Raw genomic sequence first — 72089 nt, 5'->3', positions numbered from 1 at the left:
AACCTAGTGTCACAGTGTCACAGATTGTCTAAGAGATTACTACATACAAAGTCTGAAGAAAATGACAATACATTATTTCTTAATAAAAAAGAAAATGAAACAGGAAATAGGAATAGAGGAGATGCCAGGGCCTACGGATACCTGCAGACCTACCTTGGATCTCCGCGTGGACTGAAGGTAGCCTCCACACTACGGTCCGAAAGCTGCTCTGGGATTTGCACATAGTGCAGAGTGTAGTATCAGCACAACCGACCCCATGTGCTGGTAAGTGTCTAGCCTAACCTCGGCGAAGTAGTGACGAGGCTAGGACTAGACTACCAAATTAACCTGTGCAGTTATATAATATACAGCGGAAAGTAAAGCAGAATAAACAAATAAAGATGGAAAGGGGAAACATGCTTCGTGGAAAATAGGTAAAACAAAATATCAAGAGAACTATAAAGGAATCAAAGTCCAGCCACTAACAAGAATAAGGAAAACAAAGGCAAATTTCACTTTCTTTTCACATCTTGTTGTAGGAGGGCAACCCAATCCCATTTCCTATATCTCGTGGAAGGTGTGCCACCCGCTCCCATTTCATTTATCTCGTGGCAGACGTGCCACCCGCTCCCATTTCATTTATCTCGTGGTAGGCGTACCACTCGCTCCCATTTCATTTATCTTGTGGTAGGTGTACCACCCGTTCCCATTTCATTATATCTTGTGGTAGGCATACCACCCGCTCCCATTTCATTATATCTTGTGGTAGGCGTACCACCCGCTCCCATTTCATTATATCTTGTGGTAGGCGTACCACCCGCTCCCATTTCATTATATCTTGTGGTAGGCATACCACCCACTCCCATTTACAAGCCAACAATAATCACAAGGAATCCCGGCAAGGGAACAAGAACAATATAACAACTTCCTGGCAAGGGAAGAATGATATTGCAACAACATCCCGACAAGGGAACGATACTATCAAAACAAACATCCCACCAAGGGATCATTAATATCAAACAAACATCCCGACAAGGGAACAATGGTGATAATAACATATGAAGCGCAATAAACCACAATAGAGTCATAACAATTACAATACAAGACTCACGGGCATGCTTGACACCAACGTATAGATACTCGTCACCATGCCTATACGTCGTACTCCATAATTAACATGTAGCAAATAAGACACAAATCCTAATCCCTCAAGCTAAGGTTAGACCAAATACTTACCTCGATGCCACGAACACAATTCACGTTTCAATTATAGTTTTACCCCTTGATTCCACCACCAATTCGCTTGAATCTAGCCACAAGTTACTTAATTACATAAATAAATGCAAAATGAATCAACCCCAATGCATGAAAATGTGTTTTCAAAGTTTCACCCAAAAGTCAAAACTCGCCCCCAGGCCCACGTGGTAAAAACCCGAGGTTCGAACCAAAACCCGATTACCCATTCCCCCACGAACCCAAATATATAATTTGTTTTGAAATCGGACCTCAAATCGAGGTCCAAATCCCTATGTTTTGAAAAACCTAGATTTTACCCAAAACACCTAATTTTCCCCATGAAAATCATTGATTTTTAGTTGAAATCATGTTAAAAGATGTTAATGATTGAAGAAAACGAGTTAGAAATCACTTACCAATGTTTCGGAGAAGAAAGGTTATTTGAAAAATCACCTCTTATGTTTTTGGGGTTTTGTAAAGTGAAAAATAACTGAAAAACCCGTCTTAATATACCACTTTCAGCTGCCCTATGCGGACAGCACAAAATCAACTGCGGCCGCACAGTTCCCATGTGGACTACAGTGACATGCTTTAGTATTTTGGCCATAACATTCTTTACTTATGTCCAAATTGTGATTTCTTTAGCTTTCTGGAAACTAGATATGAAGGGATACAACTTTTGTTTTTGCGTCATCTCCAAGTTCCTTGTAGATCAAAAGATATAGGCTTTCGAAGTTGGACAAGTGAAATTTTCTTCACCGCGGACCGCACAAAATCTAGTGCGGCCGCAAAGCCCTCACCGCGGTCCGCACAAAATCCAGTGCAGTCGCACAAGCCCCTCCGCGACAGCATTCCTTTTTGTGCGGATCACACTGGTCTGTTCAGAGGCCTTCCACTTCTCTGAACCTGCAATAACTATGTTTTTAAGCCTAGGACATCCCGGAACCTACCCGAAACTCACCCAAGCCTTCGGAACTCCAAACCAAGTGTGCATACTAACTCAAAAACATCATATGGACCTACTCGTACGATCACATCATCAAAACAACATGTAAAATCATGAGCTAAACCTCAAAACTCAACATTTTCATCAAGAACTCTCAAAGTTCATAACTCTTCAACCGGAAGTCCAACTCATGTCAAATAAACTCCGTTTTCACCAAATTTCACTGTTATCTTTCAAATACTAAAACACGTTTGTACCGGGCTCCGAAACCAAAATACGGGGCCGACAATAATGGTTTCAAACATTAATTCTTTTCTTTATTTCTTAGATAATTCAATAAAATAATTTCTTTCAAAAATAAATTTCTAAGGCTTGGGGCCTCGGAATTAATTTCTGGGCATACGCCCAAGTCCCACATTTTACTGCGGACCTCCCGGGATCGTCGGAATACGGATCCGGGTCCGTTTGCTCAAAATATTGACCAAAGTCAACCATAATCAAACTTTAACTCTAGAATTTCTATTTCTCTTAATTTCACATAAAAGGCTTTCCGGATATAGGTCCGGACCACGCACGCAAATCAGGGTGGGGCAAAAGGGAGGTTTTTAAGCCTCGGAACACTGAATTTACTTGCAACACAAGTGATGACCTAAAAGGTCATCACATTTGGTCTTAACTTCCTTCTTTAACTATTTTATTTTCTTTTTAGTAGTTTTTGGATTTTCTAAGAGTATTGGAAATATTCTAGAATTCTTTTTTGTTGTGATATTTAAATACTCCATAATGGAGTAATTTCTTTTGTTGGGATAGTTGATGAAGCTTGATATATATTTTTATAATATTTATTTCAATTTTAATACATCCTTGACTTGAAATTTTCATTGTATAATTCATTCTGTGCTGAAATAATGGCTTCTATCTAATCATTTTTATCACTTCTATATATTTTATTTAAGTTATTCTTATATTAATTTTATAATTTTCACGGAGCAAAATTAATATATAATAACTAATGAATAAAATAGTAGAGGGAGAATAATTTTTTGTAACACTCTTATTTCAAATCTATAATCTTGTTTGTCTCAGTTTTAATTCTCACGGAAGAATTGTTGTAGGCAAGATTACAGATTTTTAGTAAAAATATTCTCATAAAGTTTTTACTACCTTTTAGCACAATTCAAGCAAGAAAATATTTCACTTTGATCGTCACTAGTTTTAACTCAATTAATTGAATAACCTCACGGAGTGCTATTAATTGACTTTTTCTTAGTGAGCAAATATAATTATAGTAGCAATAAGAAATTATTCTTTAGAGAAATTGTCACTACCCTAATCCCCGAACCCGGTCGTGATGGCGCCTCTCGTGAAGACAAGGCCAGCCAGTCCAACACAGTACACTTCTTTAAGTAGTTAATTACCATAAAACGGTTTAAAGCATGATTCAATAGCAATAATTCGCGGAAATATAGATAACAATAGAAGGAACCATCCCGACACAACCCAAACCGGGGTGTCACAAGTCATGAGCAACTAATGATCCTGATACGAGTCTACTAGGTACGATGTCTGGTACAATAGTTTGAAAAACATAGAATTAATAAGATAAAGGGAGGCACGAGGGCTGCCGACGCCAACAGCTACCTCGTAGTCTCCGAAACACCACCTGGACTGGGAGGATCAACACTCAGGAGCGGGATCTGCTATGCCTGAATCTGCACACAGGGGTGCAGAGAGTAAAGTGAATACTCCAACTCAGTGAGTCACAAATATAAATAATGGCTGAAAGCATGAAAACACGTAAAGGCACAAGGCAATTCTATATCAAAGCAGTAAAATCACTTAAAGCAGTAAATCCGTGAAGAAATCAAGTTAAATCCCTTTTTAAACAAGTAAAACAGGTAGTTTGGCAGGTAAATCACAATAGAAATCAGCCACTCGGGCACAGTATCAATCACTAAGAATAGTATCAGCCCCTCGGGCTCACTCTCAGTACAATATCAGCCCCTCGGGCTCACTCTCAGTACAATATCAGCCCCTCAGGCTCACTCTCAGATCATGATGGGTACCCGCGCTCATTGTGGGTGTGCAGACTCCGAAGGGGCCCTTTATGGCCGAAGAGCTATATCAAGCCACCTCGTGGCATCATCTTTCGGAACTCGGCCTCCCATAACTCGGTACTCGGCCTCACATCACTCAAGCCACCTCGTGGCATATAAAGTTTCTCAGGCCCTCGGCCTCATATCACTCAGTGTATCCTCACATCTGGCCCTCGGCCGCACTCAGTCAGAAAATCATCACAAGCCCCTCGGGAATTTGTAAAACAGTAGTGCTCAGCCCAAAACATCATTTAGCCCAAAACATCATTTAGAAATATCATTTAAGTCTCAAAACTGAGTAAGAGTGGCTGAGTTATAAAACAGTAGGAAACAATAGGACTGGAAATAGTGATAAAAATCCCTAGAGGGTTCAAATAGTTGGCACGAAGCCCAAATATGGCAATTAGCCCAAACCATGATGATAACAAATAGGTTTCAGTCGAATACGCGGTAAAATCATCAATCGGGATGGACCAAGTCACATTTCTCAATGGTAAACGACCCCACGCTCATCATCAAGCGCGTGTCTCACCTTAATATAGCACTACGATGTGCAATCCGGGGTTTCAAACCCTCGGGGTATCATTTACAATCATTACTCACCTCGAACCGGCTAAATCTCTAGCTCGCGATGTCTTTGCCCCTCGAATTGCCCTCCACGCGCGTCAAATCTATCCAGAATCAGAATGAATACGTCACAATATGCTAAGAGAATAAAGCCCAAGCGAAAACAATCAACAAAGGGCGCGATTCCCAAAATTACCAAAACCCGAGCCCCGGGCCCACATCTTGGAATTTGACAAAATTCACAAAACTAGAATCCTTATACTCTCACGAGTCTAACCATACGAAAATTATCTAATTCCGGTACCATTTGGTCCTTCAAATCATCATTTTATATTTTTGGAAGATTCCACAAATTTTCTTCCCAAATTCCATACCAAATGATGAATTCAATGATAGATTCATGTACTCTAGCCGAATCTGAGTTAGAATAACTTACCTCGATGAATTTCTTGAAAAACCTTCGAAAAATCGCCAAAATCCGAGCTCTGTAGGTCAAAATATCAAATAAAACCCAAAACCTCATATTTATAGAGTACCCCATAGATCTCCACCTTCGCGGGCCGCACAAAATCGACCGCTGTCCACACAAAAACGACCGCGGCCGCACAACTTTCCTCTATAGTGATAGGCTTTAGTAGTTTGGCCATAACTTTCGCTACATATGTCCAAATTGTAATATCTTTACCTTTCTGGAAACTAGACACGAAGGGCTACAACTTTCATGTTTGAATCATCTCAAATTTCCTTGTAGGTCAAATGATATGAGCTTCCGAAGTAGGACCAATGAAAAGTTCCCCACCGCGGCCGCACAACATCTACCGCGGCCGCACATCTTTTTGTGCGGTCCGCACAACACGTACCGCGGCCGCACTTCTTTTTGTGTGGACCGCGCGGGTGAGTTTCAAGGCCTGCAACAGTTATGATTTTTGGCCCAAAACATCCCGGAACCTACCGGGAACTCCCGGAACTTCAAACTAATTGTACCAACACATCCCATGACATCGTTCAAACTTGTTCAAAACTTCTAAACGCTCACAACAATATCAAATCACCAATTTAACATAGGATTCAAGTCTAAGAACTCCAAGAACTCTTAAATTATGCTTGCGATCAAAAAGTCTTTCAAATCTCGTCCGAATGACCTAAAATTTGCACACACATGCCAAATGACACAATGAAGCTACTGTAACTCTCAGAATTCCATTCTGACCCCTATATCAGAATCTCGCCTATCAACCAGAAACGCCGAAATCTCAATTTCGCCAATTCAAGCCTAAAACTTCCACGGACCTCCAAAATGCATTCCGATCATGCTCCTAAGTCCCAAATCACCTAACGGAGCTAACCCAACCATAAAAATTCTGATCCGAGATCATACACAAACAAGTCAAATCTTGGTAAAACCTTTAGAATTTCAAGCTTCAACTGAGAACTATTTTCTTCCAAATTTAATTCCGATTACCCTGAAAACCAAAACCAACGATTTACATAAGTCATAATACATCACACGGGGCAAGTAATGCCCGAAAAATAGCAAGCAAAATGCAAAAGCTCAAAACGAGCGGTCGGGTCATTACATCCTCCCCCACTTAAACATACGTTCGTCCTCGAACGTGCCTAGAGTTGTTCTAATAGCCAACCAATTGTTGAATAACCTTACCGTGCATATATCCGGGGTGATCCCACATCACCCTATCTCATATAGGTCCAATAACATATTGTAATTGAAATTTCACAACCCAATCTAGCCCATAAACCATAGAACCACATTTCCACTTCTTAAATCCTCAATACGATCAGAATCTCACATTTATACTGTGAATAAGCCCGAACCAGCTGTAACCAACCATACCTGCAACCTCAAATGCCATTTCATGATAAACCACATAACTGAAACACTTGTATCGATAACTTCTATTCACAGCAGCTGCCCACAACAACCGAATATCGGTAGAAAATCTCTTATCAACTAAAATCTCATTCCAACACTTTCATATACTGCCAATGATCACTAAGACACGCGGTAAGCCATAACCATTTCCCAGATCAACAATTCGTGAAGCCACTTCTTCCTTGGCAAATACCACAGCAAATTTCCGAATCGAAGCTCGATACTATCCTTCCAACATGATAAAATCGCATCCGTTCGTATTTATTAATGATCCCCAACAATCTCCTCTAATACAACACATTACTCTGGTGACATGACGCATCCATACAGGCCTAATCCACAACTTGAACAATACATGCACCAATACGCAACAGTCCGAACATACTCAAATCATGAAAATGACTTAAATGAAAGAGCTATACCTCAAGTTCACCGGTACCACCACAACACAAGGCTGAGAACCCGTCTCACATCATAGGAACAGAACACATGAATCTAACCCGCAAGGTCATACCTCCACATAACTTTGCTGCGATGTGCGATCCTATCCAACGCTGCTCCACATGAACCATCTTAAGTCACTATGCTCGAAATCGACAACCGTGCACAATTCGATATCTGGAACCAAAGCAAATCATCATACCCACGGTGAAGCAAATAACATATACCACAATAACCCGAAAGGACATAACCGATGCGCCATTCACCGAGCAATACCCAATCACTCTTCCCGCTCGACTTCCACTATGAAACCCCAATAGAACCGCACCATATGTACCTATAACCAACAAATCATAACATCTCGCAACACAGAAAGGTAACTCATAGATCTTCCCATATTACTAATAAGCTCAATAACAATCGAATCAACACACCCCTCACAGTATAATTCGGAGCCAACCAAGCTGGCTCAAATTAGATCACGCATCCACATTGGTCTGCCAACGAGCTCCTTATCACAAAAATCCTGGAGTTGTTCTTCAACTCCTTTAACTCTGCTGGTGCCATACGATATAGTACCCGGCATCAAATCAATACCGAAATCAACAACCTTGCCCGAAGACATGCCCGGCCACAAGAAACATATCCGAAAAGTCCCTCACCACCGGAACTAAATCAATGGTAGGAGTCTTTACACTGACATCCATCACGAAAGCCCAAATAAGAAAGACAATCCTTCCCAGCCGTCCGCTGGTCCTTCGAAATATAAAACTATTCCACTAGGGCATAATCCTACGGACCTCACCACCTAATCCGTGGCATTTACGGCATAGCCAACAACGTCGCCTTAGTTCAATAGTCAAGAATGACACAACACGGATACAACTAGTCTGAACCCAATATCACATCCAAAATCTAACATACCAAGCAACAAAAGATCCGCTCGGGTCTCCAAATCCCGATAGTCACTAAACAGTGCTGATACACACGGCTCACAACCACCACATAGCCTGAATATGAGAACTTCTAGTCTCTAACTCCATATGGCCTATGATTCAACATATCTGGTTCCAATTCCACCATCCGAATACATACCACACCTTAAATACCCAATCATTCCACGAGAGAAAATCTAGAATTCCTCTATGCCACCAAGCAAACTCGAATATCAGCAATTGATCTAACAAGAAAATGTCGCAATACTACTGAAGTATCATCAACTTAATCACATTGCCCTTTCTGAAACATATGCCCTCGTCAAATCACCCCAAATTAGCAATACCATTTCCTTAATCATCTGAAGACCCATTCTAGTTATCTGAAGCTTGTTCCTGTAATTATCTGAAACTGCCCGCCGCCTAAGAGTTGTGACCTTCCTTTCAGATCTGAACCACAGCCTTACACACGCGATTCTCAATCCTTCACAACATACCGCATAACCCGTACCATCCTAGGATAACCATGAGAACTTCATATCCCTTCTGAACCACAAGCAACTATGCATTCCACTAGCCAAAAACTCCCCATTGATCCCATCTAGAAGAGAACCACTATACATCCCATGCTCCCCACGCCAATAGGAAAAATATACCTCTCTAACTATGGTGGAAACCATCTAGAACTCCCCGAATTCCTTTTGCACAACACTAACTCATCAGGACTGAATCCTTCTAACTCAACCGAGCTACGCATGTCACTAATACCCAAAAGAATTTCCGCGAAACACCTGCAGAGACTCGTTACCTCGAAAACACCTAAGGAACTAATCATATCGTTACCATATCGATCTGGCATACTACCACGCTATCTCATCTATTCGAGTTTCCCTCTGATCTACCGTTAGCTTGACACTTCTTCTTGCTACAACGCCACAATTCCTAAACCCAGACTCACCACGCAATACCCAAGCATGAAACCACATTGTCTAAGGCTTATAAGCCACTGAGTACTCTCTTAAATGTTTTCAAAAGCACCACGTTCAAAATACCTACCCCGAAGGGGCTTCCTGCGAATCTGGAACCATTACTTTCCAAATACTGATATATAGAATCTCATAGTTAATGTAGAAAGTACCACAAGTCTTGACATCTTCCAAATGAAAACTCAGTTCCTAACTACATATACAACTTTAAAATACCCAATTGCTACATGTAGAATCTTTAAGACATTAGAACCATTCTCGAGAGTCATTCACTCTATTCAAACTGCAATTAGTCTGATCAAATGAACCGAACAACCTGTGTCTCATTGGCACTCCGACACCATAGAATGTAACCTCATCCCAATACAACCAAGCAACTTCCTGCTCTATGCACCGAGCATTCTTGCCAATAACAACTCAAGACATCCCGTTATTCTCACACACCTATGAAGCATAATATAATCTTCGTCAAAATCTTCCTTCCGTAAGCCATAACTGATGCACCAGCACGCCTCAAACTGGAACCAACATAGCACCTAATCATGCAATCACCTAATCAATAGCACGCTCCCCCACTTGGCTCGAAGCCATAGATCATCACACACTCAATAATTCATAACGATTATACTCTATTGATGCCATGATACCATAGTGAGATTAAACTCAAATCTTTTATAAGCCTTTGAAAACACAAATCATCTAGAATTTTAACTCTTCTGCAAATCTCGCATTCCACTCTCGCAACAGTTACACCCACTCTCTAATCGACCTAATTTAAATTGCAACACATATCATACACTCGCAAATGAGATCTTCTAACAGACACATAAGGATCGTACAACCTCAGAACATTTCGTAGGAGACAACCCACCTGCTTTGCCTCTAACTAACATTTCTGTATACCTTCCACTATCATAAACTGTACGCAATCACTTAGTCTTCCTGAGTCTAAACTCATACCGCAACATGAAATTTACTTTACTCACAATTGGGAAACATGAAAAGATCCTTCACACACTCATAACTCGGGGCTATACCTCAAACCAAGATGGAATTCAAGCACTTAATAGTGCTTCTATCCTCTAGCAGACCTTCTCATTGCTTCCAAATCATGTGGATACATCTCGCAATACCAACATACTCATCACATAGTTATCCAGCCGTCACTTCCACTAGTAGGGACAATACCGAACATATACGTTCAAAAAATACTTGGTCACATAATCAGCACCTCGGTGCTCAAGCTATAGGCAAAGATCCAGCCTCAAAACATCCAAACTGGCCCAACATCAACTCACAGAGATCACATCCCGCCCCTCGATAAGGGAATCACAAGCCATCAAGGCACATCCGATACTGAGCGCTCATGCGCGCATACGAACGCGTGGAAGGAATTCAAGAGTTACTTTTCAAGCTAAATCAAGGACGCACGATTAGAATTCAAGAATGTGAAGTTCTTCCAAAAGGTTCTGCAGCCTCTCTAGTATAAATACAAACGTCTCTGTACCGATCCGCAAGACTCTACTAAACTTTATGGCAAGAATAAAATAAAATAGTAGATTGTTAACATGATTGTCACGACCCTAATCCCCGAACCCGGTCGTGATGGCGCCTCTCGTGAAGACAAGGCCAGCCAGTCCAACACAGTACACTTCTTTAAGTAGTTAATTACCATAAAATCGTTTAAAGCATGATTCAATAGCAATAATTCACGGAAATATAAATAACAATAGAAGGAACCATCCCGATACAGCCCAAACCGGGGTGTCACAAGTCATGAGCAACTAATGATCCTGATACGAGTCTACTAGGTACGATGTATGGTACAATAGTTTGAAAAACATAGAATTAATAAGATAAAGGGAGGCACGAGGGCTGCCAACGCCAACAACTACCTCGTAGTCTCCAAAACACCACCTAGACTAGAAGGATCAACACTCAGGAGCGGGATCTGCTATGCCTGAATCTGCACACAGGGGTGCAGAGAGTAAAGTGAATACTCCAACTCAGTGAGTCACAAATATAAATAATGGCTGAAAGCATGAAAACACGTAAAGGCACAAGGCAATTCTATATCAAAGCAGTAAAATCACTTAAAGCAGTAAATCCGTGAAGAAATCAAGTTAAATCACTTTTTAAACAAGTAAAACAGGTAGTTTGGCAGGTAAATAACAAGTAGAAATCCGCCCCTCGAGCACAGTATCAATCACTCAGGATAGTATCATCCCCTCGGGCTCACTCTCAGTACAATATCAGCCCTTCGGGCTCACTCTCAGTACAATATCAGCCCCTCGGGCTCACTCTCAGATCATGATGGGTAATCGCGCTCACTGTGGGTGTGCAGACTCCGGAGGGGCCCCTTATGGCCCAAGCGCTATATAAAGCCACCTCGTGGCATCATCTCTCGGCACTCGGCCTCACATCATTCGGCACTCGGCCTCACATCACTCAAGCCACCTCGTGGCATATAAAGTATCTCAGGCCCTCGGCCTCATATCACTCAGTGTATCCTCATATCTTGCCCTCGGCCGCACTCAGTCAGAAAATCATCATAAGACCCTCGGGCATTTGTAAAACAATAGTGCTCAGCCCAAAACATCGTTTAGAAATATCATTTAAGTCTCAAAACTGAGTAAGAGTGGCTGAGTTGTAAAACAGTGGATAACAACAGGACTAAGTTCAGGTAATAAATCAATACCGTGAGAAAATAGTGATAAAAATCCCCGGAGTTCAAATAGTTGGAACGAAGCCCAAATATGGCAATCAGCCCAAACCATGATGATAACAAACAAGTTTCAGTCAAATACGCGGTAAAATCATCAATCGGGACGCACCAAGTCACAATCCCCAATAGTGCACGACCCCACGCTCGTCATCAAACGCGTATCTCACCTTAATATATTACTACGATGTGCGATCCGGGGTTTCAAACCCTCAGGGCATCAGTTACAATCATTACTCACCTCGAACCGGCTAAATCTCTAGTTTGCGATGCCTTTGCCCCTCGAATTGGCCTCCACGCGCGTCGAATCTATCCAAAATCAGAACGAATACGTCACAATATACTAAAGGAACAAAGCCCAAGCGAAAACAACCAACAAAGGGCACAATTCCCAAAATTACCAAAACCCGAGCCTCGGGCCCACGTCTCGGAATTTGACAAAATTCACAAAACTAGAATCCTTATACTCTCACAAGTCTAACCATACGAAAATTATCTAATTCTGGTACCATTTGGTCCTTCAAATCATCATTTTATACTTTTGGAAGATTACATAAATTTTCTTCCCAAATTCCATCCCAAATCATGAATTAAATGATGAATTCAATGATAGATTCATGTACTCTAGCCAAATCTGAGTTAGAATCACTTACCCCGATGAATATCTTGAAAAACCTTCGAAAAATCGCCAAAATCCGAGCTCTGTAGGCCAAAATATCAAATAAAACCCAAAACCTCGTATTTATAGAGTACCCCACAGATCTCTACCTTCTCGGGCCGCACAAAATCAACCGCGGTCCGCACAAAACTAGTGCGGTCCGCACAAAAACGACCGCGGGCGCATAGCTTTCCTCTGCAGTGACAGGCTTTAGTATTTTGGCCGTAACTTTCGCTACATATGTCCAAATTGCAATATATTTACTTTTCTGGAAACTAAACACGAAGGGCTACAACTTCTGTTTTTGAATCATCTTAAAATTCCTTATAGATCAACAGATATGAGCTTCCGAATTAGGACCAGTGAAAAGTTTCCCACCTCGGTCACACAGCATTTTGTGCGGTCCGCACAACATCTACCGCGGTCCGCACAGCACGTACCATGGCCGCACTTCTTTTGGTGCATACCACGCGGGTGAGTTCCGAGGCCTGTAACCCTTCTGCACCTGCTACAGTTATGATTTTCGGCCTAAAACATCCCAGAACCTACCCGGAACCTCAAATCAATTGTACCAACACATCCCATGACATCGTTCAAACTTGTTCAAAACTTCAAAACGCTCACAACAACATCAAATCACCAATTTAACATAGGAATCAAGCCTAAGAACTCCAAGAACTCTTAAATTATGCTTTCGATCAAAAAGTCTTTCAAATCTCGTCCGAATGACCTAAAACTTTGCACATACATGCTAAATGACACAACGAAGCTACTGCAACTCTCGAAATTCCATTCCGACCCCTATATCAGAATCTCTCCTATCAACTGGAAACGCCAAAATCTCAATTTCGCTAATTCAAGCCTAAACCTTCCACGGACCTCCAAAATGCATTCTGATCACACTCTTAAGTCCCAAATCACCTAATGGAGCTAACCCAACCATAAAAATTCTAATCCGAGATCATATACAAACAAGTCAAATCTTGGTCAAACCTTTCGAATTTCAAGCTTCAACTGAGAACTGTATTTTCCAAATTTCATTCTGATTACCCTGAAAAGAAAAACCAACTATTTACATAAGTCAGAATACATCACACGGGACAAGTCATGCCCGAAATTTGGCGAGCGAAATACAAAAGCTCAAAATGATCGGTCGGGTCGTTACAGAAATACATGTAGAAATTGAGATTTTATTGTAATTATATTATCAAGTGAATTCAACGATTCCCAGCTCTTTTTACATTATAAATCTTTCAGAAATTGTTTGTTTTGCTTTAATTAATTAACAAGTTTTAAAACTCACCTTTCATCAATTTGGTTCTCTCAAATAGTAGTAAAAATATTAAAAGTCTGTAGCCTAGATTAACCAATCTCTGTGGGACGATATCATAAACTATACTAGAATTTGACTGAGTACGAGCAGAAAAATCCTATGCACATTGATCTCGTCAAATTTTTGGCGTTGTTGCCGAGGATTGACATACATCTACTTCAAATTAAATATTTTGTACTAATTTGAGAATGTATTATTATAATTATTACTATTATTATTATTATTATTATTATTATTATTATTATTATTATTATTATTATTATTATTTATGTCAGTATTCTCACTATCTACTATTAAGTACTTCTACCTACTACTTCTATCATTAGTTTTCCTTAAGTATATTTAGTACAATATTACTAGTACTATCTTTGCTTATACTTAACATATATTATCGTACTTTTTTTTCAACTAATTATTTTTGTTATTTTTGATTTTTTTTTAGTTATTGTTAGTAATGCTTTAGAAATTAGTGTTAATTTATTATTATTTTTCTTCTCTTTAAAATTTTAGGTAGTTTATGACCCGCTCTTCTTCAAAAAAGTTGGCTAGTTACGATCCAAAAATTGAAAAATCTTTTCGATTGTGCAGGAAAGGACAAACAATATCTTCTCAAAGTATAGCTCGTGAAGGTACGGAGAATCAAGAAGTAGAAGACATTCAACTACCAGCCCATGTGGAGGATTAGTTTGATGAAGTAGCACCAAGGCCAGCAAACAGAACCCTAAGGGATTATGCTATACCCGACCGCTTCAATTGCGAATTTAGTGTCAGAAAACCTCCAGTGGCAGCCAACAACTTTGAAATCAGGACTGGCCTGATTCAAACGATTCAACAGTCTTGCATCTTCAATGGAGACGCAAGTGAAAATCCACACAGTCATTTAATTGACTTTTTGGAACTTATTGAAATAGCTAAGTATAATTGAGTACCTCGTGAAGTTATCAAGTTAAGTCTATTTCCTTTCTCTTTAAAAAGAGATATCAAGACTTGGTTGCGAAGTTTGCCACACGGTTCCATCACCACATGGGATCAAATGACTCAGAAATTTCTGAACATATGCAGTTGTATATTTTTTATCACGGGTTAAAACCCTCTTCTAGAAATGTGATTGATGCAGCTGCAGGAGGTTCTGTAATGGGAAAAACCACGAAGAAAGCATTGCAATTGTTGAACGAGATTTCTGAGAATTCCATCCAATGGCCATCTCAGCGTGTAATCATCAAGAAGGCTGCTACGGTAAATCAGGTTGATGCTTTAAATACACTAACACAACAAATTGTTTCTTTGGCAAAAAAGTTTGAAACATTTCAGGTGAATACACAACAACCAAGTCAATCTGAGGTTTGTGACATGTGTGGAGGAAACCATCTGAACTATGAATGTCAAACAAACAATCATAATGACGAACATGTCCATTCTGTCGGTTATAAACCGTACCCTTTTGGGATTCCTATGGTACAAAAGCATCCAGGATTTCAATGGAGCAATCCAAATGGTGCAGAGAACTCTCAAAGCTTCTAGAAGCAACAAATACAGGGTCCACCCGGATTCCAGAATCCAAACCATGGTCAATCAAACTTCAGACCTTATCAGCAAGCAACTTCATATCAGCAAAGGCCTCAACAAGCCCATTCAAGTCTTAATGATCTTTTGTATAAGTACATTAAGGTCATTGATGAAAAGATGGAGAGCCAAAATTCATCCCTCAAAAGTCTAGAAATACAATTGAGCCAATTGGCAGCTCTTATTTCAGAAAAGATTCAGGGTCCCTTGCCAAGCAATACAGAGAAAAATCCAAAAGAGCATCTTAAGGCCATCACCTTACGGTCAGGTAAGGAACTTCATAAACCCTATGTAGACCAATCAGAACAACAGGTAAACAACGGTAAGAATGTTGAAATACCTACTGAACCATCTGGAAAGAAAGAAGTCAAGAAAAAAGAAGAAAAAAAATATTGAAAAACTAACTCCTCTCCCTGTGACAATTCCTTCTCCATAAAAAATGAAAAGAGAAAAGCTTGATAGTCAATTTGCAAAAAATTTGGATATTTTAAAACAGATTCACATCAATATTCTGTTCACTGATGCTTTATTGCAAATGCCTTCATATGCCAAATTTTTAAAAGAAATTTTGTCAAACAAAAGAAAATTGGAAGAAGTTTCTATGGTAATACTTACTGAAAAATGCAGTGCTATACTTCAAAAAAAGCTACCACAAAAACTTGGTGACCCAGGCAGTTTTACAATTCCATGCACTTTGGGAGGAGTATATTTTGAAAAGGCACTCTGTGATTCTGGAGCTTCAATAAATTTGATGTCATTTTCTATCTTTAGAAAATTGAATCTTGGTGAAATGAAAGATATAGGTGTTTCTCTTTAATTTGCAGATCAAAGTACTAAGAAACCTAAGGGAATAATTGAAAATGTGCTCGTAAGAGTAGATAAGTTTGTTTTCCCTATAGATTTTATAGTACATGAATTGAAGGAATATCCCGATGAACCAATCATTTTGGGTAGACCATTTCTTGCCACAGGTAGAGCAATCATAGATGTCTATCAAGGACAACTAATTTTGAGAGATGATGAAGAAAGAGTGATTTTTGATATGCAAAAGATATTAAGATTTTCAGGAGATGAGACGTCATCGTCGTGTTTTTCGATTGACATGCTTAATTATCTTACAGATGAATTCAAAGATGATCAATTAATTCCAGACTCAATGGAAAGATGTTTGGCTAAATCTGGCACAACACAAGATGATGATCCTATCATCAGAAGAGAAGCCAAAATACTAGAAAAAGATTCTGAAGATGAGGAGATCCAACCAGAACAAGTTCAACCAAAAATTGAACTCAAAGTTCTCCCATCTCATTTAAAATATGTTTGCCTTGAGAAAGAATTATTTCCAGTAATTATTTCATCTTCTCTTACTGCAGGACAAGAAGAAAAACCGATTGAAGTGTTGAAAGCACACAAAGGAGCCTTGGGATGGACTATAGAAGATATCAAAGGGATTAATCCAGTTCTTTGTACGCATAGAATCCTTATGGAGGATAGCTATAGGCCAATAGTCCAGCCCCAAAGGAGATTGAATCCAGCAATGCAGGAAGTAGTAAGAAAGGAGATCATAAAGCTTTTGGCAGCAGGTATTATCTATCCCATTTCAGACAGCCCTTGTGTAAGCCCAGTTCAGGTAGTACCAAAGAAAGGAGGTATGACTATTATAAAAAAAGAAAGTAATGAACTCATACCTACCAGGACCATCACAGGATGGAGAGTCTGAATTGATTACAAACGTCTCAATGATGCTACTAGAAAAGATCATTTACCTTTACTATTTATTGATCAAATGTTGGAAAAAATTGCAGGATATGATTTTTACTGTTTTCTTGATGGTTATTTAGGATACAACCAAATACCAATTGCACCTGAAGATCAGGACAAAACAACTTTCACATGTCCTCATGGAACATATGCCTATAGGAGAATGTCATTTGGTCTATGCAACACCCCTGCTACATTTCAGTATTGCATGTCAGCAATTTTTTCTAACATGACTGAATTTTTTTTTTGAAAGTTCTTAAGAGATGTGAAGAGACAAACTTGATTCTTAATTGGGAAAAATGTCATTTTATGGTTACTGAAGGAATTGTTTTAGGACATAAAATCACTGCTAAAGGGATAGAAGTTGATAAGGCTAAAATTGATCTTATAGTAGGATTACCCCCCTCCCACAACTGTTAAAGGCATCAGAAGCTTTCTAGGTCATGCAGGTTTTTATAGACGGTTAATAAAAGACTTTTCAAAGATTTTAAAACCGTTGACTAACCTTTTGATGAAAGATATTAAGTTTGATTTTTCAGGTGATTGTTTGAAAGCATTTGAGACCCATAGGGAAAAGTTATCAACCGCCCCTATAGTTGTGTCCCCAGACTGGAATCAACCTTTTGAGGTCATGTGTGATGCTAGTGATATAGAAGTTGGAGTTGTTTTAGGCCAGAGAAAGGATAAGATCTTTCGTCCCATTTACTATGCTAGTAGAAGAATGAATGAGGCTCAACTAAATTATGCCACAACAGAAAAAGAGTTACTAGCAGTAGTATTTGCTTTTGATAAGTTTCGATCTTATTTGATAGGAACCAAGGTCATTGTTTTTACTGATCATGCAGCTTTAAAATACCTCTTAGCAAAGAAAGATGCTCGACCTAGATTGTTAAGATGGATTTTACTTCTACAAGAATTTGACCTTGAGATAAAAGACAAAAAGGGAACAGAAAATCAAGTAGATGACCATTTGTCTAGATTGGTAAATCCCCCCCCTTGAGTTTAGCGAAATAAAAGAAGAATTTCCTGATGAACACATTTTCTTAGTTAACTCAATTGTGACTCAACCAACCTGGTTTGCAGATATTGCAAACTACTTGGTTGGAAAGTGGACACCCCAAGATCTCTCTTACTAGCAAAGAAAAAAGCTTATATCTGATGCAAGTATTATTTGTGGAATGAACCTTACTTGTTTAAAAATTGCGCAGATAATATCATTAGAAGATGTGTGCCTGAAGATGAGATGACAAAAATTTTATATCACTGTCATGATGGAGCAACTGGAGGATATTATGCAGCAAATCGAATAGCCTTTGAAGTTTTGGAAGCCGGATTTTTTTGGCCGAGTCTCTTTAAAGATGCCCGAGCATATGTTGCACAATGTGACAGGTGTCAGAGAACAGGTACATCCCTAAGAGAGATAAGATTCCATTACAATCAATACAGGTATGTGAAATATTTGACGTTTGGGGAACAGATTTCATTTGTCCTTTTCCTTCTTCTCATTCTTTTTAATATATCCTTATCGCCGTGGATTATGTGTCAAGATGGGTTGAAACCATCCCCACATGGAAAAATGATGCTCGAACTATGTGCAATTTCTCAAAAAACATATTTTTACCAGATTTGGCACACCACGAGTCATCATTAGTGACCAAGGGACTCATTTTATGAATAGACAATTTTCTGCTTTGCTGACAAAATATGGTGTTACTCATAAAATAGGAACACCATATCATGCTCAAGCTCAAGGGCAAGTTGAAGTTTCCAACCGTGAGTTCAAAAGAATTCTCGAAAAAACGGTTGGAATCTCAAGAAAAGACTGGCTTTAAAATTAGATGATACATTATGGGCATATCGAATGGCGTTTAAAACGTAAATCGGAACATCCCCATATAGATTAGTCTTTGGGAAAGCTTGTCATTTGCCAGTTGAATTAGAACACAAAGCTTTTTGGGCACTAAAAGCACTAAACTTTGAATTAGCCTCTGCTGGTAAAAATAGATTTTTTCAGGTTAATGAGTTGGAAGAACTGAGATTAGTAGCTTATGAAAATGCAAGAATTTTCAAAGAAAAACAAAAATCTAGCATGACAATTAGATCCAACAGAAAAGTTTTCAAGTGGGAGATCAGGTACTTCCTTACAATAGTCGACTCAGGCTATTCCAAGGAAAGTTGAAATCCAGGTGGACAAGTCCTTACAATGTTATAGATGTAACTCCATATGGTACAATTGAAATTTAGCAAAATAATGGAGGAGACAAGTTTAAGGTGAATGGACACATGCTAAAAATGTACTTTGGAGGACATTTTGAGCAAAATCCGTTGGTCACTTTGATAGACTGATGAATTTTAAAGTTAATAAGTCAAGTTGACGACATTAAACTTAGAACTATGATACCCTACCCGTAGCCATTGAGGGTGAAGCAATGGAGCCTCATAAGTCCGATACAGATTTGGGTAATTAAATGTTTAACCAATTAATCTGGTCAATATCCAAGTTATTATACAACCGGAACATCTCATGAAGGCCTCTACAAAAACAGTATCACCTACATAGGAGTAACTCCATGGTGATCGGTATGCCTAAGTAATTGGTGGTTAGCCATTTAATAATTCAATTTGAATGTTGGCAAAGGTAAATTTTCTGGTTTATATTCATAACCAGCACTTTATGACTGTTAAAGTGTTAAATTAATTCAGTCTATTACACATAGAACATGTGTGGTCACAGTTTCTTTCAAACTTTCTTCTATGATTGTAAATTTGAAAGTCAAAAAGATTTTATTTTATTTATATATTCTTATTTTTAATCTAATATATATATATATATATATATATATATATATATATATATATAAGGATTTTCTAATATATTTATCTATGCATAACTAATTTTCTTTAGTTTATAATCATCCTTTATTCGTAAGTATTGCTCTTGTACGGTTTTAAAGTGTTAAGATAAAATTTTACATACCGTTGAACATAATTTTTTTCGTTTATGCCATCTAACTTCCAAGTTTGTGATTTTTGTTTTTATGAAGGCAAAGGATGAGTATCTCCAAATATGAGAAATTGTTGAAATTGAGAAGCATTATGATCACAAACAGGTAGAATCAATATAATTTAGTTAGAACTTGCCCCAAATGTCTATCGAGGAGAAATTTTAGACAACATTGATTTTTAAAAATTAGGCTTTCTTTGTTTAACTTTTTTTTTTAGCCTTTTTATCCCGAAAAGAAAAAAAAGTATACATATATATTCTTTTAGCACCCAAATTTGAGCCTTCAATTTTGTTGCTACACCATCATGAAAAGAAAAGTAAGAAAGAATACAAAAGTACTATTCTTACTCTTTCTAAGCTATCTATAGTTGAGTAGAAATGGTTATCAAAGCAAGGGATGGAGAACTATGAAGAAAAAAAAATGAAAAAACTGGGCATTCTGAAAAACTGTGCTTCATGTATATATGAATGTCCCATACAAAAATACAAAAAATGTATATATGCTTGCGAAATAAATTTGTAGTTGACAAAATAATTAACTCTTTGATAAAGCTGGAAACATCAAGTCACTATCAATATATCCTTTATCCTTAACAGCATTAAGCCAAATATTACAAACCCAAAAAAGTCCTAAGAAGATTTTAGAAATCAATGTTGATCGTATATTAGTGGAGACTGACATGAAGGGCAAGCTTATGGAAAAATTTGAGAAACTCAAGAGTTGTGATCATAAAGTTATCAATCTCAAAAGGTTCGTCATGAATACGAGATGCAAAATTTCTTTTGCTAAATAAAAGCAGAAGCAGATTCAAGGTAAAGATTTGGTGAACTTGAAAAAGTTATTGCCGTTGAACTTTATGTAAATTTTTATTTTTTCAATTTTCTACTTTACAAGAAACAATAATTACTAATAAAGTTATTTTCCTCGAGGACGAGCAATGGTTCAAGCATGGGGGAATTTGATGAATATAAAATATTTGCTTATTATATATTATTAATATTCTACTTTAAATAATATACTTAAATTTAAATTTAGTATTTTGCCTCTTTCTAACTATTTTTGTAGAAAAAAAAAAGATTAAAATTACAGAAGAAAAAGACAAAATACTCGATGAAAGTCTGTTATGGCAAGCACAAGAATTGAGATGGAAAACGGAAGCCTATAATTGAAGTTTAGATACATCCAAGCTCCTATCTTGGACGTGTCCAAGCCCATGTTTTCAGACGTATCCAAGCTCATGTTTTCAGACACATCCAAGCTCATGTCTTCAGACACATCCAAGCTCACTCCTCGGACACATCCAAGCTCACTCTTCAGACGTGTCCAAGCTTATTCCTTGGACACGTCTAATCATCTAATGCTTGCAAGATTTATCTATAAATAGAATGCAATTTGGCATCGGAAGAGGGAAGAAGGAGGAGAACTACTTTTATCTAAACATTGGTCTTAACTTCCTTCTTTAACTATTTTATTTTCTTCTTAGTAGTTTTTGGATTTTATAAGAGTATTGGAAATATTCTAGAATTCCTTTTTGTTGTGAGATTTAAATACTCCATAATGGAGTAATCTCTTTTGTTGGGATAGTTATGAAGCTTGATATATATTTTTATAATATTATTTCAGTTTTAATACATCCTTGGCTTGAGATTTTCATTGTATAATTCATACTGTGCTGAAATAATGGTTTCTATCTAATCATTATTATCACTTCTATATATTTTATTTAAGTTATTCTTATATTAATTGTGTAATTCTCACGAAGCAAAATTAATATATAATAACCAATGAATAAAATAGTAGAGTGAGAATAATTTTTTGTAACACTCTTATTTCAAATCCATAATCTTGTTTGTCTCAGTTTTAATTCTCATGGAGGAATTGTTGTCGGCAAGATTACTGATTTTTAGTAAAAATATTCTCACGAAGTTTTTACTACCTTTTAGCACAATTCAAGTAAGAAAATATTTCGCTTTGATCGTCACTAGTTTTAACTCAATTAATTGCATAACCTCACGGAGTGCTATTAATTGACTTTTTCTTAGTGAGCAAATATAACTGTAATAGCAATAAGCAATTATTCTTTAGAGAAATACATGTAGAAATTGAGATTTTATTGTAATTATATTATTAAGTGAATTCAAAAATTCCCAACTCTTTTTACATTATAAATCTTTCAGAAATTATTTGCTTTGCTTTAATTAATTAACAAGTTTTAAAACTCACCTTTCATCAATTTGGTTCTCTCAAATAGTAGTAAAAATATTAAAAGTCTGTAGCCTAGATTAACCAATCTCTATGGGACGATATCATAAACTATACTAGAATTTGACTGAGTACGAGCAGAAAATTCCTATGCACACTGGTCTCGTCAGAACGTGAGGCTTTGACCGCATTCGCGAAGAAGGATAGGTCACCTAGGCAGAATGTTTAAATAGTCATTCTTCGCGATTTTGGGTCTAACTTCCACCATTTTTGAGCGATTTTGGAGCTTTTTGAGAAGAATTTAAGAGGGAATCAAAGGGAAACACTTGGAGTAAGATTTATGGACTTAATACTCGATCCTATTGTGATTTCTACCTAATTAAACATGAAATTTATGGAATCTAAAGCCTAAAATTGGGGAGTTAGGGCTTGAAATTTGAGACTTTGATTTGAGGATTTGAGGGGTCGTTTTTGGTCGGATTTTGATATATTTAATATGCATGAACTCGTGAGAGTGTAAGCATACTAGTTTTGTGATTTTTATCAGAACCCGAGACATGGGTCGGGGGGGTCAGGTTTTGACCAATTTCGGGATTTGTGATGTAATTTAATTATTGTCGTGTGGGATTTTCTCCCTTAGCATATATTGATTTTATGGTTCTAATTTTGGTTAGATTCGGGGCATTTGGAGGCCGAGAAAAAGGCGTCGCGGGCTAGAGTTTGGCTTGCCTTAAGGTAAGTAACGGTTCCAAACTTAGTTCTGAGGGTTTGAAATCCCGAACTGTGTGTTCTATGATTACTATTGAGGTGACACAATGCCAAGTGACGGGTGTGTGGGCGTGCACCGTGAGAAATGTGGTCTGGATCATTCCATGGCATTTCTTAGTGACTCTTTTATACTGATATCTGTGTCGTAATTATGTGATTAAGTTAATAAGCTACAAATCATGCTAATTATCATGTTAAGGCTTCCCGCCAACACTGTTGAGACCCGAGAGGTCTTTTCTTGTTGTCATGTCATTAGCTTCATTTATATTCTATACTCAGTCTTGTTCATGCATATTATATCATACCTAGTCTCGATTATTGCTATTTGACATATCATATCATTGGTTGGGCTTGTATCTTGATATTTTATAGCCCGTGTGTGTGGGACTGGAGAGTATTGACTGAGTGAGGCCGAGAGCTTGATATTGATTGATAGTATAGGATCGGGCTGCACGCCGCAGCGAGATATTGATAATGTCTTCACTGGCATTGATATAGCACTTGGGCTCAGAGAATCCCCTCCGGAGTCTTTACACCCCCAGTGAGCGCAGTTGATGATATATATATTCCGGGATAGATCTTTCCTAGGCCGAATGGACCATATACAGTACCGAGTGGTTGAGTATTGTGAGTGGAAGTATTATACGTAACATTGACCATGCTATTTGTGCATTGGTACTTAGAGGTTCCTGAGCTTTATACTCTGTATCGTTCATACTGTGTTTAATTACTGCTGAGAAACTACATGAACTATAAGCATGTCTACTATTCCTTACAATTAACTATTGCAACCTGTTGAGGTTTGGTTCGTCACTACCGTCAGTCCATAGTCTGGACTTATTACTTACTGAATTGGTGTACTCACGTTACCCCCTACACCCTTGTATGCAGATCCAGGTATCTCAGGGCACGGCAGCGGTTGTTGATCACACCAGTTGAAGACTTTCTATGGAGATTGCGAGGTAGCTTCTTGGCAACCGCAGTTCTGCCTTCTCCTTTCCTTATCTTTCTTTAGTATATTTATTTGGATATTCTTAAACCATGTTTGCCATGTTATTTCGAACAGATGTAGTAGTTTTAGCTCATGACTTAGTGACACCCGAGGTCGGGATTGTGTTTCTTACCGCTAGATTTTGATTTCTATTTTTATCTTATTGAATTTCTATTAAAATTATGATTTTCCTTAAGTTTTTATTTGAAACAAATGGAGTATTTGGAAATACGTTATTGGTCTAGTATCACGATAGGCGCCATCACGACATGGTTAGATTTAGGATCGTGACATGTTGGTATTAGAGCCTAGATTACAAAGGTCTCACGGGTCATGAGCGGGTTTAGTAGAGTCTTGCGGATCTGTACGGAGATGTTTGTACTTATCTTCGGGAGGCTACAGAACCTTTAGGAAAAACTTCACATTCTTGAATTCTTGTCGTGCGAATCTGTTGACTCTGGTAACTAAACTTCTATTATTCTATTCTCTCACAGATGGTGATGACACGTACTACCGGTCACGATAGCTTACCACCAGTTGGGGCCGCTAGAGGCTGAGGATGCGGTCGAGGCGTGGTAGGGGCAGTGTTGTGGCCCACACAGCAGCAAGGGCAACACTTGCAGATCCACCCGCCGCCCTAGTTCATGATCAAACTCCAGCGGGGATGCTCCAGTAGCACCAGCTCAGGCACCGACTGTGCGTATTGTTATTCTGGATCTCCATGAGACTTTGGCTCAAATTCTTACTGTGTGCACCAGTCTTGCTCAGGCAGTCGCAGTTTCTACTACAGTAGCTACTTCTCAGGCTGGGGGAGGCACTCAGACTCCCGTTGCCCGTACACCCCAACAGGTTGTTCAGGGACTCCAGACACCGGAGGCACCACTCGCCCAACTGGTTGTACCTGCTCAGGATTTTGTGGTTCCAGTTATGCCTGATGACAAGCACCGTCGATTGGAGAGGTTTGGTACACTTCAACCTACGACTTTCAGTGGCGTAGAGAGTGAGGGTGCCCAAGGTTTCTTGAATAAGTGTCAGAGGATGTTGTGTACAGCGGGTGTTCTGGACACTAGTGGATTCTCATTTACTACTTTTCAGTTTTCTAGAGCTATCTTCACTTGGTGGGTGGCTTATGAGAGGTGTAGGCTTGTTGGTGCACCGCCCCTTACCTGGTATCAGTTCTCCATTCTCTTCCTAGAGAAGTTTGTACCGCATTCCCGCAGAGAGAAGCTGCGCAGGTAGTTCGAGCAGCTGCATTAAGGGGAGATGACTATGTTGCAGTATGAGATAAGATTCTCCGAGTTGGCCCGTCATGCTATCTGGCTAGTTCCCATGGATAGGGAGGGGATCAAGAGGTTTGTTGATGGCCTCAACTATCTGCTACGAATTTTTTCTTACCAGAGAGAGAGTGTTTGGCGCTCCTTTTTGAGGAGGTGGTTGACATTGCTAGAGAGATAGAGTCAGTTCACCGCCAGGAGCGGGATGAGAGGGAGGCCAAGAGGTTTCGGGGATCTGGTAGCTTCAGTGGTGTTCCTTCGGGAGGTCAGTCTCAGCACGGTAGAGGCCATCCATTCAGACATGCTCAGCCAGCCCGCTCAGGTCACTATGGTGGGTCACCTGGCCCTGGTTCTCATAGTTCACATCAGGGTCACTCATCTCTCAGTTCCCTTCCAACTCAGAGTTCGACTCAGGCACCATTAGTTTAGGGTTCATTTATGCCTAATTCTTCTAGTGGGCATCATGGTGCACGGGGCTCCCTTCAGTCCCCACCGCCACTTGCTATAGGGGGTTGCTTCGAGTGTGGAGATTTAGGTCATATCAAGAGGTTTTTTCCCCGTCTTACGGGAGGTTCATCCTAGTAGAGGAGTCAGCCTTCAACTTTAGCACCAGTTACTTTCCCACCTGCTGAGTCAGCTCGGGGTAGAGGTCAGTCAGCTAGGGATCTCCCTAGAAGGGGAGGTCGATCAGGTGATGGTCAGGCCCGTTTTTATGCCCTCTCAGCCAGACCAGATGTTATTGCTTTAGATGCTGTGATTATAGGTATTATTTCATTCTACCACAGAGATGCCTCTATATTATTTGATCCTGGTTCTACATTTTCTTATGTGTCATCATATTTTTCCTATTATTTAGATATGCCCCGCGAGTCTCTTGTTTCATCTGTTCATGCATCTACTCCGGTAGACGATATATTATTGTGGATCGTATATATCGGTCGTGTGTAGTGACTATTGAAGGTTTGGATACCCAAGTGGATCTCTTGTTGCTTAGTATGGTTGATTTTGATGTGATATTAGGCATGGATTGGTTATCACCATGTCGTGCTATTTTGGACTGTCATGCTAAGATAGTGGTATTGACTATGCCGGGGTTGCCACGGATTGAGTGGCGAGGTTCGACTTATTATGTACCTAGTAGGGTGATTTCATTTCTGAAGGCCCAGCAGATGGTTGGGAAGGGTTGTCTTTCATACTTAGCCTTTGTGAGGGATGTAAGCGCAGACTCCTAGTATTGATTATGTTCCTGTAGTGAGGGATTTTCCCGATGTATTTCCTGCAAACCTGTCGGGCATGTCACCAGACAGGGATAGTGACTTTGGTATTGATTTGTTGTCAGGCATTCAGCCCATTTCTATTGTACTATATCGTATGGCACCGGCAGAGTTGAAAGAATTGAAGGAGCAGCTTCAGGAACTCCTTGATAAGGGGTTTATTCGGCCTAGTATGTCGCCGTGGTGTGACCCTTGTCTTATTTGTGAAAAAGAATGATGGCTTTATGAGGATGTGCATTGATTACAGACAGTTGAACAAGGTCACAATTAAGAACAAGTATCATTTGCCTCGTATTAATGATTTATTTGACCATCTTCAAGGAGCGAGGGTGTTCTCTAAGATTGATCTCCGTTTAGGGTATCACCAACAGAAGATCAGGGATTCGGATATTCTTAAGACGGCTTTCAGGACCCGATATGGTCATTATGAGTTCCTTGTGATGTCATTTGGGCTAACAAATGCCCCGGCAACATTCATGCATTTGACGAACAGCGTGTTTCAGCCCTATCTCGACTCATTCGTGATTGTTTTCATTGATGATATTCTAGTATATTTGCGTAGTCAGGAGGAGCACGCGAAGCATTTGAGAGTTGTGTTGCAAAGATTGAGGGAGGAGAAGTTTTATGCAAAGTTCTCCAAATGTGAGTTTTGGCTCAGTTCAGTGGCTTTCTTGGGGCACGTGGTGTCCAGTAAGAGTATTCAGGTTGATCCAAAGAATATAGAGGCGGATCAGAGTTGGCCCAGACCATCCTCGGCCATAGAGATTCGCAACTTTCTTGGTTTGGCAGGTTATTACCGCCGGTTCATTCAGGGATTTTCATCTATAGCATCACCCTTGACCAAATTGACTCAGAAGAGTGCTCCATTCATGTGGTCGAATGAGTGTGAGGCGAGCTTTTAGAAGCTCAAGATTGCTTTGACCACAACTCCAGTATTAGTGTTGCCATCAGCTTCAGGTTCTTATTCAGTGTATTGTGATACTTTGAGAGTTGGTATTGGGTATATGTTGATGCAGGAAGGTAGAGTTATTGCTTATGCTTCTCGTCAGTTAAAGCCCCATGAGAAAAACTACCCCGTTCATGATTTGGAGTTGGCTGTCATTGTTCATGCGTTGAAGATTTGGAGACATTATCTGTATGGTGTGTCTTGTGAGGTGTTTACTGATCATCATAGCCTCCGGCACTTGTTCAAGCAAAAGGATCTCAATTTGAGGCAACGGAGATGGTTGGAGCTGCTAAAGGATTATGATATCACAATCTTGTATCATTCGGGGAAGGCTAATGTAGTGACCCATGCCTTGAGTAGGAAGGTGGTGAGTATGGGGAGTTTGGCGTATATTCCTGTTGGGTAGAGACCTCTTGCAGTTGATGTCCAGGCCTTGGACAATCGTTTCATGAGGTTGGATATTTCGGAACCCAATCGGGTATTGGCTTGTGTGATTTCTTGATCTTCCTTATTTGATCGCATCAGAGAGCATCAGTATGATGATCCTCATTTTCTTGTCCTTGAGGACAAAGTTTAGCACAACGATGCTAGAGATGTGACTATTGGTGATGATAGGGTATTGAGGATGCAGGGCCGGATATGCATGCCCAATGTTGATGGGCTTCGGGAGTTGATTCTGGAGAAGGCCCATAACTTGCGGTATTCCATCCATCCGGGTGCCGCAAAGATGTATCAGGATCTGAGACAACATTATTGGTGGAGGAGAATGAAGAAGGACATTGTGAGATTTGTAGCTCGGTGTCTCAATTGTCAGCAGGTGGAATACGAGCATCATAGACCGGGTGGCTTGCTTCAGCAGATGGATATTCCAAAATGGAAGTGGGAGCGGATCACCATGGACTTCGTAGTTGGGCTCCCATGGACTTTGAAGAAGTTCGATGCTATTTGGGTGATTATGGATCGGTTGACCAAGTCCACGCACTTTATTTCTGTGTGTACTACATATTCTTCAGAGCAGTTGGCAGAGATCTATATCCAAGAGGTTGTTCGGTTGCATGGTGTCCCAGTTTCCATCATTTCAGATAGAGGTACTCAGTTTACTTTGCAGTTTTGGAGAGCCGTGCGGAGAGAGTTAGGTACTCAGGTTGAGTTGAGCACAACTTTTCACCCTCAGACGGACGGGAAGTCCGAGCGCACTATTCAGATATTGGAAGACATGTTGCATGCTTGTGTCATTGATTTTGAAGGGTTATGGGATCAGTTTCTACAGCTCTTAGAGTTTACTTATAATAATAATTATCAGTTGAGTATTCAGATGGCTCCATATGAGGCTTTATATGGCAGATGGTGTAGATCTCCAGTTGGTTGGTTTGAGCTAGGTGAGGCTCCGCTTTTGGGTATAGACTTGGTACAGGACGCTTTGGACAAGGTGAAGGTGATTTAGGAGCGGTTTCGTACAACGCAGTTGAGACAAAAGAGTTATGTTGACAGGAAGGTCAGTGACGTGTCCTACATGGTTGGAGAGAAGGTTCTGTTGAAGGTTTCACCCATAAAGGGTGTTATGAGATTTGGGAAGAAGGGTAAATTGAGTCATCGGTTCATTGGGCCTTTTGAGGTGCTACGGAGGATTGGGGAGGTGGCTTATGCGCTTGCTTTGCCACCCAGCTTGTCGAGTGTGCATTCGGTATTTTATATTTCTATGCTCTGGAAGTATATTGGCGATCCGTCTCATATTTTGGATTTTAGCACGGTTTAGTTAGATGGTGATTTGACTTATGTTGTGGAGCCAGTGGCTATTTTGGAGCGTCAGGTTTGAAAGTTGAGGTCAAAGGATATAGCTTCAATGAAAGTGCAGTGGAGAGGTCCGCCCGTGGAGGAGGCTACCTGGGAGACCGAGCGGGAGATGTGGAGCAGATATCCTCACCTATTTGAGACTTTAGATATGTTTCTTGACACGTTCGAGGACGAATGTTTGTTTAAGAGAGGGAGGATGTAACGACCCGGCCGGTCGTTTCATGAATTACCGCTCCATTTCCCCCATTTCTGCTTCTTTATGTCTTGTTCAACTGTATTATGTGGTATCGTGTTGGTTAGTTTGGGTTCAGAGTGGTTTTGTAGAGAAATGAGACACTTAGTCTCTTAAGTTGGCCTTTTAGTTGGAAAAGTCAACTTGAAGTTAACTTGTGGGTAAACGATCTCGGAATTTGGTTCTTATGATTCGGATAGCTTGGGGAGGTAATTTTGGACTTAGGAGCATAATCAGAATGTATGTTAGAGGTCCGAAGTAGATTTAGGCTTGATTGGCAAAATTGGAATTTTGGCATTTTCCGGATGTATATAAGGGTCGGAATGGAATTCCAAAAGTTGGAGTAGGTCTGTTGTTATGTGTGTGAAAAATTTCAGGTCATTCGGATGAGGTTTGATAGACTTTTTGATCAAAAGCGGAATTTGGAAGTTTTTGGAGTTCCTAGGCTTGAATCCGATGATGATTTGATGTTTTGATGTTGTTTTGAGTGTTCCGAATGTTGGAAAGAGTTTGAATTATGTTATGGGATATGTTGACATGTTTGGTTGAGGTCCCGAGTGCCTCGGGTGAGTTTCGAGTGGTTAAACGGATCAAATCTTGTTGTGGGAAGTTGCAGATTGTCTGTTGTTGGTGTTGCAGAGTTCTGGCCTTCACGTTCGCGAGAGGGCTCTCGCATTCGCGAAGGGATGAGAAGTGAGGCAGTCAATCTGGTCTTCGCGTTCGCGAAGGGTGAGGTTCAGTGTGCTTTGCGAACGTGATGAGGTTTCCGCATTCGCGTAGAGTAAATGGGAGCAACTAGGGCCCTGATCAATTGTGCTTTGTGTTTGCATTAAGGAGGTCGCGTTCGCGATGGTCTGGGAAACGGAAGCTTCGCGTTCGTGAGCTGGAGATCGTGTTCAAGTAAGAGGAATTTTGGTCAATGAGCTTTTGTGCTTCGCAAACGCGATGCTTTAACTGCGTTTGCGAAGAAGGATAGGTCACCTGGGTAGAATGTTTAAATAGTCATTGTTCGCGATTTTGGGTCTACGTTCCACCATTTTTGAGAGATTTTTGAGCTTTTTGAGAAGAATTTAAGAGGGAATCAAAGGGAAACACTTTGAGGTAAGATTTATGTACTTAATACTCGATCCTGTTGTGATTTCTGCCTAATTAAACATGAAATTTGTGGAATCTAAAGCCTAAAATTGAGGAGTTAGGGCTTGGAATTTGAGACTTTGATTTGGGGATTTGAGGGGTCGTTTGTGGTCGGATTTTGATGTATTTGATATGTATGAACTTGTGAGAGTGTAAGGATTCTAGTTTTGTTATTTTTATCGAAATTCGAGACATGACCTGGGGGTCGGGTTTTGACCAATTTCGGGATTTGTAATATAATTTGATTATTGTCACATGGGCTTTGTTCCATTAGTATATATTGATGTTATGATTCTTATTTTGGTTAGATTCAGGGCATTTGGAGGCCGAATCGAGAGGAAAAGGTGTCGCGGGCTAGAGTTTGGCTTGGCTTGAGGTAAGTAACGCTTCCAAACTTGGTTCTAAGGGTTCAAAACCCCAAACTATGTGTTCTATGATTATTATGAAGGTGACGCTATGCCAAGTGATGGACGTGTGGGCGTGCACCGTGAGAAATGCGGCCTAGATCATTCCATGGCACAGTTTAGTGACTCTTTTATACTGATATATGTGTCGTAATTATGTGATTAAGTTAATAAGCTGCAAATCATGCTAATTATCATGTTAAGGCTTCATGCCAACACTGTTGAGACCCGAGAGGTGGTTTCTTGCTGTCATGTCATTAGCTTCGTTTATATTCGATACTCAATCATGTTTATGCATATTATATCATGCCTCAGTCTCGATTATTTCTATTTGACATATAATATCATTGTTCGGGCTTGTATCATGATATTTTTAAGCTCGTGTGTGTGAGACTGGAGAGTATTGACTGAGTGAGGCCGAGAGCCTGATATTGATTGACATTATGGGATCGGGCTGCACGTTGCAGCGAGATATTGATCATGCATTCGCTGGCATTGATATAGCGCTTGGGCTTAGAGAAGCCCCTCCGGAGTCTTTACACCCTCAGTGAGCGCAGTTAATGATATTGAGGGATGGATCTTCCCTGGACATGGATCTTGTCTGAAGTATTGGTATGGAGATGGATCTTCTCCAAGAGGCTGGATTGGCATGTTTCCTCGGTACTGGGTGACTTATAGTCTGTGATGTATATATATTCCGGGATGGATCTTCCCTGGGCCGAATGGGCCATATACAGTACCGAGTGGTTGAGCACTATGAGTGGAAGTATTATACGTAACATTGATCATGCTATCTTTGCATTGGTACTTAGAGGTTCCTGAGCTTTATACCCTGTATCGTTCATATTGTGTTTAATTACTGTTGAGAAACTACATGAACTGTAAGCATGTCTACTTTTCCGTACAATTAACTGTTACAACCTGTTGAGGTTTGGTTTGTCACTACCGTCAGTCCATAGTATGGACTTGTTACTTATTAAGTTCGTGTACTCACGTTACCTCCTGCACCTATGTGTGCAGATCCAGGTATCTCGGGGTACGGCAGTGGTTGTTGATCACACCAGTTGGAGACTTTCTGTGGAAATTGCAAGGTAGCTGCTTAGCTACGACAGTTCCGCCTTCTCCTTTCCTTATCTTCCTTTAGTATATTTATTTGGATATTCTCAGACCGTGTTGGTCATGTTATTTCGAACAGATGTAGTAGTTTTAGCTCATGAATTAGTGACTCTCGAGGTCGGGATTATGTTTCTTTACGATGAATTTTGATTTCTACTTTTATCTTATTGAATTTCTGTTAAAATTATAATTTTCCTTAAGCTTTTATTTGAAAAAAATGGAGTATTTGGAAATAAGTGGCTGGCCTAGTATCACGATAGGCGCCATCATGACATGGTTAGATTTTGGGTCGTGACAATTTGTTCCCATAATTGTTGAGTTTTCACGTGTCTTCTTTTCTGCAGCTTTATGTCCTCTTCGATTCAATCGAACGATGAGATCTTCGAGTTTCAACTCCTTGCGCTTGTGTTTCAAGTAGTTCTTAAAGTCCTTCCATAAAGGAGGAAAATTCTCAATCATTGCTGCAACTTGAAATGCCTCATTGATGACCAAACCTTCAATGAAAAAAATCGTACTCCCTCCGTTCCAGTTTATGTGAACCTATTTTCTTTTTGGTCCGTTCCAGAAAAAATGACCCCTTTCTATATTTGGAAATAATTTAGCTTAAACTTCCAATTTTACCCATTAATGAGAAGCTTTTATAACCACACAAATACTCTGGATCCCTTTCTGACTTATTTAGGACCATAAATTTCAAATGTCTTTATTTTTTCATAAACTCCATTTCCAGTCAAACAAGTTCACATAAATTGAAATGGATGGAGTAATTAGTAGCAAATTTTATACTTTCAACAGAAGCATTAATTCAGATTATACCTTCAACAAAGAGATCATGAATTATAACTTTATACGGGTAAAAACAGAGCTCATGATATACTCCAGCCTCCAATAGGATAAAACGAGCTCGAGATATGATTGCGAAGGATCAGGATCGAAATGAGGGTCTTATCGAGTAAGAATCCAGGGGCATGATGTCTGCCCTCGAAAATATTAGTTATGAATCGACATCGATCCAAATCCTGAAAAACTTTGGAGAACATTGTTGGGCAATCAAGCACGACCAACAGAGGGCCGTAATATCCGCGATTGGCCGGATATCACGGTGTAGATCTCGGCACGTATCGATGAAGAACCGACAATCAGTTAAACAGAAGATTTTTCTACCTTTTATGGGATTGTATTTAGAGTAGGATTCTCCTACTATATAAAGAGGGCCTTATAATTCATTAGACATATAACAAGCATTCCAAAACAATATACTATTATTTTCACTGTTATTGTAAGCTTTTTCTCTTGTTCATCAAAATTGTCCAATGTGTGCCCAGATCGAGGGTGAATGCTTCCCTAAGGATGGAATCATCCTCTTCGCGTGGTTTTAATTTACTATATCTTTACTGGTCCACTCAATTTATCGTTTTGTAACAAATTAATCTGCATATCCTTAAAACCACTTACAGATTTAACTGTTATCCGATTTTGAGGGTAAACAATAATTTGCAGCTCTTGTACTTGTGTAATGACAAGCTTGTTGTCTACCATCTTATAGTCCAAAAATTTGCTGCAACAAACTTCTTCAAACTGGCATCCTCGGTTTTATACTCCTTTTCCAATGCATCATATAGTTCTTTCGAAGTTTCCACATTACTATAGCCATTGTAAAGATTATAGTAATTTGAAATTAATCCCAAAAAAATTTTGGGCTTTTTCGCCAGAGCCGGTGGTGGCACAGAACAACTGTAAGGAAAATTTGTGGGAAAGTTCATGCATTTATAGCCAGAAAGTTGAGTATATCGAAGAGTTGCAACTCTTCATTTTAAGGATTATGATGACCCAAAAGGTCATCACTTGCTTTTAATTAAATTTTGTATCTCCGGGACCTTGAAAACCTCATTTAGAGTCGCCTCAATTTGCGTGCACAGTCCGAGCATGTAGCCGGAAAGCTTAAATATGAAATTCTATGAAAAATAATAAAATTTGGTTATAAAATGAGTTAATTTGACTTCGGTCAACGTTTTTGGTAAACGGACTCAGACCCATGATTTGACAGTCCCGTAGGGTCTGTAGGAAAATATGGGACTTGGGCGTATGCCCAAGATCAAATTCCGAGGTCCCAAGCCCGAGAAATGAATTTTTAAAGAAAATTATTTTTTGAAATTGCTTAAGGAAATTTAAAATGAAAATCAATTAGAATGTGATGGTATCGGGCCCGTATTTTGGTTCCAATACCCGATACAGGTCTTATATATGATTTAAGACATTCCTATAAAATTTGGTTAAAAACGGATATCATTTGACGTGATTCGGACCTAAATTGCTAAAGTTGATACTTTATGAAATTTGAGAAAAGTTCTTGATTTTGAGGATTAATTCGTTGTTATTGAGGTTATTTTAGCAATTTGATCGCAAGGATAAGTTCCTATGATGTTGTTGAGTTAGAACGTATGTTTGGTTAGGAGCCCCGAGGGCTCACGTGTGTTTCGGATATGTTTCGGGAGGTTTTTTAGAACTCAAAAGTTGCATGTTTTTGGCTGTTCAGTGCCCAGGGATTTTACCCTTCGCGTTCGTGTGGTCCCTCTCACGAACACATAAGGCGAAAATCCCAGGTGCCCAATTTCTTCTTTGCGAACGCGAAGGTTGAGACGCGAACGCGAAGCTAAGGGGGGATCCTTCGCGAACGCGTCCCTCCACTCGCGAACGCGTGAGGTTCTAGGGAGGGGTTACCTTTTTGTTCATCGTTAACGCAACCACTGGCCCGCGAACGCATAGGCTTGAGGAGCCAAAGCTCTGCGAATGCGAGCCTTGTTCGCGAATGTGAAGGTCTAATAGGCCTGACTCATCGCGAATGCGATGGGTCTGTCGCGAACGCGATGAGTATTCTTGCCCAGTTATTTTAAAAGACCCAAAACAGTAGCATTACGGAATTTTCATAAAAGTTCATAAACCCCTTCTTCTCAAAGCTCTTAGGCGATTCTTGAAGCAATTGTTCACCATAATCTCTTGGGTAAGTAATCTTTAACTTGTTTTCTTCCATTTTTATCAACACCCACTAGATTTCTAGGCCTAAAACATGATACTAAGGGTAGATAATTAGGGATTTGGGTAGAATTAAGGTTTTTTGGTTATTTATGATTTAGACCTCGTTTTGGAGTCGGATTTGAAAACAAATTATATATTCGGGCTCGTGGATAAATGGGTGATCGGATTTTGGTTCGAACCTCGTGTTTTGACCAAGCGGGCTCGATGTCGATTTTTGAATTTTGGGGAAGAATGATTGGAAAACTATAATTAGGCATTGGATTTGAATTGTTTAGCATTTATTGATGTTATGAAGTCGATTATGTATAGATACAATTGATTGGGAGCCAAATTCGAGAGGAAAGGCGGTAATTGAGGATTGAGTTGCCGTGGAAGTTTGAGGTAAGTGTTCGGTCTAACCTTAGCTTGAGGGATTAAGAGTTGAGTCCTATTTGCTATTTGTTTCTTGTTGAGTACGACGTATAGGCATGGTGACGAGTATCTATACGTTGGCGTCGAACATGACCGTGAGTCTTTAATTGATACTTATTGTATTCTTGAATGATACTATGGTTGCAATAGTGGGTAAAATCCTTGATATTGAGCAAAGACTTAGTTTATTTTCGTGGAATCTATTTGTGACTGAGTAATGGTGATAACTGAGGTAATTAGGAGTTGAGTTGAGATTGGTTATAGATGATTCTCCCTTGCCGGGACGTATGTACTTGTACCATTGTGTTCCTTTGCCGGGATAGTATAGCTTATTGTTGATCCCTTGCCAAGACGGTTATTATGACTATTGTTGACTGTATTTTTGGAACGGGTTGCGCGCCGCAACAGTTATATATATATATATGGATCGGGTTGCACGCCGCAATATTTTATTATATGGATCGGGTTGCACACCGCAACAATGATATGTTGGATCGGGTTGCACGCCGCAACAATTATTATATGGATCAGGTTGCACGCCGCAACAATTATTATATTGGATCGAGTTGCACACCGTAACAGTTATATATATATATGGATCGGGTTGCATGCCGCAACAGTGTTAAATGATAAGGGATGGGGTTGCGCGCCGCAACAGTAGTATTATTGTATTATTGTAGATACTGTATTATCCTTTCATATTTATATTTAGTTTCTGTTAGATTGATATGTTCCCCGAAGCATGTACCCCCTCCCTTTTAAACTGCTTATTACTTGTTTATTTTTTCGCCATGTATTATATAACTGCACAGGTTTATCTGGAGTCTGGTCCTAGCCTCGTCACTGCCTCTTCGGGGTTAGGCCAGACACTTACCAGCACATGAGGTCAGTTGTGCTGATGCTACACTCTGCACTTATGTGCAAATACCGGAGCAACATTTGGTCAGCAGTAGTAGGGAAGCCAGCCTTCAGTCCATCGAGATTCTGAGGTAGTCCTGCTGGCGTTCGCAGGCACGTCGTCTCTTCTGTCAGTATTATGTTCTGTTATCACTTGTACTCGAGATAGACTATGTTCCTTCTTTCAGACACTTATATGTAGTAATCATAGATAGTCCGTGGATGTTGTGACACCAGTTTCTGGGTAGAGGCATGTGTTGGTTTTCGAAACATTTTAGTTTTATATTTATTTAAGTCTTCCGCTTAAATCTCATATTCCGCTGTTATTTAAATGTGTATTACTTGTTAATGTAAATGGTAAGAAGATTTAAAACAAAAGAGTTAATGATTTCTAAGTTCATGACTTGCCTAGCTTCTATGAGTAGGCGCCATCACGACCCCTGATGGTAGGAATTCCGGGTCGTGACAAGGCTGCAACTCAAAGTACCGTTACATAAACGACTAATTTGGTTTAAATAATATTGCGTTAATATTAATATTAACAAATAAACTTGATCAAAAAAGTTAATCAACAAAAAAATTAATCAATTAAATCATTTATCCAAATCCGAAGATGAGTCGAGCGATAACGATGGCGCGAGGCTTGTCTTCTTCTCAACTCTTTAAGAGATAGAAGAAATGCAATTGTATATATACTCATCAAAACTCTTTTCCTCCTCTAATATGGAACAATGTCCCTCTGTCAAAAAGGAAAATTCAAAATTTCATTTTTCATCTTTAAGAGATTGCGTAGTTTAGGGTCATCATCTATACGGGGTGTTTCTTTACCTCCAGTGAGTTCTACTCCTCCTTCTAGAACTAGGGGTTCTCTTTCACATAGATCTTCATCTAGAAGTAAAGACTCTAATGAACCGTTCGTGAGCCTTTAGTAGATGAAATTGTTCCTTCTGAACTATCTTTTTACATTGATAGAGAATCGATTAGAAACCAAGTTTCTTCTATGTCTTCTTTAGATCGTGCTGATGTTTACCCTACTCAAATTACTAAAGGTTTAATCTCTGTTGTTCGTAGGGATTTCCATTGGAGACCTGACTTTCCTATCATAATTCCTAATGCAAACCAAAGAATTACATCTTACTTGACCGGATTAACTTTTGTGTATACATATCCCTTTATGCTGAATTTTAAACCCCCCATTGATCCTATTATCATTGAGTTTTGTCATTTTTTCAAGGTTTTTCTACGAAAGATTGGCCCCATTGTGTGGAGGGTTGTTGCTTATTTAAGGCACTTAACAAGGCGGGCTAATTTGCCTTTTATTTTTTTCCATTTGATCCATCTCTACTCCCCTAAGCTTTTCCGACATGTGATCTTCACTTTAGTGGCAAGAAGTAAGAGAGTGCTAGTTAGCCCTGAGGATGACAAGGACCGTGACTGGTATTCCACATTTGTTGCTGCCCATATTGTTGGTTTAGTAGGTGAAAAAAATGTACCATTCCCTGAAAAGTGGAATTTTGCACGTAAGTTTTACTTTCGCAATTTTCCTTTTTTTTTGAAATGGTTTATTTTTCCTGTTGCTATTTAACTTTCTCTTTTTTCCGCAACCATGGGAACTGTTGACGAGATTCCCAATTTCCGTGGTTGGGTAGAGAAGTTATTGATTGTTGCTCCGATGGAAGGTAGATCTTGGAAAAATCTTTCATACAGGTTTAGTTGGAAGGTTAAAACTCATGGTAAATGTTTTACCCCCTTCCTTTTCATATTTTCATTCATCTTTCCCTTAGAATTTGTTTGACCCTTCTTTTTATCAGGGTTTCCCATATGTAGTATAAGTGCTGAAGCAGTCGCGGCTTCTAGAGTTTCTTTGGAAAGAGCTCAAGAGATAATCTTGAGTTCTTCATCGAAAAGGAAGGCTGATGCGACCCGGGATTCTGAGGAGGAAGAGGAACAGGATGGAAGTTTCTTGGTTAAAAGGCCACGGGCTAGAAGACGCATTTTTTTAGATGATGAAGCAACTCCTCCCCATTTTGTTCCCATAACTGAGCCTGTTGAAGCCACCTTGGTGAGTTCTGATGATGATACTTCTGCGGTAGCTCGTGACTCTGATGATCAGCTTTTTTCTCGTGGGTTTGATAGTGAGAACCTGGATTTAGTTTTTGATAAAGTACCCCTTGCCTCCTTTACCATGTCTGTCCCTATGGTGCATTCTTTTGCCAGTTATTTCTGCTACTGTTTCTGCTCTGCCCCAAGCTGTTATGACTTCCTCTACAGTTCGTACTACTACCATTCCTCGTACTAAGGTTGGTTCTTCAAGTGGAAGTGGAGCAATGAAGCAGATTACCATTGAGGTCCCTGCCGATGGTAATCTTTTGAAAAAGTCAGGTCGGGCTGACGTATGGTTGAAACCCTTGATCGGTCTAGTCGAAAAGTCCAAGCTTGACAGTCACGGCTCTTTGACTTGGATGAATGATATAGTGCAATCGTCATTGAAGGTATTTGCTTCTGTTTACACTTTATTCCATTCTCTTTTTTTTTATATTAAGGTTCTTACCCCTTTTTCCTTTTTTAGATCAATCTTATTGGCACAGAGATGATGAAGAGGGTTTCTCATACGGAGAAGTTAATGCTTGATTATCAAACTGGAGCAGACAATTAGAAAGAGCAATTTGAAAGTCTACAGCTTGAGATGGAAGTTCTAGAATAAAACAAGTGTACCTTAGAGCAACAGCTAAGAGTTATGGCATCGGAGCTAGCAGTTGAGAAGGCTTCTTCCAATCAGGCTGGCAAGGATAAAAATCTCCTTGAGACATCTTTTTCCGAGCAACTCTCCAAAGCCAGTGAATAGGTTAGAGGATTGAGAGCTTTGCTGAACGAAAAAGAAGTCTATGCAGGTGTACTTGTTCAGACACTCACCCAGACCCAAGAGGATCTTCATGTATCTTCTGATAAGGTCAGATTTTTGGAAAGTTCACTTGCCCCTTTGCAATCCTCTTATGATGCTTCTTTGGTCGAGAAGGAAGAGCTCAAAAATGGGATTGACAAATGGGAAAAGGATTATAAAGCTCTTGAGGACAAAACTGCTATTGAAGTGAGTTGGGCTATTTTAAATACACGCCATGATACCCTAGTGGAGGCTAGCCAAGAAGGTTTTAATTTAGATACTGAGCTGGCTAAGATAAAGGAAACCAATGAGAAAACTCAGTAAGACCAAAGTTTTTCTTCTACCATGGCTTATACTCCTGAGTATATTGAAGCTAATGTAGGCGCGGTAGATGTCCCAACTCCTTCAAATCAAATCAAGATTGTTGATGATGTTGTTTTAGACTCTTCTTCTGCTCCCCAGTGAAAGTTTATGAAGTTCCTTTTCTTTTTTTTTCTTGGTGGAATGTGGTTTTAACCCTGGTCCCATTTGGGGGTTCAGTTTTTTGAAATGACAAGTCCCCGGACATTTTGGGGAATTTTGTAAAAATATGACAATCAGTGTATGACTAAGCTCATATTTAGTCTTAATGTTATAAAGTTTTTGTTTCAACTTAATTATCTTGAGTTTCTATTTTACTCTTTTTGCCTTGTTTCATTATATAAATTCAAGGTCTTGCTTTTTAATTTGTGGGTTTTCGTCTTATCCTTTTTGCATTTTTTAATAAAATTCTTTACTAACTTCATATATCTTTGAATCAGACATGAAATTATAAAAGAAGACCCTTTTATATATGACACTTAATGAAGAAGACGTCCCAACTTCATAATGGTGTAAATATACGGAAAAAAATAGGAACACGCATGTTTCTTGAAATTACTTTGATAAAGTTTTCATTTGAACTTTGTTAAGTTTAAATAACATCTTACATGTATTTAAATATCTTCTATTTCTTTTCCGTAGCTATTTTCTTTACAACAGATTTGCAAAAAAGGAAAGAAAATCCAAGGGTTTTTTATAACCCATGGCTAAATACTGCCTTTAACCTAAACGTCATAAGATTTTGAAATCTATATGAAGGTTTTTTGATTGGCTTGCATTATTGGCTCGTGATTTTGCTCTGAACTTGATATACTTGATGAGTAGACTTTTGGGCTTGACTTGAACTTTAATTGTTTTCAGTCTTCTTTGCCTTCTTTACACATATATCATATGTATACTATATAGTCCCCCAAGTGTTTGACCTTTGAAGTATGAAATCTCGAGCACTTGATTCTTCCTTCCATGTGGTCCTTTTCCGAAAAAGGAAAACATACATGACTTGGAGGTACGATTTTAGATGAAGACTGCTTAACCCATTTAAATTTCCATCAGAATAGTTGTAACCCTGGACTAGGAATTATGTTCTTTCCACGTGTCTTTTCAGGTCGTAATTCATCATTTAGTGCGGGATAGCTTTTTTTGCCTATCATCTAAAATCGTTAGTAAAATTTTAACAATTCAAAAATAAAAGTTATTAATGAGGATACCTGCCCGTGGGTATTTCTTTTCCTTAAAAATAGTATCTCTTTAGATGAACATCTGATGATCTGGCCAGTAGTCTCATGAGTTACCGCTCTGTTTTCCTCATTTCTGCTTCTTGATGTTTTGTGTATCCTTGTTATATGGTATCGGGTTGGTCGGATCGAGTTCGGAAAGGATTTGGTAAAGTTGGAGACGCTTAGTCTCTTTAGAGTGAGTTTAAGTTGGAAAAGTCAACCGAATATTGACTTGTGTGTTAGAGGTCTTGGATGTGAGTTCTGATGGTTCGGTTAGCTTCGGGGGGTGATTTGAGACTTAAGAGCGCGATCGGAATAAGTTTTGGAGGTTCGGGGTAGATTTAGGCTTGAATTGGCGAAGTTGATATTTTGACGATTTTCGGTTGGTAGGCGAGATTTTGATCTAGGGGTCAGAATGGAATTCCCGAGAGTTGCAGTAGTTCCGTTGTGTCATTTGGGATGTGTGTGCAAAATGTTAGGTCATTCAGACGTGTTTTGGTTGGGTTTTTTTTATCAAAAGCGGAATTCAGAAGATTTTTAGAAACTTAGGCTTGAAGCCGATGTATTTTAGTTGATTTGATATTATTTGAGGTGTTTTGAAGATTGGAACAAGTTTTAATAAGGTTTTGGGATGTGTTGATTCCTTTGGTTGAGGTCCCGAGGGCCTAGGATGAGTTTTGGGTGGTCAATCGGATCAATTCATGAAGTTGGAACCTGCAGAAAATTACTGGTCAGTGCTGCAGAAAAGTGACCTTCGCGTTCGCGAGAGGGTCCTCACGTTCGCGAAGAGTCCGTCGAGGAAGGTGGGAATTAAGCCTTCGCGTTCGCGATGAGTTCTCCCCGTTCACGAGGGGCTGGGCGTAGGTGCATCACATTCGCGGGTGTGTAGTCACGTTCGCATAGAAGGAAATGAGAGGCTGAGCTTCGGTGGAATTAACTCATCGCGTTCGCGATGGATGGAACGTGTTCGCGAAGGTCCGTCTCGGTAAAGCATCGCGTTCGTGAGGGTTTAGTCGCGATCACATAAGAGGAAAATTGGTCAAAGTTAATTTGTGCTTCGCTAACGCGAGGCTTTGACCGCCTTCGCGAAGAAGGAATTTAGGCCTGGGCAAAAGGTTTAAAAGGTCGTCTTGTCTGCGAATGTGGGGTTATTTCCTTCCATTGTTGGTCATTTTTGGAGATTTTTGAAGGGGGTTTAAGAGGGATTAAAGGGGAATCACTTGGAGGTAAGATTCTTGGACTTAAAACTCGATTCTAATGTGAATTCCACCTAAATAATCATGGAAAATAAGCCAAAAATTGAAGATCTAGGGCTTGGAAATTTAGACCTTTGATTGAGGATTTGAAGGACCATTTGAGGTCAGATTTTAGAAATTTTGATATGTATGAACTCATGGGGGGATAAGGAATCTATTGGTGTAAAAATTATCAAATTCCGAGATGTGGGCCCAAGGGTCGGGTTTTGGTAATTTCGGGATTTGTGTCGTATTTTGATTGTTTTCGCTTGGGCTTCATTCCCTTAGCATATTTTGACATCCTCGTTCTGATTTTGGATAAATTTGATGCGATTGGAGGCCGATTCGAGGGGAAAAGGCGTCGCGAGCTAGAGATTTGACCGGTTCGAGGTGAGTAATGATTGTAAATGATGTTCTAAGGGTTTGAAACCCCGGATTTGCACATTGTAGTGCTATATTGAGGTGTGGCACACGCTTGATGACGAGCGTGGGGTCGTACACTATTGGGGATTGTGACTTGGTCTCTACCGATTGATGAATTTACCGTGTATTTGACTAAAATCTATTTGCTATCATCATTACTTGGGCTGAATGCCATATTTGGGCTTCGTGCCAACTATTTGAACCCTTTGGGAATTTTTACTGGTATTTTCTCACCGTTTTGACTTTATACTTGAACTCAGTCATGTTATATTTTACTATTTTTCATACTCAGCCATGTTTACTCTGTTTTAATACTTACATGATCTTTTAAATGATATTTTGGGCTGAGAAACATGTTTTACTACTGCCTGAGTAGCTTGTGAGGATTTTGACTAAGTAAGGCCGAGGGCCTACGTTGTAAGGAAATATTTGATACTGATTATGAGGCAGAGGTCCTGAGATATGTATGCTACGAGGTGGCTTGATTAATATGAGGCCGAGGGCCTAGTGATGACGCCACGAGGTGGCTTGATATTGCGCTTGCGCCGTAAGGGGCCCCTCCAGGAGTCTGTACACCCCCAATGAGTGCAAGTACCCATTGTGATGTGAGATTTAGCCCGAGGGGCTGGTATTGTGATCTGAGATTTGAGCCCGAGGGGCTGGTATTATTCTGAGATGTTGTCCGAGCGACGGATTTGTTGATACTATGCCTGAGGGGTGAACCTTTATGTATTTACTTTTCATAATTGACTGCCAATTACTTGTTTAATTGTAGAAAAAGGCTTTTTTTCATGAAGTTAAATTTGAGTTAAAGTATTTTTACCTATCTTTCACTAGTTTTACTATTTTTAATAGTTTTACTGCTTCATTATAACATGCTTTGTGCCTTACGTGATTTCCTGCTTTCAGTCTTTATTTATGATTATTACTCACTAAGTCGGAGTACTCACTTTACTCCCTGCACCCTGTGTGCAGATTCAGGCGTATCTGGTTCCGCTCCCGAGTGCTGATCATTTCCAGCTTCAGGCGGATCCGAGGAGTCTTTAGGTAGCTATTGGCGTTCGCAGCCCGGAGCTCCTCCCTATCTTATCTCTTTATGTCTTTAGTTTTTGTATTAAAATCTGTAGTTGATTTGAAGTCTTCCGTGTTGTTAGATGCTTGTGACTTGTGACACCCCTGTATCGGGCTGTGTTTGGGCTGTATTCCGCATATTATACTATCTTTTGCTTAGACTTTGGTTTATTTACTCATGCTTAGGCTGTTTATTACTGATTAACTATTTAAAAAAGTGAATTGGGTTTAATTGGCTGGCCTTGTCTTCACGAGAGGCACCATCATGACCATGTTCGGGTTTAGGGTCGTGACAGAACAACATTCCAATTTGAAGGTAGAATCTTGCCATCCAGAGTTTCAAGTTCGTATGCTCCTTTTCCTGCGATACCATGTATCTTATAAGGTCCTTCTCAAGTTGGACTTAACTTTCCTGCATTAGCTGCCCTCATGGAATGGAAAACCTTCTTGAGTACGAAGTCCCCAATCTTGAAGTATCTGAGACGAGCTTTTCAGTTATAGTATCGCTCCATAACTTGTTTTTGCGATGCCATCCTTATTAATGCAGCTTCCCTCCTTTCTTCAAGTAAATCCAGGTACTCACATCTCTTCTTCATTTGCTTCCTCAGTAGCTTGTGTATATCTTGTACTTGGTTCCCCTATCTCGACTGGAATTAAGACTTCAGCTCCGTATACAAGTGAGAACGGTGTTTCCCCCGTACTTGTTTTTGCGATTGTTCAATAAGACCATAAGACTCCAGGTAACACCTCTGGCCAATTGCCTTTAGATTCCTCCAATATTTTCTTCAAGTTATTGATAATGACTTTATTTGTTGATTCAGCTTGTCCATTACCCACCGGATGATAAGGCGTTGAAGTAATCCTTTTAATTTGCCAGCTTTGAAAAAATTCTATGATTTGCGTGCCTATAAATTGCGGGCCATTGTCATATACGATTTCCTTTGGTACCCTGAATCGGCATATGACGTTTTGCCAAATGAAATCTCTGACCTCTTTTCCGCGTACCTGTTTAAAAGCTCTTGCATCTACCCACTTAGTAAAGTAATCAGTGAGTACTAACAAAAATCTTACCTTGCCTTTAGCTTGCGGTAGTGGACCCATGATATCCATCCCTCATTTCATAAAAGGCCACGGTGCAATGACCGGATGTAATAATTCAGCAGGTCGATGCATGTTGTTCCCGTATCTTTGGAACTTGTCACATTTAGCCACAAAATATTTCGCGTCTTCTTCCATTTTTGGCCAGTAATAGCTGGCTCTAATCATGGTTTTTACTAAAGATCTTCCTCCTGCGTGATTTCCACAATGTCCCTCGTGTATTTCTCTCATCACATACTCTATTTGAGAAGTCCCGAGGCATCTTGCTAGAGGACCACCGAATATTTTACGATAAAGATTGCCTTGCTTTAAACTGTATTGAGCAGTTTTTTTACGAAGTGCTTGAGCCTTTTTCTTATCTTCAGGTAAAATTCCATACTGCAAAAAAGTGACAATCTCGTTCCTCCAATACCAAGTTAGATTATTGAAATTTACCTCGTTTTTGTCTTGATCAAGTACTGAATGAAGTAAATGAATTACAGAAGCATTTTCGTCATTTGTTACTTCTGCAGCAGATGCAAGATTAGCTAGGGCGTCAGCCTCTGCATATTTCTCTCTTGATATCTGTATGACTTTCCAAGTTTGAAATTGCATGACCAAATCTCGTGCCTTTTCCAGGTATTGATGCATCCTTGCCTCTCTGGCTGTATAAGTCCCCAACATTTGGTTAACTACGAGCTGTGAATCACTTTTAATTACGACCTGTTCTATGCCAACCTCTCGTGCCAGTTCTAAACCTGCAATCACAGCTTCATATTTTGCCTCATTGTTAGTAATAGGGTGACAGTTTATTGCTTGTCGTATGGTTTCTCTCGTGGGTGGTACCAAAATAATACCTAAACCTGACCCTTTTACATTCGATGAACCATCAATAAATAAGGTCTAAGTTCCTGGATTAGACTCGTTAAATACATGCAGTTCTTTTTCTGCTTCTAGTTGTATCCCTTAACTAAAATCTGCCATATAATCTGCTAAAACCTGTGATTTTATTGCAATTCTAGGTTGATATGTAATGTCATATTCACTTAGTTCTATGGCCCACTTGGCTAATCTACCTGATAACTCTTGTTTATGCAATATATTACGCAAGGGGTAGGCGGTTACGATAGAGATGAGATGACATTGAAAATAAGGTCTGAACTTCCTAGATACCATAATTAACGCAAGTGCAAGTTTTTCTAGATGAGGATACCGAGTTTCAGCATCTAATAATGACTTGCTAACATAATAAATCGGAGACTTTTTACCTTGGTCTTCTCGAACTAACACATCACTTACCACTACTTCTGAAACAGCAAGGTAGATGAGTAGTTTATCCCCATCTTTTGGTTTTGCAAGCAACGGTGGATTTGACAAATATACTTTCAAATTTTTAAGTGCTTGTTGACATTCTTCAGACCATTCAAATTTATCCTGCTTTTCTAGGGCTGAAAAAAACCTGAAGCATTTTTCTGATGATTTTGAAATAAATCTTCCCAAAGCTGCTATTCTTCCTGTCAGTCTTTGTACTTCTTTTTTACTTGTCAGTGTATCAGGAATTTCTTCAATAGCTTTAATCTGCGCGGGATTTACTTCAATGTCATGGTTAGAAACAAGAAATCCCAAGAACTTACCTGACGAAACTCCAAATGCACATTTCTCAGGGTTTAATTTCATGTTAAGTTTACGAAGAATCTGAAATGTATTAGACAAGTGTTGGATATGATCCCCTGCTTGTTGTGACTTGACCAACATATCATCTATATAGACCTCCATGGTTTTCCCTAGATGTTATTGAAACATTTTGGTCACCAACCTTTGATACGTGGCTCCAGTATTCTTGAGACCGAATGACATTACTTTGTAACAGTAAGTCCCCCTATCTATTATAAATAAAGTTTTTCCTTCATCTATAGGATCTATTTTTATCTGATTATACCCTGAATATGCATCTAAAAAACATAACAATTCATATCCTGCAGTAGTATCAATTAGTTGATCTATATGCGGTAATGGAAAAGAATCTTTAGGACAAGCTTTATTTAGGTCAGTATAGTCTACACAAACTCGCCACTTACCATTCTTTTTAGGTACTACTACAGTATCAGCTAACCAATTTGGATATTTTACCTTGCGGATGGACCCAATTCTTAGAAGTTTTTGTACATCATCTTGAATCACCTGATTTTTGAAAGATTGTTGCTTTCTTTTCTTTTGTTTGACAGGTGGGTATGATGGATCTTCATTTAACTTGTGGGTCATCACTTCCGGAGGTATTCCTGCCATATTATAATGGGACCAGGCAAAATAATCCACGTTAGTTTTCAAAAATTTAGTCAACTTACCTTTCATTTATTGGCTTAGGTTGGCCCCAATGTAGACTTTCCTTTCAGGCCAGGGTGCAAATAGTACTACAACTTCCAATTTCTCAATCATTGTTTTGATGTTTTCATTTTCCTCTGGCTCTTAGATTGTATCAGGCCTCGAGTCTACATCTATTCGCTCGTGCTCAGTTGAGGCTTGTGTTGCAGCATCCTCAACTGGATTCTGTGATTGCTATTTCTTTTCGTTTTTTGTGCTCGAATCTGCTACGGAATTAATGCTTCTAGATGCTTGTTGGTCACCACGAATTTGCCGTATTCCCCATTGTGAAGGGAATTTAATAACTTGATGCAAAGTCGATGGAACAACTTCCATTTCATGAATCCATGGTCTACCAAGAATCATGTTATAAGCCATATCCATTTCTACCACTTGAAATTGGTGTCTTTGACTACTCCTTCAGCGAATGTGGTGAGTGTTATCTCGCCTTTTGTTACGATGCTCGAGTTGTCAAAACCGAACAATGTATGAGCCTTGGGTATCAACTTATCATCAGCTTGCATCTTATTTACCACTCTTAATAGAATGATATTTATAGAACTACCTAGATCAATCAAAACTCGTTTCACGTTAGTGTCATGTACAAGTAAAGATATTACCAGTGCATCATTATGTGGGGTTAGCACGCCATCTGTGTTTGTATCATCGAAGGTAATATTATCTTCTTCCAAAATTTGCCGAACTCGCTTCCCGTGTGTAACCGTTATTTTTGACACCTTCCTCGCTGCTGTTACACCATAGATCTCTTCTTCCCCGCTTATGACATTAACCGTTCTTTTTGGTGAAGGGGGTTTTGGAGGCTCATGTCTATTTTTCATATATGCCTGCTTTCCCTTTTCACTAAATAATTCAGTCAAATATCCTTGTTTCAATAAATGTTCTACTTCACCTTGCAATAATCTACAATCCGTCATTTTGTGACCGTGATCGTGGTGAAACTCGCACCAAAAATTAGGATTATGCTTGTTCGGATTTGATCTAATTTCTCTTGACCATCTACCTTGTCGCCCATATTTCTTAAAACAGCCACCAATTCGGATGTGCTAACATTAAAATTGTAACCTCCAATTTTTGCCTTCGTGCTTCTGTCAATATCACGCAATTCTTGTGTGTTTCGTTCTTTTCCGAACCTTGATAATGAACCTGATTCCCTATCTCTTGATCTATGATCGTACTTTGGATTTTCCTGTTTTGAACGTGAGTCTCTTCCCGCTGGTCCCATGTAAGGCTCGTACCTATTTTACCAGATATTTTTTCAGTTTCAGTTTACCTTGAACTTACCTTTTCATCCCTTCAAGATTGAATGATGGTATCTTCTTCTATCCGCAGCTTCGTGCTATATCTATTGTAAACATCATTCCAAGTTGTAGCTGGAAATTCTCGTAAACTTTCCTTGAGTCTTCTTTTGGCTTCTGAACTTTTTTCATTTAGATTGCTGGCAAACACCATAGCTGCCCAGTTATCTGGTACATGTGGCAACGTCATCCTTTCACGCTGGAACGTGTCTACGAATTTCCTGAGTAGCTCTGTATCTCCTTGCTTTATTTTGAAAATGTCTTCCATTCTTTTCTCAACTTTTTGAGCTCCCGAGTGTGATTTGATGAATGAATCTGAAAGTTCAGCAAAAGAATCTATAGAATTTTTGGGTAGAAAAGAATACCATGTTAATGATCCCTTACTGAGTGTTTCTCCGAATTTTTTGACCAATACTAATTCAATTTCTTGCTTGGTCAAGTCGTTGCCTTTTACGCCAGTTGTAAATGCAGTCACGTGATCCCGCAGATTAGTTGTTCCATCATATTTCGGAATATCAGACATCTTTGAATTTCTTCGGAATTGGTTGAGGAGCTGCACTTGGTTTCCAAGGTTGTTGTGAGTATTTGTCCATATCTATTCCCTTGACTACAGGCGGTACCCCAGGTATTTGCTCTATGCGATCGCTCTTCTCCTTGAGCTGTTTCTGCAATGTTAGTACTAAATTTGGTAAATCAAAATTGATTGGATTACCTGACCCTCCATCACGAGATTCGCTAGGAGTTCCTCCAATGCCCGAATTAACGAGTCCTGAGTGAGGATTTTCTAAGGTGTTGTTGTTTGGAGTTGATGTTGGCGGCGCAACTGGCAATTGGTTAGCGAAAGCCTCAAGAGTATTGCTAACTTGTTGAGCAATTAACTTTTTCAAAGCTTCGTTAATAGCCTCATCGTTTTCAAACTGATCGTTAGCATTTGATTGAGATCCATCAGGTGTTCCTTCTCGAGATTGTCGAGGAGAATTTCGTGGGGAAGAGACCGGGGTTCCATCGCCTTGCTGATTCTCCTAGAACTGACGGTCTCCTTGATTGTTGTCATTGACATTCGCCATGATTGATTTGACAAAAAAGGTTAATTTAGAAAGTAATAGATTATCAGATTCCCTGTAACGGAACCAATTTGTTTAACCAAAAATAAGAATTTCAGTCAAAGCTTGTTTTTAGAAGAACTCGGGTTACTGATAATCAAATAGAAATAAGATTAATTGATGTAAATAATAGCTGGATAAAAAGCAAAGTAAATCAGTATATTCCAATAGTATTTTGTGTCCTTATAAATGTTCATTCCTCACCTTTTATAGTTGTTTCTAAGTAATACGTTTCTTTCCTTCCATAGTGGAGTTATTACAGACAACTAATGACATTTAATGTAACGCTATAATTGACAATCGTAACTGTTCAGTACAGATTCTATAATGTTTTTTGTAATTAATGCTCATTAATTACCGATAATACGTATCTATACTCTTTTGCTATCTAGGTTCATTCTTCCGATGTTTTTTTAAATTATGAAGAGGTTCGAGCACCCATTCCTTCTGGTTTTCTTGGATCTTTGCCCGTATCTGTTAAAGCTCGTGCTTCTTCAACTATTCTTCGCCAACTGTCATTTCTTTACTGATCCATGTATCATGACATGTCATCACATAATTAATTCGATATATTAACTCGATTTTTTCCAATACAGTCATTTGATTAGCAACAAAGTTATCCGTGGACTATAATCAGATTATAATCTCACATTCAATGTGAGATAAATAATACAAAAATATTAATACTTATATTCATATTAGCTAATATCCGTAATCAAACATTGGATAAATATAATCCCCTAAGTGCACTTGCATTAATGTTTTCGCATACAGAAAAATGCATTTGATTTTGTACCAAAGAAAAAAAAGGAAAAAAAAAGGTAAATTTCTTGTTCTGAAGAATCAATCTCCTAAATACCCCTCAAGGGTTAACAACTTAACATTACTTTGGTTTTAATATGTGTAGTCGCTTTAATCCTACAGCTTTAGTGCAATGTATTCAACGAGATGTAAGATCCAACTTGGCAACTCATATGTGAATAAATTCCCTTTTCTCACCAAAACAAAAAATGAAAACGATGGAATAACACAAAACATTCTTTCTCATCTATCTTTCTAAAAAAATTGTTCTCTTTTGGGTTCTTTTCTCCCGTCACAAGAAGTTGTTACCAAATATTCAACCACATTATGGACTACATAGACACAAGGTATTTAGAGTTTTAGGCAAAATACATAAGTTGCCACCTGACCTATGGCCCAAATCCTCCTTACACATTTTTTGTGGACGATAATAATATTACACACGCAACCTTTCTAAAGTGTATCTAGTACACACCATCTTGTTGTTGACCAGTTTTTTAAAATATGTGTAATTTCACGCACCAATAATATCGTGTCACGTGTCAAAACAAAAAGAAAATACAATAAAATACCTAATTTATACCATAATTAAAATTTCTTCTTTAAAAAAAGAAAAAATAAATAAAAAAGATCCCCCTTTCCCGCTTTTAGTAATTCCTTGCCCCCCTGCCCCAACCCACTTAATCATCTTCTCCACAATCTTTCCACAATTAACGCCATAGTTAGTAGCACTGTGTCCCATTTTCTTAATATTGCCAATGGAGCTTGACTCTTAGAGATGAATAAGAGCTAAAGATGCCCATCTTCTTCTACAAAAAAGTTTTTTTTTATTAAAATCATCATTGTCATAACAGTACCACTATCGCCATTAATTTTTAGAGCAAAATCCACAAACACTATAAACCCCCTTTTCAAACCCATTCAATTAAAAAAAAAATTGAAGTCAAAGAAAGAATCAACAGATCTGAAAATAAAATTATGAAAAAATATAGAGAAACTAGTCATTGATTTCATTAGCAGATCTGAAAGGGTTAAATCTCGGAGGAGATGACTAATAATTTAGAACTTGGATCTAGTTCTACAATTATTGTTTTGTTTTAGAGTTTAATCTATGGAGAAGACAAAGTGGGTGGCCGGGGGAAGAGGAAAACGTGTGGGGTGGTAGGGTGTGGAAAAGGGACCAAATTATTTGGAGATGAAATAGTTAAAAATAGAAAAGGAAGAATTGACTAAAAAAAGTTTAAAAGTAAAAAAGGCTGGACATATGGCGTTTAAGTAATGATTAAGACCCAAAAGTTTTGCATTCACTCGCCTCTTTTACGTGTAAAATACGCGCGCGCCATCTGTCAAATATGGTGTGTACTAGATACACTTTAGAAAGGTTGCGTGTGTAATATTATTATCGTTCACAAAAAGTGTGTAAGGGGGATTTGGGCCATAGATCAGGTGGCAACTTATGTATTTTGCCAAGTTTTAAGTTAATCTAACATAGTCTATTCACTAATTCTACTAATTCTATTCGCTTTGCATTTAATTCCGAAAGCTCAAATTATAGACCTCCGATTCAACTTGAAGGCATTTTATGCATTTCGTCTCATCCCTCGATGGTGATTTTGATTCGGCAACAAGGAACTTGCTAGATTTACCGCAATTGAAACGGAAAATAAAATACCAGTTATATCTTTTATTACATTGAAAACGAAGAATAAAAATTTTGTAATCTCTGAAACAACAAATACATATAGCAGTACAAAAAGCTAAGAGAACCATTCATTAGTATCTGGAACTGTATTTAACCCACTTGGAGAAGAAGATCCCAGTAAATCTTGGAAGCAATAACTGTCAATAGATTCAAGCCCATCAAGCATTAACCTATCCAAAAACCCATTATCCGACCCGGTTCTGATATCCAAAAACCCGTTATCTGACCCGCGACTGACATCCATTTCCACGTCATCCTCAACAGCCGCCGCCGCCGGGGGTTTTGCTTCCTCTTCCGGTTCAATCGCCGGCATGTGGCCTTCGAACAACGCCATGTGACCAAACAACTTGTCCTTTCGAGAAAAACTGGTACCACAAGAACACTTCCACTTCGTCTCTCCACAGTGCTTCAAATGGCTTTTCAAATCCGCGAGTACCGAAAAACTCTTCTTGTTGCAGCGCGTGCACGAGTACATCTTCGGACAGTGACTCCTCTTGAAGTGATTCTTCACGCAAATCGCCGATTTTAACGGCCGAAACTTGCTGTGCGATTTGTTCCGGCAACAACCAACAAACGGGCACGAAAACCTCCTATTCTTCGAACTTGATTCAATGCATTTATCGGGTTTTGCTAATGCTTCGGGTGTTTTGTACTGATTCCCGTGAGCTCTCATATGCATCCGCAAATTCGCATCTCGTTTGAATCCTTTTCCGCAAAAATCGCAGAAGTGAATGTGCTCCGCCAGTAGCTCCACCGCGTCCAGCTCAATAATCTCCCAATCGCCGCCGTCTTCTTCCTCTAAAACATCCATTTCAGAACCTCTCCGATCAAATTCTGAAAACGTTCGCTTGTGACTCGATTTTGGATTTATTTTCAGTTCCGGCGGATGCGGCGAATTATTTGGTGATTGGGTGGAGGAGAGAAGGGCGGCGCCGTTAACGATAATCTGATGAATGGCGTAGGTGATTTCGTCGGAGACCATGTTCATTTGGTGTTGACCAAGTAAAGTATTGGAGTTGACCGAATCTGAGAGGAATTTCTGGAGGGTATCCATTCGGGCTTGGACGGCGGAGAGGTTGAGAAGTGGAGCCCTAGGACCATCTCCGATCATAGGTGCGGCGGACATTGTGGTTAAAGGAGGCTTGGTTTTGGCCGGAGTATGACGTAAGTCACCGAAAAATGACATGTTGTGAATAATAAATTGAGAGAGCTGTAGGTATATGGAAGATAATGATAGGGGTTCTTTTTTCGATTTTACGGTGGAAATGAAAGTGGGATTTTAATATTTTAGTGGCGTCGTCGCGATTGAAAAATTAGCGCGCACGTTTGAACGGACACGTGTCGAAAAGATACTTTGAGATAGACAAGATTAGTACTTTTTCTTTTCTTCTCTTTTCGGAGTAATCCTTAAAAAACGACAATAACACGATGGGTCAACGTCACTCATTTGTATTTCTTTTCCTAATGAAATTATGTCTCCAACTAAAAATGAATAGTAGAATTATAATATGAGCGGCATTAATCATTAAGAATAACTTCGTTCATATTTTTATAGTCTATAGTATATTTTTCATAATAAAATTTTAGTGTATTGGTATACTTAAGCACACGAAGAAGTTACTTATTGGTATTTACAATTTTTCTTGATGAAAGACCTAATTTTGTGTTTATGTTACATAACTATATGAATTATTCTTGAACTTCTTGGTTAATTCCCTAAATCACCAATATAAGTGTATTCGGGTAAGTTTTTATACAACAACAACTACCCAGTAAAATCTCACAAAGTGAGGTCTGGGGAGGGTAATGTGTACGCAGACCTTACCCCTACCCCGATAGGGCAGATAGGCTGCCCTCGGCTCAGAAAACAAAAAAAGATAATTCACTAGTAACTCCAGTAGAAACCGTAATAGTAACGAAGCATAACAATCAAAAGATAAATGACATGCAATAACAGTAACTAGTAACTAAGGCCCGAGGCTAAGATAAACAACAAAGATAGTGTGGATTCAACATAATCTGCAAGCCATCTAAGATCAACTCTAATCCAACCCCGCCTCACCCCCGGTATGAAGTAAGGAAAGCTCTACTATCCCATAACATATGACCCTAATGCTTGACCTCCAAACCTTCTTATCAAGGGTTATGTCCTCAGAAATCTGCAGTCGTACCATGTCCTGCCTGATCACCTCTCCCCAATACTTCTTAGGCCTCCCTCTACCTCTTCTCGTACCCACTACCGCCAACCGCTCACATCTCCTCATCGGAGCATCAAGGCTTCTCTTCCGCACGTGCCCGAACCATCTGAGTCTCACTTCCCGCATCTTGTCATCCACAGGAGTCACGCCCACCTTCTTCCGAATATCTTCATTCCTAATCTTGTCTATTCAAGTGTGTCTGCACATCCACCTCAGCATCCGCATCTCTGCTACCTTCATCCTCTGGATAAGGGAATTCTTAACCGGCCAATACTCTGCCCCAAACAATATGGCCGGTCTAACCACAACTTTATAAAATTTACCTTTAAGAATCGGTGGCACTTTCTTGTCACACAAACTCTAGATGCAAGCCTCCATTTCATCCGGCCCGTCACTTTCTTGGCACTTTCGGGTAAGCTTTTATATTTCTCGAAAAGAAATTGGCATTAGTAGAAAGTAAAAACTGCATCCTTTAATATTTGTAAACAATAATTTTCAACTGCGGATATACGACGCTCGATATCTATACTTTCATATGAACCTATATTTACTTCGAAATTTTATGTCTTTTCTTGTCGAATATTTTCCTTTTCTCTATGACGGTGTTGATTAAACATTTAATAATGAAAGAAAAACGTCTACAACTTTTGGTTTTTTAATATGAAATGATATTTCTCTATTAAACTAAAACTTTAACATTAATATATTTTTAAATATAAAAATTTATTATTTTTAGTAAATTAAAAAAATAGCACATAAAATGAAACAAAAGAATAGTAGTTAACAAAAGAAAATGCCGTTTTTAATCAACTTACGGGAGAAATTCTTGCAATGCAACAGCTGTCCTCGTAGTTAGTGGTGGCAAAGTCAGATAATTGAGCCACCGGCCAGTGGTGGCAGTCCATCGTTTAATTTTATATTCTTAATAAGTATTATTATTTATATAATAATGGTATGAAAAGGTTAAAATAAAGTAACTGATAAGTAAGAATTTATATAATGGGCCTCAACAAAATTTAGTTTGTTGTATTCTTATTATATACTCCTGTCGTTTGAATATATGATGAATCATTTTTTAGTTCATCCCAAAGAGAATAACAATCTTTATATTTAAAAATAAATTAATTTAAATTTGTTATTTTATTCTTAATAAATTAATTTATAATCAAATAAGTACCTATACATTATTTTAAATAATAGATATTTTATATTTAAGTTTAGTATTTAGTCAAACTCTACGGAGAGGTAAGGATTCTGTAGGCCCCATCATGTTGGGAGTGGACTTATAATAAATCATTTTTGGTTAGTATTATTGATGGATGCACTTACGAGAGCTTTACTTGTCGCCTTCCGACGGCATCGAGATTGAGGAACGAGACCCTACTCCGGGCTTTGGATCAAGGAACCCAACAACTTTCCCTGCATTATTACCAGCCAAAATACCTTACCACCCCTTAAATTTGACAAAGATTATTAATTACAATATTAAATTATTCGTGGTCTTAATTACTTTCTCAACTTTACTTTTTGGAAGCCATTACTTTACTGAACGTTGATGTGGTAAAAAGTGTGGGTGCACTCGTTTGTCACGTGTATTTTTTTGTATATGTGACATTTTTTAAAAAATAAAATATATTTTTCGAATACAATTTATGATAAAACTTGAATAGAACTATATTATTTAGGCTAATTTTTTTTTTTGGCTAAAAATAATAAAGTTTTAGTTTATCTTTTTTTTTTTGAATTTGACTTGATAATAAAGAGTTATACAACTGAAATAAATAGTCAAGGCATCTAAAAAGTTATAAAAATACATAGTTTGAAATTAATTATTTTGGCTATAATTTTTTATATAGCTCTAAATTATGGTGCATATATATATTTTGACTTGATATAAGGTTATTTTGGTAAACCGACATTGTATTCATGCTTTTATATATATATATATATATATATATATATATATATATAAGCATGAATACAATATCGGTTTACAAAAATAACCTTATAAGATTAAGCATAATAACTCATAATAAAAGGACATAACCGGATTTCTAGATATTAGCTTTATAATCCTATTAGTTTTAGGATATAATACTACACGTTAGGACATACATGATTACCTTTAGGAATCCTGTTAGTATAATTACTTTCGTGATGTCTAATTCATATAAAATTAATTAAGTAAATATCTTTAGTCCAGTAATCTTATTACTTTTAGGATACACCTTAAAAATTCCTATTTGATCCCTATTTACTTTTAGAAAAAAAATTTAAAAATATTTCATTTAGAACAAGTAAATATCTTCCATACACAATCTTCTTGGAGGAAGTTAGACACAAATCTAAATCTCCTTGACGTGTGAATCTACTAAGCTATCCCATAAATAAATACCTAATTATTGGAATTCAATTTGCTTATTTTTATTTCAAGAATATTAAAATATACTATTTAGGGATTGATCTAATATTTAGGATTTTGAAGTCAACTATTAAATGTATTATCCACTGGGACAATTTAACATTGTGCAATAGAATCATGACTTTGCACAGACTTACAATTCCAATTTTCTTCTCTTATAAATATGAAGTATGGAATATTTCATGCTGCAGAAACATTTCAACGCATAAGCTAAATTTTCAAGTATAATAATAATCGCAAGAAATATATTTCTTTCATGGATGATGAAAAGCTGAAGGTAGAGTCAAATGAAACTATTGGCACTACAAAAATATTAGAAAGATCTTATGGCAACTATTGCTGGTTGTATAACAGCCAGAGCCATCAACGATATTTTTCTTACCAAGATAAGATGATTTTTAGCGTATATGCATTATAAAAATTATTTTATTTTGTCATGCTAGAAGTATATATATGTTAATGCAAACAATCTAATATTCTTTGCATAGTTAATATATAAGTATTAATATCACTAGACGTGATTCATAATTAAATAAAAAATACATATGTGATTTTGTAAATAGATATTAGGTGAATTTTTTTCTTTTTTGTTATAAATCATATTTAATTGATATACATATTTCTTTCTGAAAGAGTAAAAGCTATAACCAATTAACCATAAAGTTAAAAAATATCCGCAAAAAAAAAAAAAAAAAACAAATAGCGGATGGTTCTTGTGGTTCTTTTTGGGGCATCAAAGTAATTGAATATTTAAGATTTCTCCTAATTCTTTATTAATGGGATATTAAATTTGCATGTACATAAAATTAATAGATTTTAAGCATAAAAAAAATAATCTGATGGATGTTTAAAAGAAGGAAACACTAATTCCTTTTCCCCTTCCCTCATTATAAATTTGTATACTTATAAAGTTATCTATATCTATCTATTCCCTTTAATTTTGAGTATAAGTTAATCAACATGAAATTATCTCTTTAAAAAATTATTTAACCAACCTAAATATCCAGAATTTTGGCAAGAAAGAGAGAAGACAAATGAGAAAATGCATTAACTTCAATGATAACTAAAAACTAAAATTCTCAAGGTCCATGATATATATTGAAGTACTATTCTTGTCCATGTGGAATTGGTAAAGGGATTAGCTTGATGAGTTCTTGGAGTATATTTGTCATGCTGCTCAATTAGAGATATTTAATATCTCATTAGTGAAAGTTAGATGATAATTATAAATTATATAAATTTATAGTTAAATTAGGGTAAGAGGCACTTTAAAGTGTTATTATGCAAATAGAATTGTAGAACCAGTAGGAAATAACGATTCAAATAGTAAAAAAATTGAGTTCTTATAAGAATTGATGATACTTTTAGAAAAGAATTTTGGAGAAAAGAAATAGTAGAATGAAGTAGCATGATAAGAGAAGACTCCTAGGTTTACCGTGAACCATGATTTTCTATTCTTTTTTTCGAATATTTCAAAACCTTATGTTTATTAAAAATAGAAGTAGGGTAAAGGCCGTACAATTTGTTTTTTAAGGCAATGAATAGGAAAAGAAACCAACTTATTTTGAACTTTTTGACAACTTTTATTTATATAGCTGATAAAATGAATTTGCAAAGGAATATTTTATTATACTCACTTTGAGATGTTGGTTTTTTGTCTATTTATTTTCTCATTAAACTGCTTTTCAATGGTGATACAGGTACTTGATATTTAATTCATATATACTTTCACATATCGGTACGTATCTTCGAAAAAGTTCATTAATTTGTTCTAAATCATCTTCTAGGCTTATTTAGTTGTTTACTTCCTAATTGTTGATTCCAATTCTTCAAAAGCATTGTTTGATTTTAAACATCTTTCAATTGAAGGAACTATGCCTCATTTTTCTTATTATTTGAGTTTACTTTTATATATGTTATATACATGATAATTTTGGATTTTACATGCCCTTTAGTGATTAATACGAGATAATTACGTGCAACGCATGTATATAGAAACTAGTATATATATAACTTACTAGATGTATTAATCAAAATCTGACCGCTGTAGTCAAGCTGACCAACATCCCGTCCAAGCAGCAAGGCAGCGAAAGACGACATGGTCTACTCCATATCCCGCACTCACAATATCCATCTAGTCAGAAGAAACAACGTTCAGGGGACGATCAAGGTAGACATAGTGTGAAAGAGTGTCAGACCAAGTACATAGCAAATGTCCCATGATTATATATAGTAGGGGAAAACCTTCGGTAAGGGGGGCGGTTTTTTACTTCTTTTTCTCTCCCTAGTTCTCTCTTTTGTAATCTTCATAATGAAAAGAAGAGCGAAACATTCTCCAAGAAAATATGTAAAATGGTCTCCTCCATTGGGAGCCACAACAGAAAGTTTCAATAAGATTGGTTACCTCTATCTCATCTTATGTATTATTTTTCCAATTAGTTTATTGAACTGGAATTTATTATAATTGACTAAGATTTACCCCTTCATTTTCTTTAATTGATTTATTCAAAAAGATTCCAATATCTTTTGAGTAAAATAATTTGGCGTCGTCTGTGGGGATTTTTTAGTGAAATTTCCTAGTCTCGTCCAGATCAAAGATAAAAAACACGATTACCCACCAAAAAGAGCGCTAAGGCAAAGCCCAACCCAAGCAGGGCAAAGGTGCATCATAGAAGAGGAAAGAGAGCTGAATACAGTCACCAAATTTAGAAATCATCGCCCCATCAACCGTCGAAATGCTAGATAAAACGAGCAACGTTACAAACCTACTCTCATTCACCGATTCATCGGATGGGGGTAAGGAAAGTATCATTTTGACTCACCTTCTGCTCTTTGCTCAAGCAGGAACACAAGTTCCACGCGGGCGAGCGAGCAAAGAAACATCTCAATTAGAGAATGAAAAACTACTACAAGACAACCGAAATATTGCCCACCGATAACATCTCCAAACCGAAAAGCAGGAATCAGACAAGGAAACTCCAATGTGTGCACAAAACGAACATAAGCGAAACAACAACGTTTCATACTCTCCGACATTACACTCTCTGATGCAAACAATATCAAGCGAACCGCGACTCCCCCAGAGGATGCCCGATTCTCCAAAACTGGGATTGTCGACGGGTAAATGTATCGACAAGTTCGAAATAATACCCTTTAAGGCCAAGAGCCTTTGCCAAAAAGAAGAGTTCGACATTCATCGAACGACGACGGGTCAGTATTTCGACAAGTTCGAAATAACACCCTTTAAGGCCAAGGGCCTTCGCCAAAAAGAAGAGATCGACCTTGATCGAATGACGACGGGTTAGTATTTCGACAAGTTCGAAATAACACCCATTAAGGCCAAGGACCTTCGCCAAAAAGAAGAGTTCGACCTTGATCGAACGATGACGGGTCAGTATTTCGACAAGTTCGAAATAACACCCTTTAAGGCCAAGGAACTTCGCCAAAAATAAGAGTTCGACCTTGATCGAACAACGATTGGCTAATATTTTGAAAAGTTCGAAATAATACCCTTTAAGGCTAGGGGCCTTCACCAAAAAGAAGAGTTTGACCTTGATCGAATGACGACGAGTTAATATTTCGACAAGTTTGAAATAACACACTTTAAGGCCAAGGGCCTTCGCCAAAAAGAAGAGTTCCGCCTTGATCGAACGATGACAGGTCAGTATTTCGACAAGTTCAAAATAACACCCTTTAAGGCCAAGGAACTTCGCCAAAAAGAAGAGTTCGACCTTGATCGAACAACGACGAGATAATATTTTGACAAGTTCAAAATAATACCCTTTAAGGCCAGGGGCCTTCGCCAAAAAGAAGAGTTCGACCTTGATCGAACGACGATGAGTTAATATTTCGACAAGTTCGAAATAACACACTTTAAGGCCAAGGGCCTTCGCCAAAAAGAAGAGTTCCGCCTTGATCGAACGATGACGGGTCAGTATTTCGACAAGTTTAAAATAACACCCTTTATGGCCAAGGGCTATCACCAAAAAGAAGAGTTCGAACATGATCGAACGACGATGGGATAATATTTCGACAAGTTCGAAATAACACCCTTTAAGGCCAATCGCCAAAAAGAAGATTTAGACCTTGATCGAACGATGACAGGTTAATATTTCGACAAGTTTGAAATAACACCCTTTAAGGCCAAGGGCCTTTGCCAAAAAGAAGTGTTCGACCTTGATCGAATGACGACAGGCTAATATTTTGAAAAGTTCGAAATAACACCCTTTAAGGCCAATGGGCTTCGCCAAAAAGAAGAGTTCGACCTTGATCGAATGACGACAGGTAAGTATTTCGACAAGTTTGAAATAACACCCTTTAAGGCCTAGGGCCTTCGCCAAAAAGAAGATTTTGACCTTGATCGAACGACGACGGGTTAATATTTTGATAAGTTTGAAATAACACCCTTTAAGGCCAAGGGCCTTCGCCAAAAAGAAGAGTTTTACCTTGATCGAACAACGACGGGCTAATATTTCAACAAGCTTGAAATTACACCCTTTAAGGCCAAGGGCCTTCACCAAAAAGAAGAGTTCGACCTTGATCGAACGATGACGGATCAGTAATTTGACAAGTTCGAAATAACACCCTTCAAGGCCAAGGGCCTTCGCCAAAAAGAAGAGTTCGACCTTGATCTAACGACAACAAGTTAACATTTTGAAAAGTTCGAAATAACACACTTTAAGGCCAAGAGCCTACGCCAAAAAGAACAGTTTGACCTTGATCAAACGACGACAGGTTAATATTTCGACAAGTTAAAAATAACACCCTTTAAGGCCACGAGCCTTCGCCAAAAGGAAGAATTCGACATTGATCGAACGACGATGGGTCAGTATATCGACATGTTCGAAATAACACCCTCTAAGGTTATGGGCCTTCGCCAAAAAGAAGAGTTCGACCTTGATCGAACGACATCGGGTTAATATTTCGAAAAGTTTGAAATAATACCCTTTAAGGCCAAGGGCCTTCGCCAAAAGGAATTGTTCGACCTTGATTGATCGACGACGAGTTAATATTTCAAGTTCAAAATAACATCCTTTAAGGCCAAGGGCCTTCGCCAAAAAGAAAAGTTCGACCTAGATCGATCGAACGATGACGAGTTAATATTTTGGAAAGTTCAAAATAATACCCTTTAAGTCCAAGGTCCTTCACCAAAAAGAAGAGTTAGACCTTGATCGAACGACGACGGGTTAATATTTTGTCAAGTTTGAAATAATACCATTTAAGACCAAGGCCCTTCCCTAAAAAGATGAGTTAGACCTTGATCGAACGATGACGGTCTAATATTTCGACAAGTTTGAAATAACACCCTTTAAGGCTAAGGGCCTTCGCCAAAAAGTAGAGTTCGACCTTGATCGAACTACGACGGGCTAATATTTCGACAAGTTTGATATAACACCCTTTATGGCCTAGGGACTTCGCCAAAAAGAAGATTACGACCTTGATCGAACGAAGATAGGTCAGTATTTCGACAAGTTCGAAATAACACCCTCTATGGCCAAGGGACTTCGCCAAAAATAAGAGTTCGACCTTGATCGAACGAGACGGGTTAATATTTTGACAATTTTGAAATAACACCGTTTAAGCCAATGGCTTTCGCCTAAAAGAAGAGTTCGACCTTGATCGAACGATGACGGTTCATATTTTGACAGGTTCGAAATAACTCCCTTTACGGCCAAGAGCGTTAGCCAAAAAGAAGAGTTTGACCTTGATCGAACGAAGACGGGCTAATATTTGGACAAGTTCGAAATAACACCCTTTAAGGCCAAGGGCCTTCGCCAAAAAGAAGATATCAACCTTGATCGAACAACGACGGGTTAATATTTCGATAAGTTCGAGATAACACCCTTTAAGGTCAAGGGCCTTCGCCAAAAAGAAGAGTTTTTCCTTGATAGAACGACGACGGGCTAATATTTTGACAAGTTCAAAATAACACCCTTTAAGGCCAAGGGCCTTCGCCAAAAAGAAGAGTTCGACCTTGATCGAACGATGGCGGGATAATATTTCGACAAGTTCGAAATAACACCCTTTAAGGCGAAGGGCCTTCACCAAAAAGAAAAGTTCGACCTTGATCGAACGACGACTGGTCAGTATTTCGACATGTTCGAAATAACACACTTTAAGGCCAAAGGCCTTCACCATAAAGAAGAGTTCGACCTTGATTGAACGACGACGAGTTAATATTTCGGCAAGTTCGAAATAACACATTTTAAGGCCAAGGGACTTCGCCAAAAAGAAGAGTTCCACCTTGATCGAACGATGACGGGTCAGTATTTCGACAAGTTCTAAATAACACCCTTTAAGGCCAAAGAATTTCGCCAAAAAGAAGAGTTCGACCTTTATCGAACAATGATGGGATAATATTTTGACAAGTTCCAAATAACACCCTCTAAGGCTATGGGCCTTCGCCAAAAAGAAGAGTTCGACCTTGATCGAACGACATCGGGTTAATATTTCGAAAAGTTTGAAATAACACTCTTTAAGGCCAAGGGCCTTTGCCAAAAGGAAGAGTTCGACCTTGATCGATCGACGACGAGTTAATATTTCAAGTCCGAAATAACATCCTTTAAGGCCAAGGGCCTTCGCCAAAAAGAAAAGTTCGACCTAGATCAATCGAACGATGACGAGTTAATATTTCGGCAAGTTCAAAATAACACCCTTTAAGTCCAAGGTTCTTCACCAAAAAGAAGAGTTAGACCTTGATCGAACGACGACGGGTTAATATTTTGTCAAGTTCGAAATAATACCATTTAAGACCAAGGCCTTTCCCTAAAAAGATGAGTTAGACCTTGATCGAACGACGACGGTCTAATATTTCGACAAGTTTGAAATAACACCCTTTAAGGCTAAGGGCCTTCGCCAAAAAGTATAGTTCGACCTTGATCGAACTATGACGGGCTAATATTTCGACAAGTTTGATATAACACCCTTTATGGCCTAGGGCCTTCGCCAAAAAGAAGATTACGACCTTGATCGAATGATGACAGGTCAGTATTTTGAAAAGTTCGAAATAATACCCTTTAAGGCCAAGGGCCTTCGCCAAAAATAAGAGTTCGACCTTGATCGAACGACATCGGGTTAATATTTCGAAAAGTTTGAAATAACACCCTTTAAGGCCAAGGGCCTTTGCCAAAAGGAAGAGTTCGACCTTGATTGAACGACGATGGGTCAGAATTTCGACAAGTTCGAAATAACACCCTCTAAGGCTATGGGCCTTCGCCAAAAAGAAGAGTTCGACCTTGATCGAATGACACGGGTTAATATTTTGACAATTTCGAAATAACACCCTTTAAGCCAATGGCTTTCGCCTAAAAGAAGAGTTCGACCTTGATCGAACGATGACGGTTCATATTTCGACAGGTTCGAAATAACTCCCTTTACGGCCAAGAGCGTTAGCCAAAAAGAAGAGTTCAACCTTGATCGAACGACGACGGGCTAATATTTGGACAAGTTCGAAATAACACATTTTAAGGACAAGGGCCTTCGCCAAAAAGAAGATATCAACCTTGATCGACCAACGACAGGTTAATATTTCGACAAGTTCGAGATAACACCCTTTAAGGCCAAGGGCCTTCGCCAAAAAGAAGAGTTTTACCTTGATAGAACGACGACGGGATAATATTTTGACAAGTTCAAAATAACACCCTTTAAGGCCAAGGGCCTTCGCTAAAAAGAAGAGTTCGACCTTGATCGAACGATGGTGGGCTAATATTTCGACAAGTTCAAAATAACACCCTTTAAGGCTAAGGGCCTTCACCAAAAAGAAATGTTCGACCTTGATCGAACGACGACTGGTCAGTATTTCGACAAGTTCGAAATAACACACTTTAAGGCCAAGGGCCTTCGCCAAAAAGAAGAGTTCGACCTTGATCGAACGACGATGGGTCAGTGTTTCGACAAGTTCGAGATAACACCCTTTAAGGACAAGGGCCTTCGCCAAAAATAAGAGTTATAACTTGATCAAACAACGACGGGCTAATATTTTTAGAAGTTCGAAATAACACCCTTTAAGACCAAGGGCCTTCGCCAAAAAGAAGAGTTTTACCTTGATCGAACGATGGCGGGCTAATATTTCGACAAGTTCGAAATAACACCCTTTAAGGTCAAGGGCCTTCGACAAAAAGAAGAGTTCGACCTTGATCGAACGACGACGGGTCAGTATTTTGACAAGTTCGAAACAACACCCTTTAAGGCCAAAGACCTTCGCCAAAAAGAAAAGTTTTACCATGATCGAACGACGAAGGGCTAATATTTAGACAAGTTCGAAATAACACCCTTTAAGGCCAATGACCTTTGCCAAAAAGAAGAGTTAGACCTTGATCAAACGACGATGGGTCAGTATTTTGACAAGTTCGAAATAACACCCTCTAAGGCTATTAGCCTTCGCCAAAAAGAAGAGTTCGACTTTGATCGAACGACGACGGGTTAATATTTTGACAATTTCGAAATAACACCCTTTAAGTCAATGGCTTTCGCCATAAAGAAGAGTTCGACCTTGATCGAACGATGACGGTTCAGCATTTCGACAAGTTCGAAATAACTCCCTATATGGCCAAGAGCGTTAGCCAAAAAGAAGTGTTCGACCTTGATCGAACGACAACGGGCTAATACTTCGACAAGATTGAAATAACACCCTTTAAGGCCAAGGGCCTTCGCCAAAAAGAAGATATCAACCTTGATTGAATGACGATGGGTTAATATTTCGACAAGATCGAGATAACACCCTTAAAGGCCAAGGGCCTTCGCCAAAAAGAAGAGTTTTACCTTGATAGAACGATGCCGGGCTAATATTTTGACAAGTTCAAAATAGCACCCTTTAAGGCCAAGGGCTTTCGCCAAAAAAAAGAGTTCGACCTTGATCGAACGATGGCGGGCTAATATTTCGACAAGTTCGAAATAACACCCTTTAAGGCCAAGGGACTTTACCAAAAAGAATTGTTCGACCTTGATCGAACGACGACTGGTCAGTATTTCGACAAGTTCGAAATAACACCCTTTAAGGCCAAGGGCCTTCGCCAAAAAGAAGAGTTTGACCTTGATCGAAGGACGATAGGTTAATATTTCAAAAAGTTCGAAAAAACACCATTTAAGGCCAAGGGCCTTTGTCAAAAAGAAGAGTTCGACCTTGATCGAACGGAGACACATTAATATTTTGACAATTTCGAAATAACACCCTTAAAGGCTAAGGGTGTTTGCCAAAAAGAAGAGTTCTACCTTGATCGATCTACGACGGGATAATATTTCGATAAGTTCGAAATTACACCCTTTATGGCCAATGGCCTTCGCCAAAAAGAAGAGTTCCACCTTGATCGAACGACGACGGGTCAGTATTTCGACAAGTTCAAAATAACACCATTTAAGGCCAAGGGCCTTAGCAAAAAAGAAGATTTCGACCATGATCGGATGACGACGGGTTAATATTTCGACAAGTTCGAAATTACACCCTTAAAGGCCAAGGGCCTTCGCAAAAAAGAAGATTTCGACATTGATCAAATGACGACGGATTAATATTTTGACAAGTTCGAGATAACACCCTTTAAGGCCAAGGGCCTTCGCCAAAAAGAAGAGTTATACCTTGATCGAACGACGACGGGCTAATATTTTTAGAAGTTCGAAATAACACCCTTTAAGGCCAAGGGCCTTCGCCAAAAAAAAGAGTTCGACCTTGATCGAACGACGACGAGCTAATATTTTGACAAGTTCGAAATAACACCCTTTAAGGCCAAGGGCCTTCGCCAAAAAGAAGAGTTCGACCTTGATCGAACGATGACGGGTCAGTATTTCGACAAGTTCGAAACAACACTCTTTAAGGCTTAGGGCCTTCGCTATTTAGAAGAGTTCAACCTTGATCGAAGGACGATGGTTTAATATTTCAAAAAGTTCGAAATAACACCCTTTAAGGCCAAGGACGTTTTCCAAAAAGAAGAGTTCGACCTTGATCGAACAACAACGGGTTAATATTTCGACAAGTTTGAAATAACACCCTTTAAGGCCAAGGGCCTTTGCCAAAAAGAAGAGTTCGACCTTGATCGAACGACGTCGGGTCAGTATTTTGAAGAGTTCGAAATAATACCCTTTAAGGCCAAGGGCCTTCGCCAAAAATAAGAGTTCGACCTTGATCGAACGACAACTTGTTAATATTTCGAAAAGTTTGAAATAACACCCTTTAAGGCCAAGGGCCTTCGCCAAAAGGAAGAGTTCGACCTTGATCAAATGACGACGGGTTAATATTTCAAGTTCGAAATAACATCCTTTAAGGCCAAGGGCCTCCGCCAAAAAGAAGAGTTCGACCTAGATCGATCGAACGATGACGGGTTAATATTTCGGCAAGTTCAAAATAACACCCTTTAAGTCCAAGGGCCTTCACCAAAAAGAAGAGTTAGACCTTTATCGAACTACAACGGGTCAGTATTTCGACAAGTTCGAAATAACACCCTTTAAGGCCAAGGGCCTTCGCCAAAAACAAGCGTTTGACCTTGATCGAACGACTATGGGTTAATATTTCATCAACTTTGAAATAATACCCTTTAAGACCAAGGCCCTTTGCTAAAAGGAAGAGTTCAACCTTGATCGAACGACGACGGTCTAATATTTCGACAAGTTTGAAGTAACACCCTTTAAGGGTAAGGGGCTTCGCCAAAAAGAAGAGTTCGACCTTGATCGAACTACGACGGGCTAATATTTCGACAAGTTCGAAATAACACCTTTTATGGCAAAGGGCCTTCGCCAAAAAGAAAATTCGACCTTGATCGAACGACGACGGGTTAATATTTCGATAAGTTCGAAATAACACCCTTTAAGGCCAAGGTCCTTCGCCAAAAAGAAAAGTTCTACCTTGATCGAATGACGACGGGTCAGTATTTTGACAAGATAGAATTAACACCCTTTAAGGCCAAAGGCCTTCGCCAAAAAGAAGCGTTCGACCTTGATCGAACGGCGATGGGTTAACATTTTTACAATTTCGAAATAACACCCTTTAAGACCAAGGCTCTTCGCCAAAAAGAAGAGTTCGACCTTGATCGAACGACGACGGTCTAATATTTCAACAAGTTCTAAATAACACCCTTTAACGCTAAGGGCCTTTGCCAAAAAGAAGAGTTCGACCTTGATCAAACTACGATGGAATAATATTTCGATAAGTTCGAAATAACACCCTTTAAGGCCTAGGGCCTTTTCCAAAAAGAAGTTTTCGTACTTGATCGAACGACGACGGGTTAATATTTCGACAAATTCGAAATAACACCCTTTAAGACCAAGGGCCTTCACCAAAAAGAATATTTAGACCTTGATCGAATGACCACGGGCTAATATTTCGACAAGATCGAAATAATACCCTTTAAGGACATGGGACTTCGCCAAAAAGAAGAGTTCGACCTTGATCGAACGCCGACGGGTCAGTATTTCGACAAGTTCGAAATAACACCCTTTCTGGCTAAGGGCCTTCGCCAAAAAGAAGAGTTCGACCTTGATCGAAGGACGACATGTTAATATTTCAAAAAGTTCGAAATAATACCCTTTAAGGCCAAGGGCCTTTGCCAAAAATAAGAGCTCGACCTTGATCGAACGATGATGGGTTAATATTTTGACAAGTTCGAAATAAGACTCTTTAAGGCCAAGGGCCTTCGCCAAAAAGAAGAGTTCTACCTTGATCGAACGTCAACGGGACAGTATTTCGACAAGTTCGAAATAACAACCTTTAAGGCCAAGGGCATTCGCCAAAAAGAAGAGTTCGACCTTGATCGAACGACTACGGGTTAATATTTCGAAAAGTTCGAAATAACACCCTTTAAGGCCAAGTGCGTTTGCCAATAAGAAGAGTTCGACCTTGATTGAACGACGACAGGTTAATATTTTGACAAGTTCGAAATAACACCCTTTAAGGCCAAGGGCCTTCGCCAAAAAGAAGATTTCGACCTTGATCGATCGAACGACGACGGGTTAATATTTCGACAAGTTCAAAATAACACCTTTTAAGGTGAAGGGCCTTCGCCAAATAGAAGTGTTCGACCTTGATCAAACGACGACGAGTCAGTATTTCGACAAGTTCGAAGTAACACCCTTTAAGGCCAAGGGACTTTGCCAAAAAGAAGCATTCGACCTTGATCGAACGACGATGGGTTTCTATTTTGACAATTTCGAAATAACTCCCTTTAAGACCAAGGCCCTTCGCCAAAAGGAAGAGTTCGACCTTGATCAAACGATGACGGTCTAATATTTCAACAAGTTCGAAGTAACACCCTTTAAGGCTAAGGGCCTTCACTAAAAAGAAAAGTTCGACCTTGATCGAACTACGACAGTCTAATATTTTGATAAGTTCGAAATAACACCCTTTAAGGCCTAGGGACTTCGCCAAAAAGAAGATTTCGACCTTAATCGAACGATGACGGGTAGATATTTCGACAAGTTCTATATAACACCCATTAAGGCAGGGGGCCTTCACCAATAAGAAGAGTTTTACCTTGATCGAAACGACAACGTGTTAATATTTCGACAAGTTCGAAATAACACTCTTTGTGTCCAAGGGCCTTCGCCAAAAAGAAGAGTTTGACCTTGATCGAACGACGACGGGTTAGTATTTCGAAAAGTTCGAAATAACACCCTTTAAGGCCAAGGGCCTTCGCCAAAAAGAAGAGTTCGACCTTGATCGAACGACGACGGGTTAATATTTTGAAAAGTTTGAAATAACACCCTTTAAGGCCAAGGGCCTTCGCCAAAAAGAACAGTTCGACCTTGATCAAATGGCGACGGGTTAATATTTTGAAAAGTTCAAAATAACACCCTTTAAGGACAAAGGCCTTTGCCAAAAAGAAGAGTTCGACCTTGATCGAACGACGAGGGGTCAGTATTTTGACAAGTTCAAAATAACACCCATTAAAGCCAAGGGCCTTAGCCAAAAAGAAGAGTACGACCTAGATCGAAAAATGACGATTTAATATTTCGACAAGTTCGAAATAACACCCTTTAAGATAAAGGGCCTTCACCATCAAGAAGAGTTCTACCTTGATCGAACGACAGCGAGTCAATATTTCGACGAGTTCGAAATAACACCTTTTAAGGCCAAGGACCTTCACCCAAAAGAAGAGTTCGACCTTGAACGAACGACGACGGGCTAATATTTCGACAAGTTCGAAATAACACCCTTTAAGCCAAGGGCTTTCACCAAAAAGAAGAGTTCGACCTTGAATTAATGACGACGGGTTAATATCTCGACAAGTTCGAAATAACACCCTTTAAGGCCAAGGGTTTTCGCCAAAAAGAAGAGTTTGACATTGAACGAACGATGACGGGTTAGTATTCCGACAAGTTCGAAATAACACCCTTTAAGGCCAAACGCCTTCGCCAAAAAACAAAGAGTTCGAGCTTGATCGAACGAAGACGGGTTTATATTTCGACAAGTTCGTGATAACACCCTTTAAGGCCAAGGGCCTTCGCCAAAATGAAGATTTCGACCTTGATCGAACGACGACGGGTAAATATTTCAAAAAGTTCGAAATAACACTCTTTAAGGCCAAGTACCTTCGCCAATAAGAAGAGTTTGACCTTGATTGAACGAAGATGGGTTAATATTTCGACAAGTTCGAAATAACTCCCTTTAAGGCCAAGGGCCTTCACCAAAAAGAAGAGTTCAACCTTGATCGAACGATGATGGGTTAGTATTTCGACAAGTTCGAAATAACACCCTTTAAGGCCAAGGGCCTTCGCCAAAAAGAAGCATTCAACCTTGATCGAACGACAGGTTACTATTTTGACAATTTCGAAATAACACCCTTTAAGACAAAGGCCCTTCACCAAAAAGAAGAGTTCGACCTTGATTGAACGATGATGGTCTAATATTTCGACAAGTTCGAAGTAACACCTTTTAAGACTAAGGGCCTTCGCTAAAAAGAAGAGTTCGACCCTTGATCGAACTACGATGGTCTAATATTTTGATAAGTTCGAAATAACACCCTTTAAGCCTAGGGCCTTCGTCAGAAAGAAGATTTCGACCTTGATCGAACGATGACGGGTCAATATTTTGACAAGTTCGAAATAACACCCATTAAGGCATGGGGCCTTCGCCAATAGGAAGAGTTTTACCTTGATCGAACGACAACGTGCTAATATTTCAACATGTTCGAAATAACACTTTTTATGACCAAGAGCCTTCACAAAAAAGAAGAGTTCAACCTTGATCGAACGACGACGAGTCATTATTTCGACAAGTTCGAAATACCACCCTTTAAGGCCAAGGGCCTTCGCCAAAAAGAAGAGTTCGACCTTGATAGACCGACGACGGGTTAATATTTTGAAAAGTTCGAAATAACACCCTTTAAGGCCAAGGGCCTTCGCCAAAAAAATTAGTTCGACCTTGATCAAACGACGATGGGTTAATATTTTAACAAGTTCAAAATAACACACTTTAAAGCCAAGGGCATTCGCCAAAAAGAAGAGTTCGACCTTGATCTCAGTATTTCGATAAGTTCGAAATAACACCCTTTAAGGCCAAGGGCCTTCGCCAAAAAAAAAGAGTTCGACCTTGATCGAACGACAACGTGCTAATATTTCGACAAGTTCGAAATAACACTTTTTATGGCAAAGAGCCTTCACCAAAAAGAAGAGTTCAACCTTGATCAAACGACGACGGGTCAGTATTTCGACAAGTTCGAAATACCACCCTTTAAGGCCAAGGGCCTTCGCTAAAAGAAGAGTTCGACCTTGATCGAACGACGACGGGTTAATATTTTGAAAAGTTCGAAATAACACCCTTTAAGACCAAGGGCCTTCGCCAAAAAGAAGAGTTCGACCTTGATCGAACGACAGTGGGTCAATATTTCGACAATTTCGAAATAACACCTTTGAAGGAGAAGGGTCTTCGCCCAAAAGAAGAGTTCGACCTTGAGCGAATGACGACGGGCTAATATTTCGACATGTTCGAAATAACACCCTTTAAGCCAAGGGCTTTCACCAAAAAGAAGAGTTCGACCTTTAATGAATGACGTCGGGTTAATATTTCGACAAATTCGAAATAACACCCTTTAAGGCCAAGGGCCTTCGCCAAAAAGAAGAGTTCGACCTTGATCGAACGATGACGGGTTAGTATTCCGACAAGTTTGAAATAACACCCTTTAAGGCCAAACGCCTTCGCCAAAAAAAAGAGTTCGACCTTGATCGAACGAAGACGGGCTAATATTTCGACAAGTTCGAGATAACACCCTTTAAGGCCAAGGGCCTTCGCCAAAATGAAGATTTCGACCTTAATCGAACGATGACGGCTAAATATTTCAAAAAGTTCGATCTACCACTCTTTAAGGCCAAGGACCGTTGTAAAAAAGAAGAGAATGACCTTGA

General features: G+C 38.9%; 1 protein-coding gene across 1 annotated transcript; it reads right to left on the bottom strand.

The window, feature by feature from the left end:
- Window positions 1-52094: 52094 nt before the first annotated feature.
- Window positions 52095-53428, bottom strand: LOC107780645 (protein SENSITIVE TO PROTON RHIZOTOXICITY 1-like). Its single transcript, XM_016601204.2, has one exon. It carries the CDS (start codon window positions 53329-53331, stop codon window positions 52201-52203), a length of 1131 nt encoding a protein of 376 aa, XP_016456690.2. The 5' UTR covers window positions 53332-53428; the 3' UTR covers window positions 52095-52200.
- Between the last annotated feature and the right edge of the window lie 18661 nt (window positions 53429-72089).

This window comes from Nicotiana tabacum, chromosome 11, assembly GCF_000715075.1.
Source record: "Nicotiana tabacum cultivar K326 chromosome 11, ASM71507v2, whole genome shotgun sequence".
Lineage (NCBI taxonomy): Eukaryota > Viridiplantae > Streptophyta > Magnoliopsida > Solanales > Solanaceae > Nicotiana > Nicotiana tabacum.
This window is presented reverse-complemented; position numbering and strand designations above follow the sequence as displayed.

Excerpts from the sequence above, each read along its gene's own strand:
- LOC107780645 (XM_016601204.2), bottom strand. The coding sequence starts at position 53,331 with ATGTCATTTTTCGGTGACTTACGTCATACTCCGGCCAAAACCAAGCCT.